Raw genomic sequence first — 62549 nt, 5'->3', positions numbered from 1 at the left:
ACCCCCTCTGCCCGTCAGTCTGTCCTTATGATAGCACGTGTAGCCTTGAATATTCATTTCCCAGGCCGTGTCCACTTGAAGCCACGTCTCAGTTATCCCCACAATATCGTAGCTGCCAATTTCCAAAAGAGCCTCAAGCTCATCCATCTTATTTCTAATACTTCGTGCATTCATATATAGTATTTTTCATTTGTTACTGCCCTCACCCTTCCTATCAACCCCTATTTCACTCAACCTTACGGCATGATCCCGTTTTGAGTTTTCTGCTTCATTGCTACCGTTGTCTTTCTTGACTTCCCTTGTTCTAACTTTTTCCCTTCAATTTCCTTCTTAAACTTCCAGTTTGTCCCCTTCCCCCCCACTATTTAGTTTAAACACAGCTGTGTTGCAGTAGCAAACCTGCCTGCCAGAATGCTGGTCCCCAACCTATTAAGGTGCAAACCGTCTCTTTTGTATAATTTATGCTTACCACAAAACATACCCCAGTGATCCAAGAATTTAAATCCTTGCTTCCTGCATCAGTTTCCCAGCCACAAGTTCAAGTCCATTATCTCCCTGTTTCTGGCCTCACAAGCCCGAGGAACTGGAAGCAAACTGGAGATAACCACCCTGGACATCCTGCTTTTCAGCCTTCTTCCTAGTTCTCCGAAGTCCCGCTGTAGTATGTTCCTCCTCTTCTTCCCGACGTCATTTGTGCCGACATGTACCACCACCTCTGGCTCTTCACTCTCGTCCTTGAGGATTTCCTGCACTCTGTCTGTGATGTCCTTAACCCTGGCACGAGGGAGGCAACACACCATCCTTAAATCCCGCCTGTTGCCACAGAAACCCCGTTCAGTTCCTCTCACTATGGAGTCCCCTATCACCACTGCTCTATGCGATGTCTGACTCCTCGCTCTGCCTCCATGCCACCTTTTGATTGACAGACCTGGCCACCTCGCGGACTGGCAGTGTCATCTGTCTGTACTGTTTTCAAAAGATTCAACTTGTCCCTGACAGGTACTTCCCCGCGGTCTCTTGCACCTGTCTCCTGTCTGCCTTCCTCATCGTCCTCTCTACTGCTCCCTTCTGGTATGGTCGGTGTAATCACCTCGCTGAAGGTCCTGTCCAGAAAGATCTCATTCTCTCGGATGAGCCTAAGGTCCTCGAGTTCTTTCTTCAGTGCTGCGATATGCTCTGTCAGTAGCTGAACGTGCACCCACTTTCCACAAATATACGAGCCAGATACACCAGAGTCGTTGACCTCCCACATCATGCACGTAGCAGACTGAACCAGCTGGGCAGTCATATCTTCACCCTCTTCAACTGTGGCGTAATCACTTCACTCAACCTCCTTGTCGAAGACTCCTGAGCTAAAGACTCTTTCTTCTCTCAACAGGAACTTCCCTGGAGTCTCTTTTTGGGGCAAGTCTGTGGACTTTAAAGTTAGATTAGAGGAGGCCCTACTTTGTAGGACCGGGGTCTAGAACACACCCACTCAAATAACATATCCAATTTTTCCTTTTCTTTGTTTAAATATTGAAGTTACATTTGCCACCCTCCAATCTCCCAAGACTATTCCAGATCTGCAAAACTTTGGAAGGTGATAGCCAATGCATCCTCAATTTCCATGGCTACCTCTTGTCATATCCTGGGATATGAGTGATCAGACGTAAAGATATTATCAGCTTTCATTGAATCATAGAGTCATACAGCAAAGAAACAGACCCTTTGGTCTAACCAGTTGATACCGAACGTAATCTCAACTAAACTATTCTCACCTGCCTGGTCCTTGCCCACATCCCTCCTAACCTTTCCTATTCATGTATCTATCAAAATTTCTTTTAAACATTGTAATTGTACCCACATCCACACTTTCTCAGAAAGTTCATTTCACATACAAACCGTCTCTGTAAAAATATTTGCCCTGTTGTAGTTTTTTAAATCTCTCTCCCCTCACCTCAAAAATATGCCCCCAGGAGATTCAATATGGCAGCAGTCTGAACAGTCTGCTGTGTTGGGCTCTGTGCCATACCCCAAGCAAGGTAGTCTCCTACCCACCCACGCCAAAACCCCATGAAAAAAATCGAGGGAGCGCCGGAACCAATTACTACCATGCTAACAAAGCATGAGCAGGATACCCGGGCATCGGATCAGTGGGTAGAAGTGGTGGAACGGGGGTCACGCCCTCTGAGGCCGTGAAGGAGAGATCTGAGGGGTGTATCCAAGCCTTGGGAGGCCAGGTTCAGGCCCTGCAGGAAGAAGTAGATGACCTCGAAAATCTATGTCGGAGAAATAAAATCTAGGGATCTTGGGCTTACTGGAGCGTGAAGATTTTCTCGAGAGGTGGCTTCCGGAGTTGCTGGGGCTGGAGATTGAGTCGAGCCAGGTGAATGTGGAGCGGGCCCACTGCATGTCAGGGCTGGTGAGCAGGTCAGGGCTGCCCCAGCGCCCCCACCCGGTCCTAGTGCGACTTCAGCGTTACAAGAAAAAGCAATTAGTAATAGAAACAGCCAGAAGACTGGGAGGAGATCCACAAGCTTCGGCCTATTAAGGTTCAAAGATAATGTTTTTTTCATGGCTTTAATGGGGCCATAATTAAGAAAAGGAAGACTTTTGATGATGTAAAGAAAAAATGAAGAGATTTAAACATTCAATATTCTCTGAGATACCCAGCAATGCTACATTTCAATTACGGGAAAATGTCCACAACTTCGACTCAGCAGAAAAAGTAAAAGAATTTTTGAACTCACTGAAATGATAGACTTTGGCCGAGGTGGAAGGAGGAAAAGATGCGTCTGGACAATGGCATAATATAACCTTCACGCTTTGTTCTTTTCCCTTTTGGGGTCAGGGGCCTAATAGGCATGGTATTGTGTAAAATCCAGTATGTTTGATGTTATATCTGTTTGGTGGTTATTAGTTATTCTATTGTTCTGTTTTGCTGGGTGAGAAGTGGTTACTACTTTGATGTAAAGATGTGTCAGGTTGAGAGGTGGGGGTGGGCGTTGGTGGGGGGTGGGCGTGGGTGTCCATTCTTAACTTGCAGAATTATACTGGTCGGAGTGCTGTGTGGATGGAAAAGCGAGAATGCAATCCTTTGTTGAAAACTTAGACATCCCTGGTATAAACACAGATGAAGCCTCCCTTTTAAAGGCACGTCTGACAGTACAGGAGGCACAAGAGGCGGTAAGGCAGCTCCAGGGTGGCAAGGCACCCAGTCCAGACAGGTTCCCATGTGAATTTTACAACCAGTTTATGCACATGTTAGCTGAAGATGTATAGTCATTCCCATAGCCAGGACTGCCTTCCGTCCTCTCTTAGGGAGGCTAATATCTCCCTTATTTTGAAGAAAGGGAAAGACCCTGAGGATTGCGCATCGTATAGACCCATCTTGTTGTTGAATATGGATTTTAAAATTCTATCGAAGGTGTTGTTGGCTCTGAGGTTGGAGAAGTGCTGCCCGTTATTATAAAAGAGGATCAGGCTGGTTTTATCAAGGGCCGGACCTCCTCCAACAATATCAGGTGGGTACTGAACATAGTGCAAATATGTCAGCAGAGACTGATTCTGGGTTTGGTGGTCTCCCTGGATTCAGAAAAGGCTTTTGATCAAGTGAAATGGTCATATCTCTTTGCTGTTTTAGATCATTTTGGTCTGGGAGGGGTCTTCGCCAGGTGGGTGGCAGTGTTACATAAAGACCCCAAGGTGGCGATTATCACAAATGGGGTTAAAGCGAGCAATTTTGGTGTGGGGAGGGGCAACCGGCAGGGATGTCCCCTGCCGCCACTACTGTTTACCTTGAACCACTGGCGGAAGCTATCCGAAAGGACCCTGAAATAATTGCACCAAAGGTGGGAGTTGGAGAACACAGAATTCTCTCTGTATGGATGATGTCCTTCTGCTTTTGGCTAACCCCAAAAGGTCCATACCCCCACTAATACAAAAAATGATACTATTTGGTAGCTTTTTGGGATAAGGGATAAATTTCACAAAATCGAAAATCATGCCCTTGGGGGGAATTGGTGAAAGTACCAAAGCTCGTGAATGGGGTTTCCTTTTAAATGGTCATAGACAGGTTTTCTCTATTTCAGACTTTTTATTACCCCTTACTTGCAGCAGCTGTGTGGAGCTAACTTTGTGCAGCTGTTTGAGAGAATAAAGCAGGACTTGCAGCGATGGGAGGGACTACCCATATCATGGATATGCCATATAGCCTTAATTAAAATGAATGGTTCTTCCTCAGTTGTTATATCCTATGAGGATGCTCCTGTTGTTAATACCCAAACAGGTGCTGCAGAGGTTTGCAGGATAGCTTGGATGATTTATTTGGTGCCATAGGTGCCCCCCCTAATTAAATTTACCAAGTTGCAACTTCCATAAGATATAGGGGGTGAACCTCTCAGATCTGAAGAGATGCCAAATAGGCACCCTGTTGTCATATGTAAGCGGATGGGTGTGCAATGACTATCAGTCGATATAGCTTGATGTAGAGGCCTCGCAGGCAAGATGTCCCCTCGTAAATTTACTGTTCATGGATAAGATGAGATCTGTAGTTGAACACCTGTGAGAGTCTGATTATCATATATATGGTAAAAGCATGGGGGATGATGCAGCAGGGTGAGGGCAATTTACTTAAGACTTTGCAGTTCACCCCGTTAGCGGGAGCCCCAGGATTCAGACCAGGGTCAATGGACTCTGGCTTCACAGCATGGGAGGGTAAAGGAATCACCTGTCTGGGAGATTTATGTCTTTCAGTGAATTAGGTCAGAAATACGGAATCCCTAATAGAGACTTTTTCAGATATTTCCAGGTTAGGAATTACATACAGAAGAAGACCACGCTCTTGACCCAGCCCAACAAGTCGGATATAGAATGAAGAGTGCTCTGATGTGGGGGTGCTCTCTGATAGTACCAAGGCAGAGAGGGAATGCTTTGGGCAATATGGAGAAACTCCATGAAATTTGGAATCAGGGGTTAGGGGAAGAAATCTCATCAGAAACATGGGAGGATATATGGGGGAATGTAAAGAAAATTTTAATATGTAAAAGGCACAAATGATGCAGTTGAAGATCCTCCATAGGGCCCATATGGCGCCAGAGTAAAGTCTAAGAAAGAATCTTGTCCAAAATGTGCCAAATGTAAAAACCATAATGGCACCCTGACACATTGCTTTTGGTCCTGTTATAAGATCTGTGGATATGGGTGTGGGGGGGCACACATAGTGAATGACCTAAAGAGGATCCTGGGAATAGAAGTTACAGAGGATCCGGTGTCCCTCCTTTTGGGACTACCGAATCTTCCCTCTTTGGGTGAGCACGGAAGAGGTTATTCAATATTCTTATACACTGTGCAAGGAAGAACATCTTAATGTATTCAATATCTGAAAAGCCTCCAGGTCTTGACAGGTGGCACAGACTTGTGATGGAGCACGTCCCTCAAGATTACCTGACAAGGACCAAAGGGTCTATTTCCATGCTGAACATCTCTATGACTCTAAGTATGGTGCGCCGTGGAACAGAGCAATTTTTTAAGACATGGTGGTCCTTTCTAAATTGCATGGACCTACCGGTGGTACTGAGTAGGGCCTTTATACATGGTGGTTCGGGTCCGCCGGGGGTGGGGGGCTGGAAAATACGGATATTATAACTGTTGCTCCTGTGGACAGGAGTCTTGATGGAGGTATGGTGAGTGGAGTAATGTAATATAGTACAATGTAGTGTAATTTACTGGATTGTAATTTAATTTAATGTTATTTAATTTGAGTTTATGCGAATTTGGTTTAAGTTAAGTAAATATGAGGTGGCTGTATCTTGAAGAATAGTAGGCAGTTCATTGTCAATGTTACTGTAATGTAATATAATACGATATTATTTCTACTTTTCTGTACTTTTGTACTTTATAAAAGAAACCAAAAAAGCTATGAAAGAGTGAAACATGTTTTCAATAAATATATGCATAAAAAATGCCCCCAGTCGTGAAATCCCCCATCCTAGGGGAAAAGCTAACTACAATTAACTGCCATTAATTTCTCCAGCACTATTTGATTTTTGATGATTTCCTTCACTTCGTCTTTCAGAACTTTCTCCAATGTTTTCTTAAAATGTATTTTTCTTTCCGCCTTGTACCAGTTTTGTATCTCAAAGTGGCATAGAGTCATAGAGATGTACAGCATGGAAACAGGCCCTTCGGTCCAACCCGTCCATGCTGACCAAATATCCCAACCTAAACTAGTCCCACCTGCCAGCACCTGGCCCATATCCCTTCAAATCCTTCCTATTCATATACCCATCCAGATTCCTTTTAAATGTTGCAATTGTGCTAGCCTCCACCACTTCCTCTGCCAGCTCATTCCATACATGTACCACCCTCTCTGTGAAAAAGTTGCCCCTTGGGTCCCTTTTGTATCTTTCCCCTGTCAAGCTAAACCTATGCTCTCTAGTTCTGGACTCCCCCACCACAGGGAAAAGACTTTGTCTATTTATCCTATCCTCATGATTTTATAAATCTCTATAAGGTCACCCCCTCAGCCTCCGATGGTCCAGGGAAAAGAGCCCCAGTGTATTCAACCTCTCCCTATAGCTCAAATCCTCCAACCCTGGCCACGTCCTTGTAAATCTTTTCTGAACCCTTTCAAGTTTCACAACATCTTTCCGATAGGAAGGAGACCAGAACTGCAATAACTTTTTTGGGTTGAATCCTTCTGAATTAGTTATGACCACTTACACACTACAGATTTAGCCCTGAAAAAGTTACATTGCATTTTATGTGGCAATAATCCTTTACTTCCTTTATTCCCCAAGACCTGTGCAGTCAACCATATAATCCTCCCTCAAAATCTTTCCTCTATTATCAGCTTCTTGAGACTTCTCTTGTTTGAATTCCAGTTAGAGAAAGCATTTCCAAAATGGCATTTTTGGCCAACTAACACAGCCACTGCAAGGATCTTCTATGTCAACTCTTCACTATTGAGCTGGAACCAGTAATAATGGAAATTTATCTTACTGTACCTGTCTCTTTTCCTTTCAGTAATCTTATCTGCATGCATGATGACATATTCCTATTTGAGCTTATAGTACTCAGCTGGCCTCTTTGCAAGTTGCTTGACCCAAATGAAATCTTGTATTATCTACAATATTGAGAAGATCAAAACTATGTATTCACACCCCATACCTTCAAACTTTGCTCCATCATCTGCTTTCCTAAAACTGAGATCATTATATATCAGCCTGTGTTTTGTTATGTATCCATTGGTATGGATGTTTAAATTAAATACTTTTGGAGGAGTAGAAGTTCTTGAATCTTCAAACAGTTTTGTTAAATCAGGAGGCTATCATCAAGTGATCAATGCTGACTTGTGCACAATGATACAAAAAAACAAGAAAGTCCTTATTTAATGTGTGTATGCTTAGCTTTACTCAGTTATGCTATTAATTATTTGAAGAATGTAACTTGTTAAACAATCCAGTAAGTGGTGAATTTTTACTGTGGAATTTACTCTTTATAATTATGCGTTATCATCAAGTTTCATGAAGCTGTTGTCAGAGCTCTGCATCTAATCAGCTGGTTCAGCAAAAATTGAAAATTGTGCTTTGTCACATCTGCTCCACCTGACTCAGCAACTCATTTGGTACTGTTCCTATCTGGGAGCTCTGATCTATTTATGAATCCGTTTTTCACTTCCAGATTGTTCAATTTGGTATGAGTACAAAACTTGGGCAAGTGTCCTTTGACCTTCCACGACAAGGTGATACAGTTGTTGAAAAGCCGTACAGTGAGACCACAGCACAGCTTATTGATGAAGAGGTTCGGGCTCTTATTGGTACAGCAAACCAGAGAACCTTGGAATTATTGAAGGAGAAGCAACTGGAAGTTGAAAAGGTAATTGTTTGCATTGTTCCTAGTGCAGGAATTATGCACTATCAGATTTTCTTCCTCCACACTATTATTCGTCATGTTTCAGTTTCCTTTATTCACCAGCTGGTAATCCATTCTGGTTTCTCTTGAGATGTTACTGTATTCCAAAAAATTCTATAGGAATAGCATCCTGCCATTTCCTGACTAATTCTACTAAGGCCCCCTCAGTCAGCAGAGGGAAAGCTCTCCACTGATCAAAGTCACACTGGAAGTCAATCCAGGATGCTTTGTAGGAGTTGATCAGTGTCATATCTTGGTCCAGCCATCTTTAGCTGCAATGTCAATGACCTTCCTTCCATCATAAGATCAATAGTGGGGATGGTTGCTGATGAATGCACAAGGTTCAGCATCATTCAGACTCCTCAGATATTGAAATGGTCCATGTCTAGACAGGCTTTGGCAAAAAAACTGGTAGTAACATTCATGCATACAAGTGTCAGGAATTAGCCGTCTCCTTCAAGAGAGGATCTAGCCATCATCCCTTGACAGTAAATGGCATTAGCATAACTGAATCCCCCATTGTCATCATCCTGGGCGTTACTATAGAAACTGAACTGGATTAGCCAGAAAGATACTGTGGTTACACGAGCAGGTCAGTAGCATAGTAAATTATCTCTTGACTCCCCAAAGCCTGTCCATCGTCAGCAAGTGGTGGAATACTCACTTGTCTAGATGAGAACAACTCTTAACAGCATTCTTGAAGCTTGACACCATCCAGGGCAATGCAGCCTGCTTGATTGGCACCATATTCATAAACAGTCTAATACCAACAGGCAGCAGTGACAGTGTGGACCATCTGTAAAATACATAGCAGAAATCCACCAAGACACCTTAGGGCAATACCTTTTGAATGGGAACACATTCAGGTGAAATTTCCTCTCCCAAGCTATACTGCTGTTCTTCTAGTATTATGGTATCAAAATCCAGGTATTTCCTCCCTAACACTATTGTGGATGTGCTAACAGCACATAAACTGCAAAAATTCAAAAGGTAGCTGACCACCATAAGATCGACTAGGGTTGGGCAATAAATGCTATCCAATCCATAGCTCACATCCCATTATAAATAAGCAAGTATGCTCTGTGCTTAACCTGTAAAATCTTCACAGTCTGTTCTATTACACCTTTCAAGATTTCTAATACTTTTCATTCCTGCACTTGTTACTAATGGTTATGTTTTCATATTTCAGTTCTAATTTATGTTCATCTAAAAAAAAATCAGCCTTTATATATTTAAGCTGGCAGCAGCTACTGAGAAGGGCCTCTGATTGAGGCCAATTTAATGGATTAATGCTGTAATTTTCTGGATTCCAATGTAATTTTTCCCTGTGATTTGTAACATTTGTATAGAGAACTGAACAAAGGAGTGGATTTAATGCTCAAAAGAAAGTCCTTGCATTTTTCAGTGTTCCATTCTTCAGTTTGTAGTCTGAATTGTCAAGTTCAAAATGCACAGAACCATAATTCCCTGTTGCACATAAGATCTTGAAGATATTTATTTTTAAATCATGTTTGTTGTTTTCCCCTACAGGGGGATATCTGTCTTCAAATAAACCATTCACAGGGTGTCAGGAGAACTACAGAACATGAACATATTTTCTGACACTAAATTTTATAAACTTGCAGAATTCCCAGAGTTCTGAAGCAACAAAACAAATTCAAGTTTTGCAAAATAATGGGCTTTATTGACAATACCAAAACAGCAATTTGGAATCAGAAGTTTTTCTGCAAATATTCTTGCCTTCCAGGTGTGAAACATTACTTTTAATCTCACAAATTTGAGATCTCTAATTATCTTGTTTGTCTCTTTCTTTTATCAGGTAGCTGAACGATTACTAGAGAAGGAAGTGCTTGATAAAAGTGACATGATTGATCTTTTGGGTCCTCGGCCATTTTCAGAAAAATCCACTTATGAGGAATTTGTTGAAGGCACTGGTAGCTTTGAAGAGGACACCACTTTACCTGAAGGTTTGAAGGACTGGAACCAGGAGAGGGAGGAGAGTAATGAGGAACTGCCACGCAAACAGCTGGCATGAAATGTGTTAAGTACCTTTGTATTTTATGTCAACTGGAGAGCTTAGTGGCAACCAAATTGAAAGGTTTATTTTGCTAGGATAAAATTAAAAATGCCTGCACTGTAATTTGGAGCAGTTCTCCCATAAGGTGGTCCTTGATAACTGTAGGCAAATGGAACAGCTTATGAAATGATGCCTTTCATTAACCCAGGTGATGGTCACATTTTGTGGCTGAATTGAAAGTAGTTTGGACTGAGCCTGCAGGAATTCAGAAACTGGGCTGACTCTGGGAAATCCATTGTCTCCTTGGCTGGAAGAAGCATTCAGTCTATTTATTGGCACATGATGGAACAAAAATAAATCTAAAGAAGAGTTCAAAGGTTCCTTTAATAAATGAACCAAATTTATAACATGGTTATTTCAAGAAGACTTGAATTTCATTCAAATGTATGACAATACTTGGATATGCGTGTGCGCATTTGTCATTAGTATTGTGATTATTGATCTTTGTAACTTTTGATTTTCCTCATTTTTCCTATCTACAGCAATTAGTTTTGCTGCTTGAAAATCTAAACCTGAAACGTGAGCCCATTTCATTTTTAATTATATGCACAGACCTAAACTAGTGTAGAATGACAATATATTTGAAAAAATCACCAACCCCACAAAATGTATTTCTATCCCCTAAAAGTCCATTTCAAACTACCAAGTCTTACTGAAGTTACTAAATAGATGTATCATTTAAGCACTCAAGAATAATACCATGTCTGCTGGATTGTTAACTTCTTCACACTGATCACGTTTCATAAATTATTGATCTCTTTGAATCATGAATACTAATGTATTAAACATCTAAATTAGAAATTCTGTGATGCATTGCAGCTGGTCACTCCCATAAACAGATTGTGTTGTGTTTCAGACACATATATACTGTCCAATATTTATCATATTGTTACTCATTTACATCCATTTGTGACCTGAACTGGGGTATTGTGCTTTTACACTTGGCTTATTTCCTCCTTGAACTTTTCAATGCTTAATTGGGAAACACTTAATGAAACAAGGCCATATTTGAATTGTTAGTTGCTTTATTTAATGGGCAGCAAGTGAACATACAGATAACAAGTATTTCAAACCTACCTCTCTCCCCAAAAAGTAGGAGGAATAGCAAACAATATTGTTGATTGTTTGCTCCTGACATTACTTTTCCTTCAAGGCAACTTCTCCTGCAAACAACATTGATCTTTTGCAGCTGCTGGCCCTGGGCTTACAGCTTGCATTTTTTTGTCTCCTTTTTTTATCCTGGCTAGCCATATAAATTTCATGTCTCCAGAGGGGTGGTGAGGAGGAGGAGCAGGTGTAGGTTGGTGGCGAAGAGATGTACAGCTGAGTTTCTCGTCATGGTAAGCCTGTGAATTAAATTAACCGTTACTTTGTGTTTTGAGCTTTGCGGGTTTCTGCTATTTTTAAGAACAGGAAGGCTTTCCTGGAATTGCCTGGGACCAAGCAACTAGCTGTAATTGTTGGTGAACTTTGCACAGCAGCTCATCTAGCTTCCAACCCTGCAGCATTTGACTTCCTTTAAACCTGTTTAATTGTTTTGTTTCAAAATGCAACTTTTAAACATAGCACAATCATAAAATTCTTTCAAGTAAGAAGCAATGGGAAAAACACTTGAAAGGTGCTTTGTTAACCTGACTGATCTAACGCAGAATGCTTTTGATGAAGATTTAATTCATCTCTAAGTGTTAGATTACAAGTTCCTACTTAAGTGTGATTGATTCTATTTTATAATATGCGCTAATAAAGTTAATCTTTTCTCTATTCAATAGTCTCTTCCAAATTTCTGGAAAATTTCTGTAATTAATTTTTTGTTTATTTCTTGAGTAAAGTCTGGTATTGTCACTAACCTTATAGTAATAATATCTTGAGGTGAAGTTCATTGTTCTTTAGCTTCATTATTTCTTCAATCTCTGTCAACTCTTCTGAAGAGGCTAATGCTCTCATTCTAAACAATGGTTCTAGTCACTGTGGATGGGGTTGATCATTTCAGACATTCATTGAATTCTATTTGCACTGACTTGACTGCATTGCTGCAGATGTAGGATAACATTTATGATGGATTTTACCATAGCCTATGTCACTTTAATTTCACAACAAGATCAAGGTGAAAAGTAAATATGTGGGGAAGAGAAATAGCCATTGGGTTTCACTGTATTTCTGAAGTGTCCGTATAATCTTGCAAAATTGTTTAGAAACAGGAAAATTTGAACATTACCATGCCTAAATTTCAATTTGTAGTGTCATGTCTTTCACTTACTAAGTCCACGAGCAGTAAACTGTTCATCTTGTGTTGGTTACATTATCACTGCTCTGAATTTGTTTTTTCAAAGTCCACCTTAGGTTTGTCCTTGCCTGTTTAGATTACGTACCCACAGTTAAGGTTTGGAAAAAAATCGAAAGAGCTGCAGATGCTGTAAGTCAGAAACAAAAGCAGAAATTTCTGGAAAAGGTCAGCAAGTCTAGCAGCATCTGTGGAGAGAAATCGAAGTTACTGTTTTGTTTCAAGTGATCCTTCCTCAGTTCTGAGGAAGGATCACTCAACCCGAAAACTGAGGTTTCCCAGAAATTTCTGTGTTTGAGTTAGTTAAAGCTTGAATATTGCTGTTCACCTGAGACACTCCTGACACATGGTGATTATTAGTATTCTGTATAGTTTAACATTTTTATCATTTAAATTAATTGCAGAATCATGCTGTCAGAATGTAATTGGTTTGGTCATACTGAATTCAATGATTATAATTACTGTGTGTTGTCATTTGACATTATTTGGTGAATATAACTATATACTGCTCATCATATTGCTACAGCAAGAGGTTTAATTAGTCATATCTTTTGTATAGAGAGAATTTATTCTGAACAATCATTTAAATTCCGTATATTCATTCATATGTATTTTTCACAATTTGACTTTTTATGCTTATATTTCAGTGCTGTGTTTAATTGCTGGATATAGATTTTTGTAATTATTATGCCTTATCAAATGTTACATTGGCCACAATATTTCCTGATTTTAGCAATGAAATATTTGTGGCTGATGTGTTCAAGTATTTATGTAGTAACTTACCTGTAGTAAATCTGTAATAAATTCTAACATCTGAGAGTTTAAAATTGGAAAATCAATAACAAGATGTATATGCAAAACTAAAACTCTGAAGCATTGCTCTGATAAATGAATGAGGGCTTCCTGAAGAAGGGCTTATGCCCGAAACGTCGATTCTCCTGTTCCTTGGATGCTGCCTGACCTGCTGCGCTTTTCCAGCAACACATTTTCAGCCCCGATAAATGAATGTCTACATTACAGTCATATGTCTTGAAAGTTAATATAGTTTTGTGAAGAAGGTAGTCCCCACACGTCACAACTGATGAATCTTTCCTTCAAGTAAGATTTTGTGCAATTAGTGACAAACATGTCTGTATCTATTTTTGTTATACAGGGTGCCAAGATTTGGTTTGCAGTATGTTCAGCATCACTATTGTACTGATATTGTAAAAGGAGCAATTTGGCACTGCTCCTTTATGACCTGATACTTGCCCTTACATTTGTCCATGCTTCTGCATTGAATAAATGATAACATCTCCAGCAGAAAATGCCAAGGAAAGTAAACTGACCAATTTCTTTTGCTTACCTTTTTATTTTACTACAGGGTAATCTAGTAAATCCAACTGTCCATGATGTGACTGGTTCAGAAAAAAAATAATGTATGTTAAGATTTGCTAGTGTTCAATGTCACCTCCCATGGGCTTTGTTTTGATTATCTGTAAACTGCTTCAGTGGTAGCGTTGGAGTGAGTACCAAAGCTGATAAAGGGAATAAAGTCTGAAGTAAAAGCAGAAAATATAGTTTGGAACATTATTGATTCCCAAAGCTGTTTTTTAAAAAAATGCACAAATACAACATCAATATTACAAGTATCTTCACATGAGTTTTATCAAATACACTGTTTAAATTGAGGCATGTAAGGATACAAGAAAATATTGGTCACAGAGGTGGATTTTAAAGAGTGTTATAAAAAAGGATCAAAGGGGAAGAGAATTCAGGCTTTACGGCCCGGGAAGCTGAAAGCACAGTCACAAGCGAACAGATTAAATGTGCAAGGAAGAATTGAAGAAGCACAGGATGTTCAATGGAGGGGGTATGGATTGATTCAGTTAAATGAAAACATAATTTTTCATTCAATTCATAAATTTAAGCCTTTAAAAAAATATACCCGATAGGATGTTCCAGAAGGATATGAAAACTGACAGTTGCAGTGAAGTTGCAGATTCACAAATCTCTAACTAATTAATATATAGTTAGTTACATATTAAATACAGGAGACATAAAGATGTTTGGGAATTAAAATAGCTTGTCTAAATTTTCCTTTTAAGTGCCTGTGCACATGTTTACAACACACACTGCCCATGAAAAGTTTCTAAGCTGTAATTGTACATTCCTTATAAAGAGGTGATGGTAACATTACTGGTAAGGTTTGTAATTAATGTTTACCTAGACAGGTTCTATTAAAGATGTGGGCATTGAAATTTATACTGCAAAGATAGAAGTACAGAACGTAAAACTTTAAAATGAGGAGTAAACTATACAACAGTGTGCCTTGTCCAATTGCCATTAGTTTTAAAACTGCTGCCCCTGAAGGCTCCCATGCACAGTGCCCTGGGCAATCAACTGTAACAGGAAATTACTCATTAAGAAAAGGTTTTATAAATAATTCAGGATTTCAACATCATCAGGGAAGCAGAAAGTGCTAACTCAGAATGGCTAATTGGAATTGGCAAGTGTCTGACTCACCGTGCTCGTGACTCATTGCAATTCCATTACTTACCTTGGGAAAGTAGCTGTAATTTGCCCATACAAATCAGGGAAGCAAGTCTTGATTGTGCTTGGTTAACCTCTTGGTAAAATTTGAACTGGCAACAACACGTATGTATTATCTATATATAAATACACATAATGTAATTAACTTATTTTATATGCAGCTTGTTTTTCCCTTGTGGCTCAACCAGTATAGAGCAGTCACCAAGGTATGGAGAAAATGAGGGCTGCAGATGCTGGAGATCAGAGTCAAAAAATGTGACATTGGAAAAGCACAGCAGGTCAGGCAGCATCTGAGAAACAGGAGAATCCACGTTTTGGGCATCAGCCTTCATCAGGAATATAGGGGGCAAGTGGGCTGGGAGATAAATAGGAGGGGTGCTGGGGGTGGGGGGGGCAAGGTAGCTAGGAAGGCGAGAAATAGATGCAGATGGGGGGTGATAGTGATAGGTACAGCAGAGGGTGAAGCGGATAGGTGGGAAGGAAGATGGACAGGTAGGACAGTTCAAGAGGGTAATGCCAAGTTGGAGGGTTGGATCTAGGATGGGAAGGCATTGTCTTTGGAACTTTTAACAGGCGCTGATGATGTTGATCTTGAATGCCTGGCCATTTGGAATACTGGTTGATATATTTTAAAGATTGACTAGTTGTCTACGTATTCATGTATCCCTGTTGAGTTGGTGCCCTGTTACCTGATCCAGTTTTTCTAGTGGAAATTGGTCGATTTAATGGTAGCACTGGGAATTTAGCTTTTCCCTTCTGTTTGGAAAATGTGTTTGACAAATTTTATTAATTACCCAATTATACTTATGTGGTTATTTTTACACAATAAACTTAATTAGTAGTAAAATAAAAGTGAGGATTTTTGACAACTAAACATTCTGGTTATCAGCATGTTCATTCTAGTAATGTTCAATTTCTTCTTGAGAATCATAACTCACTGCACCAACCAGCTGAAGTCTACCTTTCCTAAAATTTTAAGCAATGAAACTCTGCCTCTTGTCACCTTTTCATTAGTCATTTAAAATGAGAACATGGCATCAGCTGATCATTACTTCAGAATCTATTCTATTTTTTCAACACTATATCTTCTCCATGTATCTTGGTCCTTACTTATTAGTTTCTTGATAAACAAAGAAGTTTAAGTTATAACAGCTGAATTTTAGCTGATAGCAGTATTTAAACCTTATTCCATCTTTTGATTATTTTGCATTCTAATTATTGTCACGTGGGAGACAATATAATGAACAAACCATGTATGGAGAATACTAACTCTACATACATTATCTGGTTATAAATGTGGTAAATTAGGAATATTGGTGCTTTTATGTGTGAAGGTTACCAAGCAAAGTAACATGAATAATGAAATGACATTTTAAACAAGAAACCTTCCATTTTATTTTTTTACATTCACTTGTTGAATGGTAAATGTTTTTAACTGATATGCTACGTAATAGTAACATTTTAAAGTAACTAACAAAATGATTAGTACTTGAGGCTTATTTGTGAATCTGAAGAAAGTAATTTAACATTTGCAAATAAAAACGTTTAGAGTTTCCTGAACTAAGGCAGTTCACCAGGCAGCAAATCTGTTCATGACATATTTACTGAGTGCTATTGTATGCCTTAGACTAAAATAATCTACTTCATTTGATACACCACCTAAATCTATCTATAACATTTAAATTATATCTTCTATGTGAAGGGGAAGCTAGTATCCTTTTAGAGTATGTAAGAGCTACTTTTTCATTTTAAATCCTAATTAGGATAACTTGAAATTGGCATCCATCTTATTCAGTTTAGTTGCTAGTTTCAAGTAGTGCAATGTTTTGGTTTGCAGGTAATGACTATTGTACAACAGGAATGAAAACTTGCAAAATGAATTTCTTTGTCCAAACATGTGAATCACATGGAATCTGAGCTAGTCATTTAGCTCAGCTCAGCCTTTTTCTCTTTGAGTATGTTGTTTTTGCAAATCCAGACTTGGAGCACAATTCATTGAAAAATATAAATATTTCATAATAAATTCAGTGTGGAAAAGGAAAACCAACAATGTTATTTATGGTGGTTTTATGTTATATAACAATAATAATTTCAGTGCTAATAAAACTTCAGTAGGACTTATCGGGATCCACTTTGTTTGGTTCAGAAATTCTGCTCAGAGATGTTCCCTGGAAAATATACAGAATATCTCTTTTTTTTTCTTGGTGTTTTATTCCAAGCATAACAGACATTCATTGGTACTTTCCTTTTAGTGGAAGCCTTCTTTCAATATTGTCATGGGCAAGACATTCCATACTTATTTACATTTTTACTGGTATAATTTTCCTGTTGTGCATTCATTACCTATACACACACATTAATTTTGCTGTGAAGAGCATATAGCAAACTGTCAACATTTTTTTATCTAAGCCTGAAATGAAGTGAAATGGACAATTTATAAGATTTTTATCACTATAGTAGCTAATTAAAAACAAATGCTAGTTAGACAAGGACTGAATGCTACTGCCTGCAAATCTATAAAACCACACTAATTCTTTTCTGTTGCAAGTTGGATTTTCTCAGAACTTATAAATCTGTCTGACTGAATTACTTGAAATAAAAAGGTTACAGTAATGGCCCATGCATGGTACCAAAAGCATAAAAACAGGCAATGGTTGATACTTTAATCTTCAATGCTTTGGCGACTTGGAGTAAAAATCCTTCACTGATACCTTAGATATCATGTAATTCACTGCAGGTACAGTTGGTGTAAATCTACTTAATTTAGCGACAAACCGAAGAATGTTTGAGAAGAGTAATGATGCAGCAGAACTATTCAGCACTGCACATTTTGCTGAAGCAAGGTCCATTCTAGTCCTTAGTGTTTTTTGTGTGTTTCAATTGTGTGAAAATGATCTGACATCTCCAATGGAACATCTGGATCACTTGGGTGCTTCCTGTCCTTGCTCTGCTCACTCTTGGCTCTTGTCCACGAAGGAGATTTTAAATGTGTTCCACATGAGATGATTGGATACATCAATGGTTGGCTCAGTTCTACAAAATAACATATTAACATTTAGAGGATGCATCTACAGAGACATGAGCATCCCCAAGGTGTAAGATTTATCTTGATACCTTGCTCACATGAGAATATTCTATTTCCTGATTTTCCCACCTTTTTAAAATACATGTGCTTAAGTGTTTTTTTTTGGATACATACAAACGTTCATCAAGGCTCCTTAGAATGCACCTTCCAAACCCTCAGCCACTTCCATTGAGAAGGGCAAGAGCAGCAGATACATGGGAACCGCATCACCTGCAAGTTCTCCTCCAAACCAGCTGCTTGCCTGACTTGGAAATACAGAACCATTCCTTCAATATTGCTGGGTTAAGATTCTAGAGCTGCCTCCTTACCAGCATGGTGGGTGTATCTACACACAATGGATTGCAGTGGTTCAAAAACGCAGCTCATTACCACCCCATCAAGGGCCACTCTGAGAAGATCTGGGCATATACCTTAGAGGGAGTACAATGTAGATTTACAATAATAAATGTTCCCTTGAAGCCCAGTTATCAGGAGAGATTATGTAAATTAGGCCTACTGTCTCCAGAATTTAGAGGATTAAAGGGTGTTTTAACCAAAGTCTTCAAGATATTAACAAGGAAATGCAGAGTAGATGAAGATATGCTATTTTAATTGGCTGTAGATTGTAGAACTGGAGGACCTAATTGGAGAATTAAGGCCAGACCATTCAGGAGTGATGTTAAGAAGCATTTCTATAGACAAAGACAAAGTTTCTGAACCCATTAAGTAAAAACATTTCTCCTAATCTTGGTCCTGTGTGGTGACTCCTTGTTTTGAAATGGTAGTGGGGAAATGATTACCTGCATGTACTTGTCTATACCTTTAAGTATTATGTAACTTTCAATGATTCTAGCTCTCAGTCTTCAAAACTCTAGAGAACACAGGCCCAGTTTGCCCAACCTGTCCTCACAGGACTATCCATTCAGGCCAGGAACAAGACTGGTAAAATGTTCAATAATATCCTTAATTCAGGAAGGGCTCCAAAGCTATATGAAATGCCTAAGAGGTGGTCTAACCAAGATTATATGCAAGAGAAGCAAGACTTCACTATTTTACTCAAATCATCTTGCTAACGTTCCATTATCCTTAAGTGCTTGCTGCATATGCACATTAGTCTTCAGTAACTTATTAACAAGGACATCCAATTCCCTTTATAATGTACTCTTTCTAATTTCTTAATTTCTTATCATTTTCCACATTTTATTCCACCGGACGTGTCATTTCACATGAATGCTTGGACTATCTTGAATGGTTTGAACTAGGCAAAGTTAGGACTGCAAATGCTGAAAACCAGAGTTTAAATTACGGAGGTGCTGGAAAAGCACAGGAGGTCAGGATGAAGGGCTTTTGCCAGAAATGTCGATTTTCCTGTTCCTCGGATGCTGCCTGACCTGCTGTGCTTTTCCAGCACCACTGTGATCTAAACCCCTTGAATGGTTTGAAGCTGGCTCCACCTTTGTACTTTCTTACAGCATCTATGGGATTTGACACACTTAATATTTGAATTTCAAACAGCCAGCACAGACACAACTGTCTGAATGAAGTTCTTCTGTACAGTAGCCAATCTATGGGAACTCTGCCACTAGTATGGTAGAGGCCAAAAACATTCAATGATTTCCAGGATTGGCATTCAAAGGAAAATTTGCAGGACTCTGGATCGAGTGAGGGAATGGAACCCACTGAATTTCTTCCTGGGAACCATTTGGACTGGATGGGCATAGTTCTTAGTGCTGTAAATGACTCTGTGACTCCATGAGAAGGGACGTTGGCCAGCAGAGTTTTGGTCCAGATAACTGTGATAGCAACAAAAATATGAACAAAGGTTTCAGTCACAGGAATAGAACAAAGATCATTATATTCTGGTATATAATCTTGCTATTACCTTATTTTTCTTCCATTTTGAGGTCCAACCTTACACAACTGAATAAATGTTGAAAATGAAACTTCTGCTTAGCTAATGATGAACTGCACAGAGGGAAGTAATGCAATAAGGGGGCGTGTGAGATGAGGTACTGGAATGGAACTAGATTAGGTGAAGCACAAGAGTAGCCTGGCCAAATGGTTTAATTCTGTGCTGTTGCTTCTCCAGAATATTTCCTTCAAATATTTTAATTCCTGACATGTTTCTGAAGGTATGGATCATAGACCAGGTTATTCAAATTCTTAAAAGAAGCTTCATTTTAATTTTAATCTCATCTATGTATCTCAAATTATTGCCTATGAGTTTTAGTGTTCATATAAACGTAGTTCTAATTTTAGTTCCATCACAGAATGGAATAATGCTGAGTGGGGCTAGATAGCTCAGCCTGTGCTCACTGACACTGACCTGTAGATGAATCACGTGATGGATTCTCGTCATCAGAATCGGCAAACACCTCTGCAAGTTCCTGATCAGACATGTCTGTGAGTTCAGTCAGATCCATGAGGTCAAAGTGTACCTCAAGAGACGAGACGCTGCTGAGAGGCTCTGTGAATATACAAAATTATAACTGTATGGAAATATGCAAAGAATGTAGTTTGTTATACATGGAGGCCCTCCTAAATTACTGATGCCTAATCTATAAGACATTGCAATATAAAACAGATGAGTTCTGTGCAGATTGAAAAGATGTTGTAAAACCACGATTTATAACAGACATTGCCTATTTTTGTCATTATCTTGTGTGTTCCATTCGCTTGTTAGTGGTGTGTGCTGCACTTCTCTGTGGTGGGCGACAGAAGGTGAAATCTACCTTATCACAACTAAATTGTATTAGCCTATGTGCCACAGGACAGAGATGGGTAGTTCCACGTGTGCAGGATAATTGCAGTATCTGAGGCTAATTCCCAAAATGATTCATGGACCAAGTGCATGCAACTGTTTCCCTTCCAGTTTGCAGCTCCTCTCGCTGTCATTCATAATGAAGTGCCACTGAAATACAGTATGCTCAATGATTGATAGTGAATTGGCTCTACTCTCTACACTCTACTGCATGACAGTTGTCAGGATCTGCTCCTACACTTTTCTCATTTCTCCTCTATCTCGTCAAGTCTTATTCCTAGCCCTTCACAGACTTTATACATTGCCTCTTGATTTGAAGGCAGACATGGTACAAAAGGTGCAAATGTATTCATGGGATTTTATTCGTGAAAGTGCAAAACCACCTGATGAAGGAGTGGCGCTCCGAAAGCTAGTGTGCTTACAATTAAACCTGTTGGACTATAACCTGGTGTTGTGTGATTTTTAACTTGGTTTAAGTGATTTCACCCAGGTTGCTGAAGAAATGCCTGTGGGAACAAAGGAAGAGTTTGAATTATCTTCTAATCTTCTCCAAACATAAGACAGCACCCAGTCGAGAGTGTAGTGCTGAAAAAGCACAGCAGGTCAGGCAGCATCTTTCCTGCTCCTTGGATGCGGCCTGACCGGCTGTGCTTTTCCAGCACCACACTCTCGACTCTGATCTCCAGCATCTGCAGTCCTCACTTTCTCCCATAAGATAGCACCCAGAGCATCAGAGTGGCATGTAAGACACCCTTATTCAAGAAAGGTCAGAGGGTCATGCCTAGTAACTACAAGCAAATCAGTTTTATATTAGTAAGATTTTAGAGACAATAACTAGGGGAAAAGACAACATGCACTTGGAGGGAATGAGTTAATTAAATTATGTTAACATGGATTTGAGAAAAACAAATCCTGCTCAACTGACCTAACCTTTTTTTGGGAATTTGAAAAAAATGGAATGCAGTGAATATTATATATTTGAATCTTAAGAAAGTGTTTGATAAAGTAATACATATTGCTAACCAAATTAAAGGCTGGTTAACAATAGCGAGACCTCATCAAATGGGAGGCTGCATGAAAGATTTAGCTTATGGACAAAAAATATGTCATCGTAAACAATAACTTCTAAAAGTGACAGATACTTATGTCCCATAAGGCTGTGATCAATACTTTTTGACATTATTATGGTTATTGGAATAGAGTAAATTTCAAACTTTGCCAATGATACCAAACTTCGAGGTGTAACAAACGGAAAAAATGATAAAATTCAAAAGCAAAAGGGCACAGATAAACTAGGATAATGGGCAGACAACTGGAAATGGAATTTAACACAGAATGTGAGGTGATGCATTTTCCAGGAAAGATAGGAACAGGAATAAACTTAATGGCACAATTCTAAAGAGTGCAGAGGGACATCGAGATCTGGGGGTTCATGTGCGCATATCTAAGAAGGTGCAGAACATAGAATGATATGGGATCTTGGGCTTCATAAATGAAGGTATTGAATAGAAAGACTGGATAAAACTCCAGTCAGGCCAGAGAAAGTATCATTTCTGGTCACTGCATTGTTGGAAGGTTATGAAAGTCCTTGAGATGATCAAGCGAAAATTAACAAGAATAGTTCCAAAGATGAAGGCTATTAACTCCAGTGAAATTGAAGAAATTAGAATTTCTCTCATTTAAAAAAAAGAGATTGCAGGTATATTTGATAGAGCTGTGCAAGACTATTACAGGTCTTGATAAAGTAGACAAAGTAAAGCTGTTCCCAAAGCTGATTCACAGATTAAGGAACACAGATTAAAGTGTTTGTGCAACAGATGCAGTGGGGAGTGGTAGTATGACTTTTTATTTCTGCAGTGATTGTTAATGAGCTCAAAACCCCATGTTAATGAGGGTGGTGAAAGTGGAGACATTCAACATTACAAACAAAATTGTAATAAATAAAAAGAAAAAAACTTGCAGGGCTATGAGGATAGAGCAGAGGAATCAGACTGACTGTACTGCTGTACAGAGAGCCAGCATGGGGCCCATAGGCCAACTTAACTCATTCCGTGCCACGACCATGCTATGATTTAAATTTGTTTTAAATTGAGCTAAGAGATAGACACGAGTTGAAAATTGGGAAATTATTACCAAAATAGACAAAATATAAGGGACATATATACATAAGCAAGAATAAAGGAGACAATAACAGCACTGATGGGTAAGTAATATTAAAGACAGAAACTGTGAATAATTGTTTTTAAAACTAGAGGAAGTTACATGGTATCCCAATAGTTGGTGTTAGGACTCTTACTCTTCTTGATATATATTAAGTTCCTAGGTTTTGGGTGGATGACACAACATTTGAAAGTATTGTGAGATGTGAAAGGGATAGTAATACACTTCCAGAGTACACAGACAGACTGGTGATGTGACAGGGAAATGGTAGATGAAATTTAATGCAGAGAACAGCACATTTTGCTAGGAAGAGTGGGGAAGTGCAATATAAATTAAAGAATACAATTCTAAATCAAATGCAGGAGCAAAGGAATGTGGGGAAATTACATAAATCATTGAAGGAGACAAGACAGATTGAGAAAGTTATTAATAAGGCTAAAAGGATCCTGGGCTTTATAATTAACGATGTAGGCCCAGATTTTTGACATGACAACAAGCGTCTCCCCTGTAGCAATGACAGAAGATGTTTGGAATCCTAAATTACACACTCAAATCAGGTATTGCTCATCAGGAGATGGGATTGGGGTGATCCATAGCTCTTTTGTGAAGCAGAGCCCAGTTAAGAACAGGTCTGTTCTCCATGGATAGGCAGGGTAGTCCTTTGCAAAACTGAGATATCCCTGCGAAGGGATCACCTCGGAGAAGTGGTCAGGTATTGTCACATACCCTTGTGTGTAAAAGGTGCACAAACCCCTTGGTCCATCTGACCTGTCAAGATCTATCAAAATGTTTTTATGAATGAGAGTGCTTTTCTCAACACAATGTAATCCGTAATAAAGAACGTTCAGCAATTTTTTCTGTGTGCTTGTTTACTTGGGGATTCTAGGCGAGCTTGGATAAGTGAAGGGGGAAAGGGTATTGGATGATAGTTGGCATAGGAATAAGAGGATTTGTGGTGAGAGGTAGAGGTCATTAGGGGGTATGGTTTGGTACGGATGTGAGGGTGAGAGGATTGAGAGAGGTATAGGACTGCAGGAATGTTTTATTTTGTATTATTTTAATTGCTGGACAAAAAGCCAGAGCCCCCAGGCAGATTTTCCTTCTTGGGAACTGGCAGCCTCCTCAGTTTTTTCCAGGTCACCTGGCCCAATTCCCAATCCAGTTTGCAGCCCTTCCTGACAATGCTGGGGAAAACCAGTAAAAATACTGTAACAGTTTGAAATGAATGTATCACTCGTATTGGAGCACTGTATTGAGGAATTTAAAACAAGTTAGAATGTAGAATAAAAACTGAAAGAACTGTGCATGCTGTAAATCAGAACAAAAACAGAAGTTGCTGGAAAAGCTCAACGTTTGTGAAGAGAAATCAAAGTTAAAACTCACACAGCAGGATATAGTCCAACAGGTTTATTTGGAAGCACGAGCTTTCGGAGCACTACTCCTTTATCAGGTGGAAGGACCAGCGTTCCGAAAGCTAGTGATTAGATTAGATTCCCTACAGTATGGAAACACGCCCTTCAGCCCAACAAGTCCACACCGACCCTCTGAAGAATAAACCCCCTAGACTCATTTCCCTCTGACTAATGTACCTAACACTATGGGCAATTTAGCGCTTCCAAATAAACCTGTTGGACTATAACCTGGTGTTGTGTGATTTTTAACTTTGTACACCCCAGTCTAATACTGGCACCTTCAAATCAAGAGAAATCAAAGTTGACATTTCAGGTCCGGTGACCCTTCCGCAGAGCTGATGGTAGCTAGGAAAATATCACTTTTTCTATAGAATAGAAATCCCATCAGAGAGAGAAGCAGAACTTCTTCAGCATACACAACTCTTCGAGGCATGCCCACCTTGAAGACGTTCAGCTCCTCTCTGTCAGGGATTTCCATTCTGCACATAAACTGACATTTTCCTAGCTACCATCAGTTCTGAGGAAGGGTCACTTGACCCGAAACGTTAACTTTGATTTCTCTGGGAAAGCAAATCTTAGCAGGATTTATACACTTAATGGTAAGGTCCTGAGGAGTGTTGCTGAACAAAGAGGCCATTGAGTGCAAGTTCATAGCTCCTTGAAAGTGGAGTCACAGGTAGATAGGATAGTGAAGAAGGCATTTGGTGTGCTTTCCTTTATCGGTCAGAGTATTGAGGACAGGAGTTGGGAAGTCATGTTGCGGATGTACAGGACATTGGTTAGACCACTGTTGGAATATTGTTTGCAATTCTGGTCTCCTTCCTATCGGAAAGATGTTGTGAAACTTGAAAGGGTTCAGAAAAGATTTACAAGGATGTTGCCAGAGTTGGAAGATTTGAGCTATAGGGAGAGGCTGAACAGGCTGGGGCTGTTTTCCCTGGAGCGTCGGAGGCTGAGGGGTGATCTTATAGAGGTTTACAAAATTATGAGGGGCATGGATAGGATAAATAGGCAAAGTCTTTTCCCTGGGGTGGGAGAGTTCAGAACTAGAGGGCATAGGTTTAGAGTGAGAGGGGAAAGATATAAAAGAGACCTATAAAATAGTTTCAACTTGGATTTGAAATAAAGTGAAACTTTCCAATGGGACAAGGATAAGTAACCAGAGCACACCTGGTAAGTAACCAAGTAATTTAAGGTAATTGACAAAAGAAGCAAAGCCACTATTAGATAATTTCACACAGTCAGCTTCTGTGATCTGGAATGCATTGCCCGAAAGGATAATGGAGATGAGCTACTTGCTGCAGTATTCTTAGCATCTGACCTGCTCTTGTAGCCACTGTATTTAAATTAGGGCAGTTCATACTTACGCCTTCTCTCTACCACCTGCAGTAGCCCTGATGTGGAAATTGGGATTCCGTCTTCCTCCTCAGCAGCAACAATGTGAGATTCAGAATTAGCTGACTCTTCTTGACCCTTTGGTTTCTTTGGACTCTGTTTGCCTTTGTCAAACTCTCCTAGGAATTGAGGGAAAGAAGAAAATATATTACTTTAAAAATGCAATAAAATTTCATCCATTAATCCCTCCTTCATTGCTCTAAAATGGTTCTTGATTCACCAAATCATCTTTCAAAATCCCTCCATGTAAGTCCCTCTAGTCACACCAATTATGAAGTCTGTCTCATGCATTCTGTATATGCATGTGTCCTGTAGAACTGAAGGCATTTACTTGTTGGATGTCAGAAAGTGACCGAGAACAGTGAGATATTTGATTGTGTCTGGCTTCTCTGTGGAGAGAATTTGTAAAACATAGCATGATTCTGGTCAGCATATAATAGACTGGATTTATTGAAAGTGTGTACACATACAGAATAAATTCAGTTGTAGAGTGAGTGTGTCTATATGTGTATCAGGTTTTGTGTGTTTATAGATAATGAGCTTGCGTGGAGGGGCCTTTCTTATTCAGAAATGTGTGCTGTGTTTCTGTATATACACTGTGTGGAAACAGCATGTGTGTATGTATTTGTGCATGCTTGCATGAATATTGAGCGTCCATATTGGAGAAACCTCAGTGTACAAATCATTTATGTAAAGCAATTTCTGTCGGACTTGCCTCCATCTGGTAAGGGTGGTAACTAATTAATTTCTCAGCTCGTAACTCATTAAATATTGACAGCTGTTTTGGCAGCAAGAATACAATGGTGTGTTGCCAATATATAACTGCACTACATGGCATGAAGGAAAAAAATCAAATATAATCCTCTCTCATTTCAACGATGGTGCATTCTACAATACAAAGAAACCATAGTAACAAAGATTCAATATATTAAAGTCCAAAAGAGAAACAAACAAAACCACGCAGAGTAGGATGATAAAAGCAGCTGTACACAAGACCAAATATATAATCCATTATTTCTGTACTGTTGATAAGGTTACTAGGAAGAAAAATTAATAATTTAATATTCGTTTACCTCAGTCAAAAATTATCTGTAAAACTTACTAAACACATAAAAATCTCTCTGCTTTTGACAGAACGTTAAGATAAGCGATAAATGTGCTGCAGTGTTTAATGGCCCTATTATTAGTAAAATCATAATCGTTTAAGAACACCTTCTTTGAATCATTAGCAGGTATTTATTAATTAAATATGTAAAGGTATAGCAGTGTATTGGCTTTTTTTTTAAATGAATATGCTAATATTGTGAAATGCTGAAAAACACATAAAGTTTGCCAGCATCTGTGTAGAGAAAATTCCTCATAGCAAGCAACATCCAAGAGGATCTGCACTGTATTCTCACTAAGGACTCAATGTCATTGCTAAGTAATGAAGATTCCAATACTACATACCAGTCTTATTAAAATTATACATATTTTTATAGTTATTTTTACCCTTATGTTCTGTAGCTCTAGTGCTAAAGATTTTTATTGGATATGTTAACTGTCTCATCAACCTGATTTTTCATTGTTAATACCATGTGAACCTGTATCTCCAAATCCCATTGCTCTTCCACAGCACCATGACTGTGTAATGTTTGCCTTCCCTCTTTCACCAAAATATATCACCTCACATCTACTGACATTGATACTGAATTCCACCTATAGATTTTTTTTTAGTTTTTTTTTCTCATGTTGTCAATATCCCTTTACAGCTTCCTTTGATCTACAAAAGAGCTGTATTTTATATTTTGGTAGCCTCTGTAAATTTTGATGTCACTTTCCTTAGGACTCCAAATTGTTAATATTCACAAATACAGACAGTAAGAGAACTGACCCTAAACTGAATCCATTGAAATCTCACTATTTTAATCTAATGATTCCAGAAACCCTGGCCAGCCCCAGGAGAAACTGTGTGGATAGGCTGGGGTATCTATAGACCTCAGGTCTTCTGTAGGCTTCTAGTTCAGAAGCTAAGCTGCTTGCACAAAGCCAGTATAAGTATACAGTTTAGGATTCAATTGTACCAGGAGGTCCTGACTATAACTTTAACTCCAACTTGTATATGGAAGCCATTGCATGTTGCTTGCTTAACTGAACCAAATCAGAAGAGGACCCAGACATAAAGAGAGTGAGGAAAAATATGTTTTTCTTTGTGGAGATAGAGGATTCCCACAAGGGAAGATTAGGTCTTTCCAAACTATTGCCCCCTTTTTGCCAGGAATTAACATCGAACCCTTATTCTCTATTTTCTTCCTTCTCACTAATTCTTACTTCAGTTTGCTGGCCTGCCTGTACTTTATCTACCTTACTTTATCTCTTGTGTTTCTCCATGTGATACCTTGTCAAACGTTTTTCTAAAGGTCAGGTATGGTGCGTGCATACACAACATTTTCCTTACTTAACTTTATCATTACCCACAAACAAGGAATTGTATGAGGCTTATCAAGCATGATTGCCCATCTTGACACCTGCTCTGGCTACTTCTGTTCTTCATACAAATGTTGATAGACTACTGTGAGTTCCCAACATTTACTGGTTTTATCTTGATGTGACAGTGAGTTGTTCATTCTGTGTTCCACAGTTATTACATATTTATTTTCTGCAGCATCAATTGAGGAAGCAGTCCATTGTAATGTAATGATAGTCTACATCAAAGATGAAAAGCAAGACTTTCCTAAATTACATAAAGGAATTGATAATTCTGCATGAAAGGATATTTTAAATTTTATCTTATATTAATTTGTTACTTACCGCATTGATTTTGACCTTGTGTCAGCTGTAGCCCAGTGGGTAGCACTCTTGCCTCTGAACCACAAGATTCTGGATTCAAGTCCCACTCCAGGGGTGAACATATAAAATGAAGGCTGACACTCTAATGCAGTACTCAGGGAGCTCTGCATTTTTTTTAGATAGCATATTACATTGAGGTCTCATTTGCCTGCTTTTTTTCCTATTATTTTATGGGATATGGATGTCACTGGCAAAGCCAACATTTGTTGCCCTTGAGTTAATTGGCTCTCTAGGCCATGACGGAGGGTAATTAAGAGTCAACCATATTGCTGTGGATCTGGAACCACATGTCGGTCAGGACAATTAGGGAGCCAGGTTTCCTTCCTGTTATGACACAGGGATAGAAAGCCAAACTAAATCAGCCTATCTATCACTGGACTCACAATACAGGGAAATTAAAATATTAAATAAACCTGAAAACTGGTCAATTGTTCCTAACCAGAGTTTATGAATAATGGATCTTGGACACCAAGTTTATATCTTAAACAAAAGTTAACAATTTATTGTCACAAAGATAATTTTAGCAAAACAGAGATAAACTACAAGGCAAACTAATTAATATCTATGATCTAAGCCCAATCTTCTTTGAATATAAACACCATCTTACACACAGACTGACAGACCCAGTTAGGTATACATTTTTCTAAAGATAAAAGAATTATAATTTGCCAGTTGAATACTACTTCAACAATGAATACCAGGGCTTTCATAAAATCCTCTGAAGATTGTTTGTGTTACATACATGTAGGACTGTGTATCTTGATTGAATTCCAAAATCAACAATTTCTGCAAACTGCTGGAGACTTTTACTTGTTTCTTACAATCTGGGGTTCTTTTCTCAGAACTTCAATACGTTAAAAACTGGGGGATAACTAGAGTTAAGCAAAACCAAAAAAGCTGCTTCCCAGTCCAGTAGTTTCTAAAGCAAAATCGCCTCCTGCCTAAAATCCCAGTCAGCAGCAGTTCACATGTTTCTTTCTGTTTTAACATTCTCCCTCAATTGACCAATTCAGCATCTAACCAGCTGCCAATCCCTGAGCATGACAACATCTCTGTGCTGAATTGTCTACAATGTCCTTGGAACCAACATAAAGCATTATCTTTCCAGGCCAGTTCCCAACAGCAAACACCACTCTTTTGTTCTCTCTTTCAAATCAAGCTGCTGTTCAAAGTTCAATTCTCAACTAACTCACAATTCTAAACCAAAAATGAGAAAAAATAGTGATGGTCTCAACATAGTGATGTGTAAATAGTGATGTGTAAATGAATAGGAACAGTTTGGAGGGATATGGGCTGGGTGCTGGCATGTGGGACTAGAATGGGTTGGGATATCTGGTCGGCGTGGACAGGTTTGACCGAAGGGTCTGTTCCATGCTGTTCATCTCTATGACTCTATGACATTAGTAAACCAGATGGGCTTTTATAACAATGAACAATGGTCGCATTAGATATTTTATAGAGTCATAGAGATGTACAGCATGGAAACAGATCCTTTGGTCCAACCCGTCCATGCCAACCAGATATCCTAACCCAATCTAGTCCCACCTGCCAGCACCCGGCCCATATCGCTCCAAACCCTTCCTATTCATATACCCATCCAAATGCCTCTTAAATGTTGCAATTGTACCTGCCTCCACCACTTCCTCTGGCAGCTCATTCCATATCCGTACCACCCTCTGTGTGAAAAAATTGCCCCTTAGGTCTCTTTTATATCTTTCCCCTCTCACCCAAAACCTATGCCCTCTAGTTCTGGACTCCCCCACCCCAGGGAAAAGACTTTGTCTATTTATCCTATTCATGACCCTTACAATTTTGTAAACCTCTATAAGGTCATCCCTCAGCCTCCGACACTCCAGGGAAAACAGTCCCAGCCTGTTCAACCTCTCCCTTTAGCTCAAATCCTCCAACCCTGGTAACATCCTTGTAAATTTTTTCTGAACCCTTTCAAGTTTCACATTATATTGAATTCCAATTTTACCATCTGGCATACTGTAATGTCAATCTATAACCCAGAATATTAGCCTCTGAGACTCTGGATTACTAGTCCAGCCACATTACCGCTCCCTTACTGCCTCCTTCAAAAGGTTTAATTCCTTTGCACCCTAAAGGAGGATAACTACCCTTTGTGTCATGGTCATTACTATTTCCAGTCAACATCACAAAAACAGATTATCTGTTCATTATCATATCATTAACCACACTCACAAATGTCTGTGGAATATAAATGTTAGTCTGTGATGTTGCCACCACCAACATCGCATATTTGTGGCCTTATACCTGGAGGAGAGGATTGTATGAATCACAGCCTTCTCAGTAGTTATCAATGTTCTTTGATAGTTGTCAGAAGACAGGAGGATTCCTTTTGTTTAATGGACAGGTTAATTGTCTATATACCCCTCCCTGACTCTGCTACAAGCCAAAAAGCATCATGTCTATAAAGAATTTATTTAGTCACTAATAAAGAACTCCGTAATTTAATCTATGAATTCTTTAGTACATCACTTACTTAGCCTTTGTTCATAACAAAATATTATCTGCTCCCAAGTGATTATGCATTTATATTTCTTGCACATAATCTTGCTAATGCTATATATCTATGTATCTACCAACTGGGAAATTAAAGTCATGTTGATGATTTTCTGGCACAATAACTGTACAGCAGAGAAGGAACAGTTTAGAATGTGGTCTCTGTTAATTTAGCCAGTTATTTCCACACACATCTTCACATCCAGTCTCTAAATTCAGTAACTCTTTGAAAAGGGGAAACAAGGATCGCAACTCATGTTTCAACTGTGCTTGTTTATTCTGATGCCGGCAACATGCAAACTACATGCTGTCTGCCCATTTAAACAAAAAGAACATACAGTGAGTACTAAGTAGATTGTTGTCAACATGCCAATGAGAGCAGGAAGTATTCAATCATGAGGATGCCAGCACAAATTCAAGACCACCTGCTGTCCTTAAAAGCGAGCCTGCACCTCTGACTGGAGCAAGTGCTGGTGCATTTTAAAGCAAGCTTGCAGAATATAAATGAAACATTACCTCAAATAAGGTATTGGTTAAATTGAGCTGTTGTATAATGAACAAGGCAGGCTTAAAAATTTCCCATGAAATGGGGTCTTTGGCTATAAAAGTTTGAAAAATGCTCTAAAAGATTATTAAAGATGCAGCTACTTTTCAATTTTCAAATAGAAAGTGAACAGATTGGAAGCTCAGATCAGAAAAATAAGGAAAAAGAATAAACTGGGCTTTAGTCAGCAAAGGATTGGCAATACTGATTAGCAAGTACAATATAGGTTAATTATTAAAGAGAATCAATCCTAGGCAAGATAGATCAGGCCTGCTAAAGGAAGGCGAATGGGGGAGAAAATCAGTGCAGTGAGTGCATTTGTGTTTATATATGCTCTACTCTGCTGAGCCTGCTTCCCCTTTCAAATTGCTTCCATCAATATGCCAAGACGGCCCAACTGCAAAGGCACTGGGACCATACAGTGGTAAATTCCAGGCATTTAACTCTTAGGATCTGGATGCAGTACCACAAGAACTTCAAGGTTTGGTCTGCATCACTGAATGATACTTCAAATTCCAGATCCCAGTAATTGTGCAGCTTTCCTTGCATGTTGCTCAATACACCACACCTTGTTAAATAGCTTGTCCTACTCTACATGCCTCTCTACTCAGTCTCCTTGTTAGTTGTGGTTGTTTGCAAGGGAATTGCAAACTACTGTACCCATGTCTGCAAGCATGTGACCTTTGCAGAAACCTTGAGGTCTGGTCAAAATCCTTCAGCATGTGCCAGGCTAGTCCCTGTTGATTTTAGCAAAATTAAATAACTCTGTGGTGTAATGAATAACTTAGTAAAAAGAGACAACTGCATTGAGTTTGGCATTTGGAAAGATTATCTTAATATATTCTAACAAATGGTAAACAGATTAGATTCCCTACAGTATGGAAACAGGCCCTTCGGCCTAACCAGTCCACACTGACCCTCTGAAGAATAACCCACCCAGACCCATACCCCTATATTTACCCCTATACCTAACACTACGGGCAATTTAACATGGCCAATTCACCTGACCTGCACATCTTTGGACTGTGGGAGGAAACCGGAGCACCTGGAGGAAACCCACGCAGACATGGGGAGAATGTACAAACTCCACACAGACAGTCGCCCAAGGCTGGAATTGAACCTGGGACCCTGGTGCCGTGAGGCAGCAGTGCTGACCACTGAGCCATCGTGCCGCCCCCATCTTAAAAACAAATTAACTTTTTGCCGAATATAATCCCGAATGAAACTTGTCCCACTTCCCTGATCCAAACAGAGCAGATGAAAGCATAGCTTAGAAGCTAGTGTTACGGGAGAAGGATTCACACTTTTGGATCATTGGAAGCTGTTTTGGGGTAGAAGTGACCCATACAAGAAGGAGGGATTGCACCTGAATTGGAAGGGGTCTAATATACTGGCAGGGATATTTGCTAGAGCAGCTTGGGAAGATTTAAACTAGTAAGGTGGTGGTGGGTGAGGGGGGGATAGAGGGGGTGGGACCCAGGGGGAGAGTGAGGAAAGATTTCAATCTGAGACTGGTACAGTTGAGAACAAAGGAGAGTCAAAGTCAGGGCAGGCGGGGAAAAGCAGATAACAAGGTAGGACTGATAAATTAAACTGTATTTATTTCAATGCAAGAGGCCTAACAGGGAAGGCAGATGAACTCAGGACATGGTTAGGAACATGGGACTGGCATATCATAGCAATTACAGAAACATGGCTTAGGGAAGGACAGGACTGGCAGCTTAATGTTCCAGGATACAAATACTCCAGGAAGGACAGAAAGGGAGGCAAGGGAGGAGGGAGAGTGGTGTTTTTGATAAGGGATAGCATTACAGCTGTGCTGAGGGTGTATATTCTCAGAAATACATCCAGGAAAGTTACTTGGGTGGAACTGAGAGATAAGAAAGGGATGATCACCTTATTGGTATTGTATTATAGATTCCCTAATAGTCAGAGGGAAATTGAGAAACAAATTTGTAAGGAAATCGCAGTTATCTATAAGAATAATAGGGTGGTTATGGTAAGAGATTTTAACTTTCCAAACATAGACTGGGACTGCCATAGTGTTAAGGGTTTAGATGGAGAGGAATTTGTTAAGTGTGTACAAGAAGATTTTCTGATTCAGTATGTGGATGTATCTACTAGAGAAGGTGCAAACTTGACCTACTCTTGGGAAATAAGGCAGGGCAGGTGACTGAGGAGTCAGTGGGGGAACACTTTGGGGCCAGCGACCATAATTCTATTCGTTTTAAAATAGTGAGGGAAAAGGATAGACCAGATCCAAAAGTCGAAGTTCTAAATTGGAGATAGGTCAATATTGACGGTATTAGGCAAGAACTTTCAAAGGCTGACTGGGGGCAGATGTTCGCAGGTAAAGGTACGGGTGGAAAATGTGAAGCCTTCAGAAATGAGATAACGAGAAACCAGAGAAAGTATATTCCTGTCAGGGTGAAAGGAAAGGCTGGTAGATGTAGGGAATGCTGGATGACTAAAGAAATTGGGGGTTTGGTTAAGGAAAAGAAGGAAGCATTTGTCAGGTATGGACAAGATAGATTGAATGAATGCTCAAAAGAGTGTAAAGGCAGTAGGAGTATACTTAAGAGGGAAATCAGGAGGGCAAAAAGGGAAAATGAGATAGCTTTGGCAAATAGAGTTAAGGAGAATCCAAAGGGTTTTTACAAATACATTAAGGTCAAAAGGGTAACTGGGGAGAGAATAGGGCCCCTTAAAGATCAGCAAAGTCGCCTTTGTGTGCAGTCGCAGGAGATGGGACAGATACTAAATGAGTATTTTGCATCAAGGTTTACTGTGGAAAAGGACATGGAAGATATAGAATGTAGGGAAATACATGATGAAATTTTGAAAAATGTCCATATTACAGAGGAGCAAGTGCTGGATGTCTTTAAATGCATATAAGTGGATAAATCCCCAGGACCTGATCAGGTGTACCCTGACACTCAGTGGGAAGCTGGAGAAGTGATTGCTGGGCCTCCTACTGAGATATTTGTATTATTGATAGTCACAGGTGAGGTGCCGGAAGACTGGAGATTGGCTAAGGTGGTACCACTGTTCAAGAAAGATGGTAAGGTCAAGCCAGGAAACTATAGACCAGTGAGCCTGATGTCAGTGGTGGGCAAGTTTTTTTTTTAGATTAGATTAGATTACTTACAGTGTGGAAACAGGCCCTTCGGCCCAACAAGTCCACACCGACCCGCCGAAGCGCAACCCACCCATACCCCTACATTTACCCCTTTAACCTAACACTACGGGCAATTTAGCATGGCCAATTCACCTGACCCGCACATTTTTTGGATTGTGGGAGGAAACCGGAGCACCCGGAGGAAACCCACGCAGACACGGGGAGAACGTGCAAACTCCACACAGTCAGTCGCCTGATTCGGGAATTGAACCCGGGTCTCTGGCGCTGTGAGGCAGCAGTGCTAACCACTGTGCCACCGTGCCGCCCACGGAGGGAATCCTGGGGGACAGGATATACATGTATTTGGAAAAGCAAGGACTGATTAGGAATAGTCAACATTGGTTTATGCGTGGGAAATCATGTCACACAAACTTGATTGAGTTTTTTGAAGAAGTAACAAAGCGGATTGATGAGGGCAGAGCGGTAGATGTGATCTATATGGACTTCAGTAAAACATTCGACAAGGTTCAGATGGGAGACTGATTAGCAAGGTTAGATGTCATGGAATACAGGGAGAACTCGCCATTTGGATACAGAACTCAAAAGTAGAAGACAGAGGGTGATGGTGGAGGATTGTTTTTCGGACTGGAGGCTTGTGACCAGTGGAGTGCCACAAGGATCGGTGATGGGTCCTTTTCATCATTTACATAAATGATTTGGATGTGAGCAAAGGAGATATGGTTAGTAAGTTTGCTGATGACACCAAAATTGGCAGTGTAATGGACAGCGAAGAAGGTTACCTCAGATTACAACAAGATCTTGATCAGATGGGCCAAAGGGCTGAGAAGAGGCAGATGGAGTTTAATTTAGATAAATGGGCGGTGCTGCATTTTGGGAAAGCAAATCTTAGCAAGACTTATACACTTAATGGTAAGGTCCTTGGGAGTTTTATTGAACAATGAGACCTTGGAGTGCAGGTTCATAACTCCTTGAAAGTGGAGTCACAGGTACATAGGATAGTGAAGAAGGCATTTGGTATGCTTTCCTTTACTGGTCAGAGTTTTGAGTACAGGAGTTGGGAGGTCATGTCGCGGCTGCACAGAACATTGGTTAGGCCACTGTTGGAATATTGCGTGCAACTCTGGTCTCCTTCCTATCGGAAAGATGTTGTGAAACTTGAAAGGGTTCAGAAAAGATTAACAAGGATGTTACCAGGGTTGGAGGATTTGAGCTATAAGGAGAGGCTGAACAGGCTATGGTTGTTGGAGGCAGAGGGTTCACCTTATAGAGGTTTATAAAATCATAAGAGGCATGGATAGGATAAATAGACAAAGTCTTTTTCCTGGGGTGGGGTAGTCCAGAACTAGAGGGCATAGGTTTTGGGTGAGAGGGGAAAGATATAAAAGAGACCTAAGAAGCAACGTTTTCACACAGAGGGTGGTATGTGTATGGAATGAGCTGCCAGAGGAAGTGGTGGAGGCTGGTACAATTGCAACATTTAAGAGGCATCTGGATGGCTATATGAATAGGATGGGTTTGGAGGGTTATGGGCCAGGTGCTGGCAGGTGGGACTAGGTTGGTTTGGGATATCTGGTCGGCATGGGCGGGTTGGACCGAAGGGTCTGTTTTCGTGCTGTATATCTCTATGATTCTGTGTTACTTGTCGAGTTCAATTTCTGGACAATGGCAATCCCTACCAATGGCAATATTGATGATAAGAATTCGTTGATGGTAAATGTTGTTGAATATCCATGACAGTTAGTTAGAACCTCTCTTATTAAAGTTAGTCATTGCCTGCCACTTGTATGCTACAACTGCTACTTGTTGCATCAGGGTCCTGCCATGGACTGTTTCAGTATATGAAGAGTTGCAAAGGGTGCTGAATTTTTTTCAATCATTCATGAGCATCCCACTTCTGATTTTATGATTGAGGATAGATCCCTGACAATGGAGCTAGGCTGACAGAATCTAGGAAGAAACCTAGAGAAACTCTTGCAGTGATGTTCTGAGTGATAAATATATGGATAATGCTTTCACTGACAGATATCAGAGGTAGGGGTTGGAGACAGGCAATGATTAAAGTTGACAATAGTCAGTCTTTGTGGGAAAGGCTTGAGGAAACTCATGGTCAATTTGGAATTACATCAATCTGATTCGGTCTGACACAGTGACCCGAGACAATGGCTAGAATTGTTGTGAATGTATAGAATTTGTGTCCATTACTGAATACAATGGCTTCAATCATTTTAATATTTAACTGGAGGAAACCACAACCTCTTGAAGACTGCAAGACTGATCACGGCACAAGCTGGAAAGCAGCTGACTGCTCTATAAATGCATGAACAGAAGGGAACTTACATGGATAAACAGAATTATTTCTCTTGTGGTGTTCACTTAGACAAGCAAAGGTTTATGTTTGCAACACAGTTATGGTGCATTCTCTGATCCATCTTTTACATGTACTTTTACATATCAGTAATATCCATTGTTCCTACTTTGGACAGGAGGAAATGTAGTTCATATTTCTGTTCCCAACAGTTTTGCCTTTTATACAAATTAAATATCATTTGTGTAAGGCTTTGTTGAAGTGCTGTATAATTCAAGTTGTTCATCTCCATGTCTCCACTAATTTTTCTCCTCTAACGCTTGTGATCCAGGAGTATATTTCCAGACAACCAGATACCCCAGTCAGGCAGCAGAGATGAGTATTCATGAATTACTCCTCATTGCAATGCAGTTAGGAGAGTGCAATGCAGTCACAGTTAAGCCCAGTCTTTCCTCACTCTGTTTCCAACCTCCAAATGTGAATGTTCTAGCAGGGACCACAGGTCAGCTGTTGGTAACAGAAGTATGAACTAATTTTCCTCCAGTCCAAAGTAGGACAATGGATATTACTGATGTATAAAAGTACAGCGCAGTCAGTTACAATCAGTTTCTGCCATCTTGGGTTATAAAAGGAGAAAATCGGCCAATATTTCTCCCTTTTTCATCTTAACAAACAGGTGGTTGAGAATAGGATTTGGTTCAGCTGTGGTGGTCCACGTGGTTAAATAGTTTGTCATTGCTCAAGTCAAAGTTCAGGTGAATAACGGCTGAGTGCTAGAGATCACTAGTGGCACCAATAAAACCAACCCTCAACAATGAATCAATACTTTAAGCAAATAATATATTGATGTGGATAACACATTGACTTTCCTCACCACACACACACACACAGACACCTCGGCACCCAACCATAGTGTTCTAATCCAATTCTTCTGTCTCGTTACTGTAACCAACATTTTTAAATATGCATTAAATGAAACATTTTTTAAAATAAAAAGAAAATCCTTAGAGTTCAACTTATAGCAGCCCCAAAATATAGACATACTCTTCAGGGACTGTGTAGTTTTCAAATTGTTAGAAATCACTGAATTAACTGTCTTGAATGAATAGTTTATTTTGAATTAAATCTGCGGAAGACCAATTCTTACTGATTGATATTAAAAAGCGACTACATGAAATGTCAATAAAATTTAAACAAGCTTTTGACCGTTATTGAGCTCGATATTAGACTAGGAGTTCATTTAGGAATATGTTTACAGGATAGTTGTTTTGTAATAAGTGAACATTAAAACAAAGATATGAATGTAAATGCTTAGGGGCGCAACCCTTTCATTTTGGACTCGCGCTGAAGAGATGAGTAAACTGTTTCTTTCCAGTTTGTATGTCACAAATATTCTTGACTTGACAATGAATCCACAAACCATATTTTAATGAGTATGACTTCTATACATAACGTGTGGTGAAAAGCATATTCACCTCTGCAGGTTACAAAGAACTTCCAGATCGATATAAAGGGTTAATTCTGTTTTTGTGTAAGAAGCTCCTTACCCTGAGCTACTGCCCCTCCTTGTTTCTCCATCCAGACAGTCTGACTCGATCCCACCTTCCTGCAAGCACCATCAGAAGGAAAGAGAAGAGAGAAAAAAGGCGAGTCCGTAAGAATACCGCTGTAGTGCCAAAGATCAACGCCAGCCGGATCTCAAAGCAAGCATGTCATTTTCAAAGACCTGAGCATTGCACCAGCACACACACACAAAAAAACCATGCAATGGAAGCATATCAGATTGCAAATTGGGAGATTAGAGTGCAAAGTAAGCATTGCATTGCAAATGAGGAGGGGGGGACTGCAGACGGTCTCTGGCAACCAGCCCAGAGAAATTGTGACTGGGGTGTACCATTCAAAACGATATCTCACTCATGAATCACGTAATTCCTCACTAGTAATGCGGCCAAACTCTGAATGAATTTACTTACACATCGTGGTATCATGCAGAAGTAGAAAAAAATTGCAGCTTTTCAACGTTAAACTACCAATCATTCATATGGACTACACCATCTTTTGTTACATTGTCCCACAGGGATATTTTTTAACATCGTCTGTGGTGGAGCTTTTTCTGATAGTTTTCCCTGGTAAAAATGTGACTTACGTTAAGCATCATGTCTGGTCAGGGGTCAGTTTATTTCCCAATTAGAGCTGAAAGTCACACGCACTATAGTTTCAATTCCAAACACTCCAATAAAAAATATTTTTCAGGGCCAGTGCTATAATGTAACTGGAGAGGGTGGGAAAATAACTTAAAATGCAGCGCCATTCCACAAATACTGTTTTGACTGAATATGTGAACTCTTAAATTACATGTAGACAATAGATTGGTCTTATGATGTGGAGAGAAAAAGAGTTTGAAAAATAATCTAATTTTACTGCAGAGTGAGTCTACAGGGCATAAATTGTTTGGAAGAAAATATGAAGTCAATAACAAAGTTAACGTTAGAGTTCCTTAAATGTTGCCTCGTAAAACTCTTGCGTCTAATGGCCCAAGCAATCTATCTTGACATGAAATATTTCACTACACGTTATGTTCTTGCTCTCTCGTCACAGTTTATCCGAAAAACAATTTACTGTAAATACTTTTTACCTTATAACACTGATGTTTACTGGGATGGTTAAGGCTAATGAGACAAATGCTGCCAACACACAATACATCAATGAAATGGTGTTTTGTTTATTCATTAATGAGATATGGATATTGCTGGCAAGAACAGCATTTAATGCCCATTCATTAGTGCCCTTGATAGGATGGTGGTAAACCATCTTCTTGGACTGCGACTGTGCCTGATGGGAAAGAACTCTCATATATGCAGTAGCGCCTCGACTTAAGAACTTAATCCGTTCCGGGTCCCGGAACTGAATCAATTTTTCCCATTGTTCGGATAGCGTAAGAATGCTTGGACGTAGCAACGAACGCTGTTCACAGCGCACGCGCCAAAGACGAACTGAATGAGATCACGCGGGGCCCAAGAGCTTTTGTGTTCAACAAGCGCGTAGCAAAGCAGAACAATGAAACCACGTGGTCGCACACGGACTTTTTGCATTTGTACCTTCGTTCGTACCTTGAATTTCATACGTACATTGAAGCAAAATTTTACATACAATCCTGTTCGTAAACCGATTTGTTCGTGAACGGGGTCGTTCATATGTCGAGGCGCTACTGCATTGGTGATATACCTGCTTTTCCACGGCAGCACCGTGTGTGACATGAAGGTGATGGTGTTCCCACGAATTGCTGCACTTGTCCTTTTACTAGATGCAGGTTGAGGGTTAGAAAAGCAAGGTAAGTTGCTGGATTGAATTTTGCACTTTGTAGCCATTTTGCACCTCAGATGAATAGGGTGACTGTTTTAGTAAGTGGATGCAATGTCAATCAAACAGGCACTTTAACCTAGGTGGTGTTGGACTTCTGAATGTTGCTGGAGCTTTACTCATGAAGGCAAGTGAACAGTATTCCATCACGTTCCTAACTTAAGATTTGTAGATGGGGAGTTGGGGCCCAAAATCAATTCTGAGGGCTTATAAGGTCACTCCCTCCCACTGGGTGCCACTGTGCATCCGACTGGTGGAATAAGACATAACAGGAGATGATGATGGCAAAATATCAGAGAATCATAGAAATTTACAGCATTGAATGGGATCATTCATCCCATTCAAATCTGCTGTGCCAGAGAAAAAAGAACCATAACCAAGTTTTAGTTCTTGGTGTGTATGTTACATTACTTCAGTCTGTACAGAGTTGTTTCAGTCTGTATGTTACTGTTAATTTAGTATTTCAATTGTACATCTAAATATTTTTATGTGCAGTGAGCGTCTCTGCCTCTCACACTCTGTCAGGTCCCCTCAGCCATACCTATGACACTGAACTCAATGCGAAGTAATTCAACCTATCCTCACAGCTAAAGCTTTGCAGTCTTGGCACCTTGTTATTAATCTCTCCAGTGTCTTCTTTAGTGCAGTTATATCCTCCTTGTTAGACTAAAGTCATAAAAATATTTAGAGGCCTATCCTAAGTATGTTTTATACAGTTCCAGCATAAACTACTTAATTTTTGATGCCTTAACTCATTAAGGAGAAAATCCAGTATATTTTTTCAAGGACCTTACCAGGTCAGGGATTAGTGGACATCTATTCCAGGTCCTCTGATCCCCTCCAAAGCTTAGTTTCCTACTGTTTCTTGTGTATTCCTTTACCTTATTTGTCTTTCCTAATTCTATTATTTAACACTCCTTTGAATTGAACTCCATTTGCCATTTTTCCAGCTACCTTACCAATCCACTCATATGTTTCTACAGAACGCATTTTTCTTTCTCGCTTTCAACAAAATGGTCAACTTCTGTATCATCTGCAAACTTGTTTTCGACATTTAAGTCCACATTGTTGCCATATACAATGGAAAGCAGAGAACCCAGTATCGAGGTCTGCAGAACCCCACTGACCCTGGGTTATTGACTGGAAAATATGGTTCCTTGAGTATAGTTATATCATTTCGTTGCTGATTGGCATATTAAAGATGTTCTTTTAGCAATCAAATTTACGGTAAGAAAAATCTGTCTTTGCGAACATCAGTGCATACTGTCTGAAGTGTTTACATCTATGCCATAAGTTTGTATTTCAATCCCCAGGCTTTTTTTCTAGGATGTAATATTTGCTGATTATTTATTTTTGTGCTGCCCTACATTGCCTCCAGCTTTGAATATTTGAATGGAAACATTTTTATCTAAAATTTCCAAACATAAAGTGGTATTCTCACTACAGTTGCAGGGAGAAAGATGAATCATTATAGCAACAATTTGGAACAGTCTAAGCTGTTACCCTTGGTAACAACACTTTCTGGAATGTGACAGAATGCAAATCTGTTGGAATCAAGAACCTTATTTGTGAAGTATTTGCCCCAGTGCTGTTACTGCTGTCAGACAGTGTGTCAACATTTAAATTCTTCAGAAATAAAAATGCATGTGAGAAGATGGTGAGGAGTTTTTTTTACTTTCACTTAGTCACAGGCTAAAGATATAACTAAGCCCAAAGGCACTGTTTGATTTTCTGATTTTCCAATTTACACAAAGATACCTTCTGAGTTTATTTAAAGCAAGGAAATAAAAAATAAAATATTAAAAGCAAGGACAAAAACAGTTATGAGAGTGGTAAAGTGAAAACTTAAATTCGAGAATGTATCTATGGGGTGCTAAATGTTTTATGCAACATTTGGTACCTTGTGCAATAAAGTAGAAAAACATTGAACTGGTACCATGAGTTTCTGCCTGTTTGGCAGGTTCTTTAGGATAGGTGAAAAACGAAGAATGAGGCTGACAGAACAGTAGCTCACTGTAACGGAGGTGTAACAACAGCATCACTGCTGTGGTGATGACTGACTACATCTCTATAGTAACAATTAAAGAAAGATGAGTCATTTAGAAATACTCAAGCATCAAGCTGCTATCATCAATATTGTACTTAATAATTTTGAAATTAATGCTACATTTCTATTTAGTTTCTTTTCTTGGTTTTATAAAAGCCAACAGCGAGAGCAGAAATGTATACTTCTCAGAACCCTAAGAATATTCAGTAATATTTCTTTTCTATCGCCTTGCTATTCATGATCAATGAAATACTCATCAATCTGTTTGCCAAATTATCCTATGTAATTGTTTTGGAAACAGCAGCGCACAGTTCTTGGTGAAAATTCAACTGACACTGAGATTGATTAACTAAAATTGCACAAATTGTAATTGGTAAGCAAAGCGCAGCTGCTCCTGTGAGGTCAAGGCCTACACCATTTACCAGCCATTAATTTCAACGTGAATCCTGAATTGGCTGTGTTGATTTCCAAGTACAAATTCTGAATTTGGATCTCTTCCACATTAAACTCCACACTAGGTACGCTCATCTGTATAAACAAAATCAATGATGTGAAGGTTACTCATAACTTAGCCTTAATAATGAGATAATCTCACACATCCAACCTTTTTATCTACAGCAAATTAATTTGGAAGATGGCTTCTGTATTTCTTTGTCTGTTTCATAGGTTTGCTTGTTTTGTATTTTCTCCCAAACCATTCAATGACTGTGTCATAATTGGGTTCAATCATTCAATCAGGTATGCAAATGAAACAATCTAATTAAAATTTAAAATGCTATTCTTCAGCCACTGTGAATTAAAGAACAGCGTTCTACAATAGATGACGGTGTTATGAATATGGATGTGAGTTTATACATGTTTATTTTCTGCATAAATGTCATATATAAAAACAAAATGTATAAAAATCCAATTGATACAGTTAAAACTCTGAATGGTTTAGACAACACTGCAATATTTTGTGAATAATGCAGTCATTATCGTTGGGCACACAGCCTCTTTTGCACATAAAAGACCTAGATTACTTGGGTTTAATATAGGAGTCCAACTTGCCTTAATGTTAGTGCTCGTGCTTTTGGGCTAGAAGTTTCAGGCCTGTGTGCAGGCAATTTCTGGACGGGATCTTTGATACAATTGTAAGGATGTGGCAGTTTTCAAGTCGAATGTTAACCAGCCAATTTCTGACCCTCAGGGTAGTGGGACAGAGAGCCTTCTTCTGTGATGTACAATTATGTGATAATAACAATGGCTGTTAAAATTGTTATTCACTAGTTATTAAGTGATGTGGACTATTCTCATAAACATCCCACATTCCTGCCTTCTCTTCTGAATAGATAAATTAAAAGCAAGAAATGGTAGTTAAAATTGAAATTGAATGTACATTTAATGAAGACTATGATTCCTACGTGTTCAGTCAGCATTATTTTCATGTGCATATTAAAGCAAATGTGTTAGCAATAGTTACAACATCCAGGCTTGAGAGCTGATTGTGATTACATATGGGCAAAGAAATATGATCAGATTAATTACACAATGGCATAATAAATAATTTATTTTTCACTTGTAAAATATGTTATTCCCCAACACCCTTCACAGACTATATTCAAAATCAGCAAGGCTTATGTTAATCCTCCCATCCTTATTTGAACCTGTTTCTAAGCAGCTGGTCCTTTTCCAATATGAGTGATTGACAGATATATTTAATAGCACATACATTATAAAGTAAGAAGAGGTTACATACATTAAAACTATCTTAGGTTCTAAAATTAACTCAGAATGATTGAAAATATTACATGATTTAAAACATTCTCTAACAGGATTTGTTATTGGCTTTAATTAGAAACCTTATTTAATTGAAACCTTTGTTGCCTGCTCATGGGATGTGCATTGCAGCTGCCCTAGAATCGGAATTGCATGCTGATAATTAAGCTGTCTGCTGGCACAGGCAGCTGATGTCCCAGATCTGTCTACAAAAGAAAGGAAACGCTGCACAACTGTCTCTGTTCCTACCATGTAGATCCTTAAAGAGGTGGAAGCTGAGGATTCTGCAGGACACCACCTATGTATTTACTACAAAAAGAATGGCTGTATTCTTAGTGTGTTAACTAAGAATGGAAATCAAGTTGTGATCATTTTGTAATTTTGTTTCTGATAGTATCTCAACTTAAAAACAACTTTTACTTTATAATGGCATTACAATCAATGTAAGAGAATTGTTGATTAAGTTTTAAAGAAAAGAAAGGAACACACTGGTGAAATGACTGCAGGCTTGGTGAGCAGAAGGTTTGGTGAGGAGGAGAGGGAAGTGCTGTTTTCTTTTTCTTTCTCCTCATCCTTCACCCACAAGGTGATCAGGAATTCAAAAGGAGTACATCACAGGGGAACCATAAGTTCATCAAATGGGATTGGGAGACAGTGTGAGAGGAGCGGTGACCTTGGTAAGTTCGATTGGCTGAGTATTGTTACTGTCTAGTCTTTAAAGGAAAAAAATGGCCTTTATGTTAAGTAGTGTGTACTTAAGGTAAGGTCACTAATATATATTTAATGCTTTAATTCCTGGTATATATTGAATTTTTTCTTCAATTTACTGGAGGAATCATAGAATTCCTATAGTGCAGAAGCAGGCCATTGAGTCCACACCAATCACCCAAAGAGCACTCCAACCAACTCCACCCACCACCCCATCCCTGTAACCCTGCTCTTCCCATGACTAATCCACGTAACCTAATCTTTGGACTATGGGAGGAAACCCGAGCACCCAGAAGAGACTCACACAACATGGGGAGAATGTACAAACTTCTCACAGTCACCCAAGGATGGAATTGAACCCAAGTCCCTGGCACTGTGAGGCAGCAGTGCTAACCACTGAGCCACCATGCCACCTGAAATTAAATGCAATGGAGTACTTTAAGGGTAAATCATGGCAGGGCAGCCTGTTGTCATGGATTGCTCCTTCTGTATACTTTGAGATGTCAGGGACACTTTCATTGTCCAGGGTGACACATTTAATCAACCTGTTCAGACATCTTATGAGACATGGCATGGTTAGGTGGGACTTGAATGCAGGATTCCTGACCCAGAGGAACGGACAATACCTCTGAAACATAAGAGCTCCAATGTCCAGTGTGGCCATGTGTACAGGAACAGTCTCCAGCTGCAACTATTTGAAATCTCCATTTTGTATCTGGAGTAGCGGGTGGAGTCACTGTGGAACATCCATAAGGCTGAGACCATTGTGGAATGCACATACAATGAGGTGATCATACCACAGATAAATAGTGCATAGGCAGAAAGGGAATGAGGTACCACCAGACAATTATGAGGCAAGTAATGTAGGAGTCATCTGGGTTCATGTCCCTCTCACAGATTCTTTGTTCTGGATAGTGCTGGGGGAGATGGTGGGAATGTAGTGGGAAGCAATTCTGTCACACCAGGAGTGGCTGAGCTGCACAGGGAGGAGACAAAAATGAGTAGAAGAGCAATAGTGATATGAGATTCTATCACAAAGGGAAGAGGTAGCCACGGACCTGACACAAGGATAGCATGTTGCCTCTTTGGAGCCAGGGTCAAGGAAGTCACTGAATGACTGCAGGACATTGATAAGGGGAATGATAAACAGCCAGCGATCATAGTCCTCATCAGTACCATCAATATAGGCAATAAGCAAAGATCAGAGTGCTCGGAAATAAATTAAAAAGCATGACCTTATAGGTAGTAATCTCAGGATTATTCCAAGTGCCATGTGCTCGCGAAATCCAAAAAAGGAAAATGGATCAGATGAATGTGTGGATGGAGGGATGATGTAGGAGTGGGAAATTTAGGCCTGGGACTTATTCTGGGCTAGTTGGAACCTATTCAAGCTGAATGGTTACACTCCAATGGGACAGAGACTAGTCTCTTCACCTGGGCAGTTACTAGTCTTGCGAAGGAGGTTGGGAACCTGAATGTGAAGACAAAGAAGATAAGGGAGAAATAGAAATTAAAGATAGAAAAATCGAAAAATGGAAAGCAGAAGTGGAAGGTAGAGGAAATGAGGTCTAGCAGCAAACAGGGTGAAAATATAGGTAAAATGTAAAATATTAAAAGGCCAATCAAAATCTATTGTATCTAATTGGACAGAATATTTGCAATAAGTTTGAATTAACAATACAAATATTTGTAAAGGAGCACTGTATGTTTGGAATTATAGAGGCATGGCTGCAGGATGAGCACGCTGGGAACTGAATATCGAAGGGTATTTAATATTTTGGAAGGACAGAAAAAAAGGAAAGGGTGACAAAATCACTGCAATACTGAAAATTATATTTCCAAATAATCTAAATGTGGTATCAGTATGGTGGAACTAAGAAGTGACAAGAGACAGAAAACATCAGTGGGAGTGACAATAAACAATGATGGTAAGGTAGAGAACAGCATTAAAAATAAAATTAGAGATTCATGTGACAAGGGAGCTGCAGTAACATGGGTGGCATGAAGCAACATGTAAGCTGGGGGCAAACCCCATTAGTAATAAAACTGTGCTGGATGAAATCCTGAGTGTGTACAAGATATTTTTTTGACCAGTACATTAGAGAACCTGCTACGGAACAGGTTATCCTAGATCTGGTACTGTGCAATAAGATGTGGTAATTAACAACTTCACTGGGATGGTCCAATTCAGAGCTAGAGTCCTAAATAGAACCAAGAAGAACTGAGGGATAAGTTAGCTATGATAGATTGTGTAACTTCATTAAAAGGTGTGACTGGATTAGTAATGGCTAATGTTGAAGGAATGAATGTATGCATTGCAATGCTTATGCATACCTTTCTCATGCAAAAGCACAACAGAAAAAGTCGTCCAACCATGACTAACTAAAGAAATTAAAAGTTAACGTTTTGAGTCTGGCGATTCTTCATCAGAAAAACTACCTCTGTTTTCTTCCCATGTTTGCTGCCAGACCTTTGAATTTTGCCAGCAATTTCCATTTTTGTTTCAGATCTTCAGGATCTGCAGTTCTTTGTTTTATTTTATGAAATAAATTAATATTAGTATTAGATTCAACACTGGGATGGTCCAATTCAGAGCTAGAGTCCTAAATAGAACCAAGAAGAACTGAGGGATAAGTTAGCTATGATAGATTGTGTAACTTCATTAAAAGGTGTGACAGTGGATTAGTAATGGCTAATGTTGAAGGAATGAATGTATGCATTGCAATGCTTATGCATACCTTTCTCATGCAAAAGCACAACAGAAAAAGTCGTCCAACCATGACTAACTAAAGAAATTAAAAGTTAACGTTTTGAGTCTGGCGATTCTTCATCAGAAAAACTACCTCTGTTTTCTTCCCATGTTTGCTGCCAGACCTTTGAATTTTGCCAGCAATTTCCATTTTTGTTTCAGATCTTCAGGATCTGCAGTTCTTTGTTTTATTTTATGAAATAAATTAATATTAGTATTAGATTCAAAGGGGAGTCATTTGCATTTGCTAGAAAAAGTTAGAAGCCTGAGGATTGAGAACAGTTTAGAATTTAGCAAAGGAGGACCAAGCAGCTGAGGGAGGAAAATGAGAACAAATTTGCAAGGAGCAGAATAACAGACTTTAAAATGAACTTTTATAAATATGCAAAAAGATTCTTGAGAGAAAATGTAGGTCCAATGGAATTAATTTATTTTGGAATAATTAACCATTTTGATTTGATTAAGAAAGTGAGTAGTTATATCATATTCTGTTTGAGTGTGGTCAGTTAAACAGTCTTATGTAAGAAGGAAGCTATTTGGCCTAAAACAATGGAAAGGTTTATAGTTTTGGTATTTTATGGCTCTGGCTAATGTAAACTTTTGTAGTGAGTGCAGCCTTTACTTAAATAAATAATTTATTTTAAATGATTTAGTTAATAACAAATTATCCAGCAGGTCTTTGAACATATACCTATGTATGTATGTGTGCATATATAAATATATATAATATTTAAATAGTATTTTAGAATTAAATTCAATAGTGAGTTTTGTCATCTTGTAGTTGTTTTGATATTTTGGATATATTGTTTGGACCATTTGGGTGATAGTTAATCACTGGAAAATGAGAGTGTATGCACTAAACAGATACACACATTCCCGCACTGGTGCCACTTAATCTTGGTTGAAATTGGGGAATAGGTAAATTATGAAGAACAAGCTGTTAATAAGTGTTAATCTTAAATGATTGACATATCAAAAGAAAATAATCAAAAGACAATAGAATGTAACATTTAAAGAAATCAAACAGAAACCAAATGATTCCTGATGAAGGGCTTATGCCCGAAACATCAACTCTCCTGGTCCTGGGATGCTGCCTGACCTGCTGTGCTTTTCCAGCACCACACTCTCGACTCTGATCTTCAGCATCTGCAGTCCTCATTTTCTACAAATAGAAACTGGTTATATAGTGCTCTCATGCACAATTGAATGTTTTTATCCTATTACCAAAACACACCATGTTACTTTCCGCCTTTATCCCCTATCACTATTTCACCTGTATTTTCAATTAATGCCCAGTTTACATGCAGAACCCATCAATGGCAATCCATGTTCAAATGTAATCAATCTGGACAATATCCAGGCTTTTGCTGACAAAAGTAACAATCATACCATACAAATGCCAGGCAATAACCATCTCCAGTAAGAGACAACCATTGATGTTCGATGGTGTTACCATCACTGAATCCCCCACTATCAACATCCTGAGGGTTACCATTGAGTAGAACTCATCTAGACACATCAGATAAACACACTGGCTACAACAGCAAGTCAGAGGTTAGAAATATTATAGCAATTAATTCACCTCCTGATTCCCCAAAACCTGTCCACCATCTCTAAGGCACAAATGATGGAATACTCCACACTTGCCTGGATACTGCAGCTTCAACAACACTCAAGAAGCTTCACACCATCCAGGACAAAGCCTGTTTGATTGGCACCACATCCACCAGCATCCACCCCTTCTAACAATGATACTCAGTAGTAGTATCTACAATATACACTGCAGAAATTCACCAAAGATCCTTGGATAGCACCTTCCAAACCTATGACTATTTCCATCTAGAAAGACAAAGGCAGCAGATAGATGCGAACACCACCACTTTCAAGTTCTCCTCCAAGCCACTCACCATCCGGACATGGAAATCTATCACCATTCCTTCACTATCACTGTGTTAAAATTCTGGATTCCCAAGGACATTGTGGGTCTACCTACAGCAGATGGACTGCAGCGGTTCAAGAATGCAGTTGTCACCACCTTCTCAAGAATAACTAGGGACAGTCAATAAGCGCTGGCCAGCTAGAAATGCCCATATTCGACAAATGAATATAAAAAAAGCATTGCAATTATATGAAAGTTGAGGGAAAAGTAGTAGAGGGAAGAGACTAAATCAAAATAGAGTTGGTGGGAGATAAGTACTCCAGGCAATGCAGTGCTCTCTGTAAAGGCATCAAGAGTATTGGTGGACACCTTGTCCTCCCTTTCCAAGGACACCCGGGCATAAATGTAACCTTGAAAGAGGGGCAGACACTATGGAAGTATGGCCCTCTTTATGGTCCGCTGTGTGAACCTGTTATTGGCACATTGGCCAGACCATTCAAGCACTATAAATGCCTCACCCAGCCAATGAGTATCCAATAATTTAATACTTGGACCAATCAGGGTTCAAAGATATTACTGATCATGCCACGGGTTGTGGTCTGTAAAGGGTATAGGAACTGAGATGAGCAGACTTCTTCACTCAGGCAGTGGTGAACCTGTGGAATTCCCAACCATGTAAGGCTGTGGAAGCCAACTTACTTAAATGTAATTGGCAGAGTCAGTCTGACTCAAGATTGGGATACAGCCAAACTCTAACCTCACACCTTTAATGCATTGTCTGAGCTGATATTTCATTTTTTAAAAATTAAAACCTTAAGTTATCTTGAGGATGTGACTTAAAAGAAATTCTGGGAATTACATATTAATGAACTGAAACATGCAATCCATTTTAAAAGATGAAAGACTTAACAGGAATCTCGGTTTGTTAATATATAATTTCAGTTTCAAAACACTGTAATCTTTTGCTATAAATTCTGTGTATTACGGTCCTGCTCCACAGCTACCTGATGAAGGAGCAGCTCTCCAAAACGTTATGCTTCCAAACAAACCTGTTGGACTATAACCTGGTGTTGTGTGATTTTTAACTTTGTCCACCCCAGTCCAAGATCGGCTCCTCCATATCATTAATTGGTAGAGCAGACTTGATGGACTGAATGATGTTTCTATTTTCTACGTGTGTGTAGTAATTGTGCACACTGGCTCTATGGTGCCCTCTTCTGGAATCTTGCTGCTGCAGAGGCTGTTGGGATCATTGGAACCATTCCTGTAACCATTTGAAACCAGAGTAAGGGAGAGGAGCATGTAGAGACAGTCAGAATCACCTTTCCTGAAGTAGACTAATTAACAGCACAAATTGTGGTAATCACATCCAGTGTGATTGCAATATTCGACATCTTGCAGGGCGAATAGAGCTGGGAACTAAATAGTCAAGAGTGTTCAACATTTAGGAAAAAACAGGCAATAAGGAAAGGGAGTTGAGGTAGTGTTGTTAGTAAAACATTAATCATTCTGGATGAAGCTAAAAAGCAACAATGAGTGGAAACATTGGGTGGATGGTGTTGTCTATTGGTCTCCAAACAATGGAAGCAAGGCAGGATGGGAATGAGGGACTTTGACCTAACTCCAAGTGCCTATTCCTTTGGAAACAAGTTGATGCCAAGAAGGATCCACAGAGAGGAGGAGCCTTACACTTGACCCCTAGAAGTTTCCTCTCAGAGCAGAGAGGAGCCCAGCCCCTTCACCTCACATGGCATGTGATGCCAAAGCCTGAATAAGTTCCAGCTGGGATGGTGAGTCTGCAACTAGGCAAAACACTTTTAATTAACTTGAGCTCTATAGGTCCAAATCTCGCTGGTGTCAAATGCCCACGTCTTCAGGCCAACTGCTCTAAAGCAGGCTTCCTCCATCCTAGCTGTGGACATTAGAACTGCACTTATACATGGTGAGAAAGAGAGAGCGAGAGAGAAAGAAAGAAAAACTTACTGAGGTTACATCACTGTGTAATGTGTAGACACTCAAGCAAGTCCTCCTCCAGGCAATGACACAGTTCAGTGAGGATGGCTGAAAGATATCAAGCATTCCAAGATGGATAACAAATAATTTTATCATTAACAAAGAAGGTCAAAGACTGTCATAGTAACAAAGTCCAACTGTGTTTTACATGAAGCAACAATTGCCTGCCATATAACGACAAGAATGTTAAACAATGTCCAAGCTCAGCTCATTCAACCTCTTGTCAAATTTTGTAAAGATGTTTAAGGGTGTGAGAACGAAGCTCACTGCCAAATAATTTTAGTCCAAGTCAAATTCCGAAGCAGTCTTTATTCTTACATTCTTCCAAGACCAGGTGACAAACAAAAGTAGGCACACTCCTGAATAATATTAGTGCACATTTATACAGTTTCTATGAACCTCTCTGTACTTCCCCTTTTACCTCATAAGTGATAGTTGTATTGCTCTGTGCAGCTGCTAATCTAATCGGTTTTGCACATCTGTCTGTGGCCTGTTGTTAGCGTGCAACCCGCCTTGATAGCTGAGTCTCATTACTTCTGCTGATGCAACACTGAGTCTTATCACTTCTGCACGTGGAGTTTTTATGACTTCTGAATAGGTGACTTCTGCAGAAGCAACACTTACATTTTCCACAATTCCCCCTTTTCTTTTAGACTAATAATTGTTGTCTTCTGCACATACCTCATAGGCCGCCTCCAAATTCGCTAGCAGCATCCCTGAGACCTCATCTATCTTGGAAACTTCTTCAAGATCATTCATCCCCTCATTGTTCAACAGGTAGAGTTCCTCTCACTGACTACCTGTTAGGGGCATTCATTTAGTCAGGGCTGTTTCAATCAGCCGCTGGGTTAGTCCCCGTGCACAAGGTACGATGCAACATCCTATAGCTATCAGTACTCCAGCAACCACTATCAAGGAGGTGAGTATGGAGACCACTATACCTTTCCATTTCCCAAACTGTGAATCCAGCCACCCAGAAAGCGATGTGTCTACCCCTGAATTCTCAGCCAGCTCCTCTGCTAAGGTAGTCAACCCCTGCAGGGCTCGAGTGATTGACTCATCAGGTGCTGTGTTATTTGGAGTAAAGGTGCAGCTGATCCCTCCTAACATCACGCACACGCCCATTTCTCAGCTAGAATCATGTCCAAGGCCATTCTGTTCTCCCAAGCCATTCTGCTGGTTGCATCGAGCTGCTCTGCTATACCTTTGACTGCATCCCTAGTGTAGTTAATGAACCTCTGCTGATTATAGAAAATATAGTTTATCCAATCCACATTCTTGTTAACCGTTACCCACCAGAAGAGAGCTGACTCAAAGCCTGCTGAAATCTGGTTGCGAGCCTTGAACTCATTCGGCACCCCTCTAGGAATTCCTATAGAGTCTAGATATATCCGATCATCAAAAGAAGTATCCAATAATGATCTTTTATTCCGACTTCCTTTTATGACAATCTTTTCCTTTTCAAATGCCAAGGTGAATGGGATTGCCAATTGCACATATGCCTCCCCAATCTGGAGGTAGGGTGGATCTCAGTATTCTCCCTCCACAGTACCACCACAGATCCTCTCGGGGAAGCTGCAGTGCTGAGTAGTTCCCTCCCTTGTCCGTTCGGTCACATTTTCAATATTGATACACGATTTCAGCTCCCCCAAGTCTCTGAACTGATTTAGACCTTGTCTGCTAACACACAATGTGTGATTTCCGACCGCGGCCAAAAACTTGGGGGTCTTTTTAAATCTTTCTTCTCCAAGGGAGGGAACATTAGTGATAGGGAAGTACAATTCCCATTATTCCATGCAGTCTTATCCTGATACATTTCTATCATACATTTCATTGCCTTCCTGTCTCGCTGCCACCCGAGTGGAAAGGGTACTTCCTGGGCCACTGGCCTACTGGAGGCACATGCATAGCAATTGTTTTGTTCAGGCTTTTCACAGTGTACTTTACCCATTCAAGCCAGGCATTTGTATCCCCGTAACCAGTTTCTATTTCGATGGTCTGTTTTAAGTTGTTCACTTCTAAGGGGCGAAAGGATATACCTATGGCATCTGAGTGCTCTTTTCATTTACTTTGACTGGCCACTTCCTTTTGCCCACCTGTATGCGGAAACAACAGCCTGGGAAATCCTTCCCGTTTGCTTTCATCTCTATCCCAAATGTTTCATTTAACTGGACCTGATAGGTGTCTCCTCCCAAAACCGCTTCGTGCCATGTGGTTTTCTTTATCGATAAATATATTGGGTTACACTTTTATTGGGACACTCGAGCTGGCCAGAAGGGGCCCCGGTGTACTGTGACGAGTGAATTAATCCAAGTACCACCCCCAAGGCTATCCCCGTAGGACTTAAGATGTATCTTTGAGTAGCTGTACTGCCTCTGATTTTCTACATTTCCACAATCAACTAGGCTGCAGGCATCGGTATCTATTACTTGCAGATTAGCACTCTCGGGGACCGTTACTACCAAGTAAGAGGACCACACTAAGGTTCGATGAAATCCTAAGACTAGGAGAGCTAAGATCATATACCTAAGTATCCACCTCATTCCAAAAATAGTGCAGAAGCACTGAGAGACTTAATATACAATCTGATAGAAATTATCCTGCGCTCGCTTTGCCACTGTATAATCAGTCACTCAAAGTCTCTTTAGCCTGAGTTTCAATGGTTCTTTCGTTGATTCAGCTGTCCAGACTTCTTTCTCAACCAGAGACTCCACTGGTCCCTTAGATCTAGTGTAGTGAGTCCAACCTTTCACCACCGTCCTTATCGCCGTTTTGGTAGTCAAAAGAGCTTGGTAGTCTTTGTCCATGACTTCACAAGGACCCAAACTCCTGGCCAGATTGGATGAACGGCAAAATCGAGAAGTGGAGTCTGTGCAAGTAAACCCTGTCTCCTGAGAAAAGACAAAGCGGAGGACAGGCCCAGTATATACTTTCTTAAGAACAAGTCCTTAGTCTCGGGGATTGGCAGTCCCCCTGTCGTTCCCAAGTATGGCAGCCCAAACAATATTTCATAAGGGGACAGACCCAAATCTTTCCTTGGAGCCATTCGCATTCGTAGGAGTGCTATTGGCGAACATCGGGTCCAGGGGAGTCTGATCTCTAATACCAATTTGGACAATTGTCTTTTAAGAGTTTGGTTCATCCACTTGACCCTCCCTGTAGATGGGCCAGGGGGTGTGAAAATCCCAGGAGATTTCCAAACTTTGCATTATTCCCTGGAGCACCTTAGAGGTGAAGTGGCTTCCCTGGTCTGAGTCTATACGCTCCACGATCCCATACCGGGGAACTATCTGCTCAAGAATTATCTTAGACACCCCACTTGCTGTTGCTGCAGCCAGGGGGTATGCTTTCACCCAACCGGATAAATGGTCTACTATAACCAACATGTATTTTAGCCTTCCTACCTGGGGCAATTCAGTGCAATCCACCTGTATGCTCTGAAATGGTCTTAGCCCAGGGCCTCTCCCACCTGGGACTTGTTTCCTTTGTACCTTCTTGTTTATCTTCTTACATGTTACACAGCCTTCACATATCTGTTTGGCAATCGTGTATATCCCTTTACATCCATATTTCCTGAGAACCAAATCACACATTGCCTGCACTCCCCAATGACTCCCCTGGTGTAGGTCAGCAATGATTTCTCACATCAGCATCTTAGATAACATTTCCAGACCATCGGGTAGCACCCATTTCCCTTCTACCGCTTGTGTAGCCCCTAGTTTCTCCCAAATCCTTTTCCCTAGCACTAAATAATGGTCTCCCCACAGGTTCCTGTATTGTCAGGACCAAGGTAAATATCGGGGTGACCTGTGGGTTCAGAGCTGTCTCCTTAGCGGCTTCATCCGCCAACCTATTTCCCCTTGTTTCGGGATCATCTCCCCTCTGATGACCATTAATGTGGACTAAGGCTTTCTCCTTTGGCAGCAAAAGGGATTCCAATACTTGCTGAACTAATGCCTCATGGGCCAGTTCTTTACCTCTACTGTTTACCACTCCTCTTTCCTGCTGTATTTTCCCAAATGTGTATGCCACCCCAAAGGCATACTTAGAATCTGTGTAGACAGTTCCTTCCTTCCCCTCCAGAGCCTTAAGAGCGCGTTCTAGCGCATAGAGTTCACAAGTCTGTGCTGACCAGTCATTGGGCAGCCTACTAGCCTCGACTACGCTCCCCTCCATTCCGTCCACTACCACATATCCGTTGTGTCTTTTGCCTTCAATTACTCTGGAGGACCCATCAACGAACAGTCTGGCCCCTGTGTGGAGAGGGATGTCCCTAAGGTCCATTCTTACTTTAGTCTGATATTCTATGATGTCAAGGCAGTTGTGTTCTGGTTCCGAGGGAGCTACGTCCTCCCCCCCTGCAGAGAAAAGTAGCTGGACTCAGACAAGTGTCTATGATCAACATAAGGTCATCCTCCTCTATTAAAATTGCTTCGTATTTTAAAATTCTAGAGTCCGTAAGCCACCTGGCTTCTGGTTCAGTATGGCCCGTACTTGATGCGGGGTGCTTACTATCAATGCCCCTCCGAATGTGAGTTTTCGACTTTCTTCCATCAGTAGTGCAGTTGCTGCTACTGCCTGCACACACTTAGACCACCCTCTAGAAACTGGATCTAATAATTTAGACAAGAATGCTACCAGCTGTTTCATCCCTCCCCGTTGCGGAGTCAGGACCCCTAGGGCTGCTTCCTTATCAACGGTGGCAAACAAGTGAAAGGGCTTATTTAGGGAAGGCAATGCAAGGACAGGGGCATGGATCAAACTTTTCTTCAATACTTCCACTAATTCTTTTTTTTCCTCTGTGCACTTTAACAGCTGTGGTTTTTCTTCCAGCAATTTAAGGTATAATTTCTTTGTCTTTTGGGTGTACGACTCGATCCATAATCTACATTATCCCGTTAGCCCCAGAAATTTCCTCAATTCCCGTTTAGTCTGAGGGAGTGGCATTCCCACTATCCCTTCAATCCTTTCAGGACTTATTTTCCTTTTTCCTTCTCTGACCAGGTGTCCTAAGTATTTTACTTCCCTTTGTACATATTGTAATTTATTCCTCGAGGCCCTCAATCCATGTTGTCCAGAAAATTTAGCAATTGGTTAGTTGCTTCTGTTATTCCCTTCTCATCTTCTCCCGTGACCAGTAGGTCATCTACATATTGCAGCAAATTTGTACCTTGGGGACTTATAAACTTTTCCAAAATTTGTTCTAAAACCTGGCCAAACAAGTTCAGGGACTCAGTGAATCCCTGAGGAAACACTGTCTATCTATATTGCTGTTTCCGCCTCGTTCTTGGGTTTTCCCACTCGAAGGTGAACATGTTTCGGCTTTCCTCTGCCGGGGGCATGCCCAAAAGGCGTCCTTTGGGTCCACCACACTGAACCACTTGTGGTCTTGTGGGATTTTACTCAAGAGGGTGTGAGGATTAGGGACAACCGGGTGTCGAGTCTGTACTATCCTGTTAAGTGCCCTTAAGTCTTGTACCAGACGATAGGTACCATCTGTTTTCTTTACTGGCAAAATGGGGGTATTATAGGGGGACATGCAAGGTTCCAGCAGGCCGTCCCTAATTAACTCCTCAATCACAGGTTGTAACCCCCTTCTTCCTTCGGTCGAAATTGGGTATTGTCTCTCACAAACCGTCTCCCCCACCTGTTTCAAGCTGATCTTGAGAGGGGGAATCTGCAATCCCCCTTGATTGCCTTCCCGTGCCCATACTGTGGAGTCTACTTGTTTTTCCTGTTCTTCGGTCAAAAGGGCCATTTTTACTACTAATTGTCAGTCGCTCACCCCGATCCCTAGTCCTAATAGTATAATTAAGTCTCTTCCTAACAAATTACTTCCTATGTCTGGAATGTATGACAATTGTCCCTCAATTTTTTCTTCATTACTTTCGATCATCATAGGTTCAAATACAGGGACTATAAGTCCTTCCCCCTTCACTCTGAACACTGTTATCTGTTGTTTTGTAAATTGTACTCCTTTGGGTATAAAATTTAAAGATGATCGTGCTGCCCCCGTATCTACTAAGAAAACTGTATCCTGTTCACTAGGTCCCACCTTTAAAGTTATCAAGAGTTCCCGGTGGGTCCCTGAGGGCAGGAACCCCTGACCCCCTATTCTTCATCAAAGTTCATAAGTGGTATTGCCCTCTCTTCCCTTTTCTGATCTGGACACTCCCACTTAAAGTGACCTGTCTTTCCACAGTAGTAACATCCTGCCCATGGAGATTTCCACCTCGATCCTTGTCCCTGACGAAGGGACCCCCTAACGGGTCCTCCTTGTTCTCTTCCCCTACCTCTATTTTCAACATGTTGTCAGCCACCACTCTGGTTGCTGACTATCGGTTCCACTCTTTTCTTGACTACCTCACCAACCGTGGCTACCATCATTTTCGCCTTCTGTTTTTGCTTCTCATCCTCTCTCTTTACAAACACTGTCTGTCCCTCTCTTAATAATTTATCCAATGATTTCTCATTCCATCCCTCTATTTTCTGAATTTTCTTTTGGATATTCAGCCATGCTTTAGTCTCAAAATGTACTTTGAGGAGGCGCTGTGCTACTGGATCCTTAGGGTACATACCCAAATACTTTCTCATTGAGTCCCGTAATCTCTGTAAAAATGCTGAGGGAGTATCATCTTTCTCTTGTTGGACATCAAATGCCTGTGTTAAATTCTGAGATTTACGAACTACTTCTCTAATTCCTTTTAGTATTAAGTCTTTGAGGTCGTTCAGGTGAGGTGCCAGAAGACTGGAGGTTGGCAAACATGGTGCCACTGTTTAAGAAGGGCAGTAAAGACAAGTCAGGGAACTATAGACCGGTGAGCCTGACCTCAGTGGTGGGCAAGTTGTTGTAGGGAATCCTGAGGGACAGGATGTACATGTATTTGGAAAGGCAAGGACTGATTAGGGATAGTCAACATGGCTTTGTGTGTGGGAAATCATCTCTCACAAACTTGATTGAGTTTTTTGAAGAAGTAACAAAGAAGATTGATGAGGGAAGAGCAGTAGATGTGATCTATATGGACTTCAGTAAGGCTTTTTGTAAAGGTTCCCCATGGGAGACTGATTAGCAAGGTGAGATCTCATGGAATAAAGGGAGAACTAGCCATTTGGATACAGAACTGGCTCAAAGGTAGAAGACAGAGGGTGGTGGTTGAGTGTTGTTTTTCAGACTGGAGGCCTGTGACCAGTGGAGTGCCACAAGGATTGGTGCTGGGTCCTCTACTTTTTGTCATTTACATAAATGATTTGGATGCGAGCATAAGAGGTACAGTTAGTAAGTTTGCAGATGACACCAAAATTGGAGGTGTAGTGGAGAGCGAAGAGGGTTATCTCAGATTACAACACGATCTGGACCAGATGGGCCAATGGGCTGAGAAGTGGCAGATGGAGTTTAATTCAGATAAATGCGAGGTGCTGCATTTTGGGAAAGCAAATCTTAGCAGGACTTATACACTTAATGGTAAGGTCCTAGGGAGTGCTGCTGAACAAAGAGAGCTTGGAGTGCAGGTTCATAGCTCCTTGAAAGTGGAGTTGCAGGGAGATAGGATAGTGAAGAACGCATTTGGTATGCTTTCCTTTATTAGTCAGAATTCTGAGTACAGGAGTTGGGAGGTCATGTTGCGGCAATACAGGACATTGGTTAGGCCACTGTTGGAATATTGCATGCAGTTCTGGAAAGATGTTGTGAAACTTGAAAGGGTTCAGAAAAGATTTACAAGGATATTGCCAGGGTTGGAGGATTTGAGCTATAGGGAGAGGCTGATCAGGCTGGGGCTGTTTTCCCTGGAGTGTCGGAGGCTGAGGGGTGACCTTATAGAGCTTTACAAAATTACGCGGGGCATGGATAGGATAAATACACAAAGTCTTTTCTCTGGGATCGGGTAGTCCCGAACTAGAGGTCATAGGTTTAGGGTGAGAGGGAAAAGATATAAAAGAGACCTAAGGGGCAACGTTTTCACGCAGAGGGTGGTACATGTATGGAATGAGCTGCCAGAGGATGTGATGGAGGCTGGGACAATTGCAACATTTAAGAGGCATTTGGATGGGTATATGAATAGGAAGGGTTTGGAGGGATATGGGCTGGGTGCTGGCAGGTGGGACTAGATTGGGTTGGGATAGCTGGTCGGCGTGGAGAGGTTAGACCAAAGGGTCTGTTTCCATTCTATACATCTCTATGACTCTATCTGCATTCGGTGATCTAGATTATTGTTCCCCCATCCTGGATCTGTGTTGGGAAACTTCTGTTCGGCCAGTATGACTCCCGCCCCGGGGGGGTGTTCTCATTCCCACAACCGCATTGCTGCCCCTCTAATCATTCCCCTCTCTTCTGTGGAGAGAATATTCAAAATAGACATCAATTCCATCCAAGAGTATTAACTGGGACCTCGGAATTGATCTACTTGTTCAGAGAGACCAACAGGATCTTTAATAAGGGATTTCATTTCCTTCTTAAAGGTTCGAACCACTCCGCTTGTTAGAGGGGCACTAATGAAGCCAATTACTCCCTGACCTACGGGCGGCACGGTGGCACAGTGATTAGCACTGCTGTCTCACAGCGCTAGACCCGAGTTCAATTCCCGCCTCGAGCAACCGTCTATGTGGAGTTTGCACATTCTCCCCGTGTCTGCGTGGGTTTCCTCCGGGTGCTCCGGTTTCCTCCCACAGTCCAAAAATGTGCAGGTTAGGTGAATTGGCCATGCTAAATTGCCTGTAGTGTTAGGTGAAGGGGTAAATGTAGGGGCATGGGTCTGGGTGGGTTGCGCTTTGGAGAGTCGGTGTGGACTTGTTGAGCCAAAGAGCTTGTTTCCACACTGTAAGTAAGTAAATTTCCCTGAGAGGGTATTGATTTGTCTCGGGGTGTCGTTCCTTGGATTTCAAGAATGGATATTTCTCAATATCCTTTTCTAATTGTTCTAATTCCTTCGTCTGTCCTTTCTTTGGGACTTTTGACCTCACGACCTTCACCCGTTCCTCATCTTCCTCCCCCGTAGTTTTCATGCTATATAAACGTGTGTCTCGACTGCCCTGCCAGCAGGAGGCATAGTCGGACTCCTTTTTACAGAAAGGTTGCTTTTTATTAACATATAACTTCAACAATTGACAGACCCAACATATAATTTCAACAATTGACAGAGCCAAGCCTCGTTCGACCCATATTTTGGCCAAAAGACCGATGGTGGATGAATACTCTCTTTGGTCCAAACAAAACAACAATATTTTATCATAGTTTTCTGATCCTTCTCCCTTGTACAAGAATTATGTTTCCAATTCCTCAACATCCTTCCCAATGGACTTTCCGGAGGGATGTTATCCGGGACTTCTTTACCCTTTTTCCCAGGCGCCTTATTCTTACTTCCTTTACATCCCAGTGTTCAACCCGTCAGTCCCTTAATTTGACAGGTATCACACTTCCAGTCACCAAGGCAATACTTAAAAGTCCCTTTTCTTACCTTGGTCTGTGCACGGAGTTTGCCTGACTGCAGCTGTGCCTACTGTTCCACGCCTGCCTTATTTTCCTGCCCTGGTTCGGAATGACTCCCCTAGGATCCTCGTCAGTTGACCGGACGGGGCACCCATCGACGAAAGACACAGGACCATTCTAAAAGGAATGGGATGCGTCTTCCCAGTCGTCGACGGTGACCACTCCGCCGGTGATGACAGTTATCCTGGACGAGGCCCCCAATTGTGAGAAACGAAGCTCACGGCCAAATAAATTTAGTCCAAGTCAAATTCCGAAGCAGTCTTTATTCTTACATTCTTGCAAGACCAGGTGACAAGCAAAAGTAGGCACATTCCTGAATAATATTAGTGCACATTTATACAGTTTCTATGAGCCTCTCTGTACTTCCCCTTTTACCTCATACGTGACAGTTGTATTGCTCTGTGCAGCTGCTAATCTAATCTGTGTCTGGATTGGTGGTGCTGGAAGAGCACAGCAATTCAGGCAGCATCCGAGGACAGGCAAAATCAATGTTTCGGGCAAAAGCCCTTCATCAGGAATCTATTCTGTGGCCTGTTGTTAGCGTGCAACCTCCCTTGATAGCTGAGTCTTATATCTTCTGCTGACTCAACACTGAGTCTTATCACTTCTGCACACTTGAGTCTTTATGACTTCTGAGTAGGTGACTTCTGCAGAAGCAACACTTACACACATTTTCCACCAGGGGTAGCCCTTATGTCCCAACATTCTGGATCAGTGGTGCTGGAAGAGCACAGCAATTCGGGCAGCATGCGACCGAGCAGCAAAATCGACGTTTCGGGCAAAAGCCCTTCACCTTATGTCCCAACAGCCATCCCAGGTATGGCCCAAGGATTTAGGAAGGAAGCAGGAAGTTTTCTAATGTATAATAATCATGGAAGTTTCCAGGATTCTTGTGCAGATCTCCAAAATCCAGTATGTTTGAACATTGATGGAATGGATGCCTTTTCTGTTAATAAACTCAGCAGATTCATAATAGGGTGCTCTCAAAGCAGTGCAAACTGAGGGAAAATAGTAATGGTGGAAATTCCCGCTACCTGGGCTGCCTAACGCTTCTTGTAATGGTGAAAGAATAGAAACAGTTGTGATCTAAAGAAATGGCATCAGCAATGTCCAGATTCATGTGTGGGCCGACGTTTGGGAGATGTCCTACAAGTCCCCAATTGCTCCTTGAAATCGGTTGCTGCCATTAAAACTCAGAGAAGTTGAGATCTTGACGGCTACTGGGCAATTGGGAAGGAATGGGAGGAGATAAGAGAGAATTGGGAAGGAAAGGGGGGAGAAATATTGCGGGAACCTTTTTTAGAACAAAGCCATATAATCCAATCCATTACCATGGGCATGATTATAAATTAATTTTACTCCAGTTTCTCTTTTTGCAAATATCCCTAAGTGACATTTAATGCGATGAAAGTTCTGGATTATTTCACTGCAATGCTAAAGACTCCCGGGTTTTATGCTAAAATCAGATGCAGAGTTTGGAGTGGCCTTTACCAATAGATTCCAGCCCCGCCCCCCCACCGGTCCAGCTCCGCCTCCACATGGGTCCAGCCCCGCCTCTAGACGGTCCGGCCCCGCCCCCAGACGGGTCCAGCCCCTCCCACCCGTCCAGCCCCGCCTCCACACGTGCCCA

The 62549-nt window shown here is 40.5% G+C and overlaps 2 protein-coding genes across 4 annotated transcripts in view; one reads left to right on the top strand and one right to left on the bottom strand.

The window, feature by feature from the left end:
* The window catches only part of LOC122558324 (AFG3-like protein 1), a 58036-nt gene extending 44232 nt beyond the window's left edge, over nt 1-13804 (top strand). Inside the window, exons 16-17 of the mRNA XM_043706768.1 lie at nt 7666-7860; nt 9716-13804. Of these exons, the coding sequence (XP_043562703.1) occupies nt 7666-7860; nt 9716-9931 (411 nt within the window). The 3' untranslated portion in view covers nt 9932-13804. The remainder of the gene's footprint in view (nt 1-7665; nt 7861-9715) is intronic.
* A 2965-nt stretch (nt 13805-16769) lies between these two features.
* dbndd1 (dysbindin domain containing 1) lies at nt 16770-51424 on the bottom strand. Of its 3 annotated transcripts, none has more exons than XM_043706772.1 (5): nt 51406-51424; nt 38469-38527; nt 25551-25697; nt 20177-20317; nt 16770-17819 (listed from the first exon to the last, which is right to left on the bottom strand). In XM_043706772.1, the coding sequence occupies exons 2-5, from the start codon at nt 38497-38499 to the stop codon at nt 17644-17646; spliced, it is 495 nt and encodes a 164-aa protein (XP_043562707.1). In that variant the 5' UTR covers nt 38500-38527; nt 51406-51424; the 3' UTR covers nt 16770-17643. The 3 variants fall into 3 exon arrangements, with proteins under 3 accessions (XP_043562707.1, XP_043562706.1, XP_043562705.1); XM_043706771.1 differs by lacking the exon at nt 51406-51424 and adding an exon at nt 42751-42828; XM_043706770.1 differs by lacking the exon at nt 51406-51424 and adding an exon at nt 38895-39258.
* Nucleotides 51425-62549: the final 11125 nt, after the last annotated feature.

The sequence above is a fragment of the Chiloscyllium plagiosum genome, chromosome 17, assembly GCF_004010195.1.
Source record: "Chiloscyllium plagiosum isolate BGI_BamShark_2017 chromosome 17, ASM401019v2, whole genome shotgun sequence".
Lineage (NCBI taxonomy): Eukaryota > Metazoa > Chordata > Chondrichthyes > Orectolobiformes > Hemiscylliidae > Chiloscyllium > Chiloscyllium plagiosum.
This window is presented reverse-complemented; position numbering and strand designations above follow the sequence as displayed.

What these genes read in the sequence shown, in the direction of transcription:
- dbndd1 (XM_043706772.1), bottom strand. Translation starts at nt 38,499, where the DNA reads ATGGAGAAACAAGGAGGGGCAGTAGCTCAGG. An exon ending in GCAGGTGGTAGAGAGAAGGC is followed by an intron (nt 20,318 to 25,550) that starts GTAAGTATGAAC and finishes GTATATTCACAG; the next exon opens with AGCCTCTCAGCAGCGTCTCG. An exon ending in ATCACGTGATTCATCTACAG is followed by an intron (nt 17,820 to 20,176) that starts GTCAGTGTCAGT and finishes GTTATTTTGTAG; the next exon opens with AACTGAGCCAACCATTGATG.